The 72,089-nt window shown below is 40.0% G+C and overlaps 3 protein-coding genes across 3 annotated transcripts; 2 read left to right on the top strand and 1 right to left on the bottom strand.

Moving 5' to 3' along the window:
- The first annotated feature begins 23,588 nt into the window (after positions 1–23,588).
- Positions 23,589–46,738, top strand: LOC128737621 (uncharacterized). The gene is made up of 5 exons (XM_053832297.1): positions 23,589–23,875; positions 34,553–35,253; positions 35,313–35,511; positions 35,569–35,669; positions 46,010–46,738. The coding sequence occupies exons 2-5, from the start codon at positions 34,666–34,668 to the stop codon at positions 46,385–46,387; spliced, it is 1,266 nt and encodes a 421-aa protein (XP_053688272.1). The 5' UTR covers positions 23,589–23,875; positions 34,553–34,665; the 3' UTR covers positions 46,388–46,738.
- A 2,291-nt stretch (positions 46,739–49,029) lies between these two features.
- On the bottom strand, positions 49,030–57,305 carry LOC128735170 (uncharacterized). The gene is made up of 2 exons (XM_053829665.1): positions 51,591–57,305; positions 49,030–49,314 (listed from the first exon to the last, which is right to left on the bottom strand). The coding sequence occupies exons 1-2, from the start codon at positions 57,303–57,305 to the stop codon at positions 49,030–49,032; spliced, it is 6,000 nt and encodes a 1,999-aa protein (XP_053685640.1).
- A 6,028-nt stretch (positions 57,306–63,333) lies between these two features.
- On the top strand, positions 63,334–64,341 carry LOC128738075 (biglycan-like). The gene is made up of 2 exons (XM_053832917.1): positions 63,334–63,425; positions 63,499–64,341. Exons 1-2 carry the CDS (start codon positions 63,409–63,411, stop codon positions 64,250–64,252), a joined length of 771 nt encoding a protein of 256 aa, XP_053688892.1. The 5' UTR covers positions 63,334–63,408; the 3' UTR covers positions 64,253–64,341.
- The last annotated feature ends 7,748 nt before the right edge of the window (positions 64,342–72,089 follow it).

Here is a 72,089-nt window from a genome sequence, read left to right as displayed (position 1 = left end):
GTTCAAAAGATTGGGCTTACAGCCTATCATCGCTTAGCTGGTTTGAATGAACCCATCAATTATTAACCTAGCACAGTCCGGCCGAGCCCGTCTTCGTGTGTTTCGCGTGTGCTAAAGCGAGTAACATTTTTTCGAATATATCGGCAATTGTACGCACTGTATAAATAACGTCGAGTAACGAACGAACAAGTGTATCGAAAATCGGCTTGATCTCTCGTTGCATGTTTAGGTCAGCATTTCGAAACAAGGAGACTGACGATTTTTCGTTAGTTTTTCTCTGAACCATTTTACGCGTTTTTCGGGAAGGGGGTTTGAGCGTTTTTGGCGTTTCACAGCGCTTAAAGTGTCTTTAACGCGGAAAAATGCAGTCGATAGGTAACGAGTAAAAAAAACTTGGTATACTTTCAACTCTGTATGAATGACAGGTTTGAATCGACACCATTATCCTCTTCTCTACTCTTCGGTTTCCTCTCAGCCGCATCAGCTCTGGCGGCTCCAGCAAACGTCAGTTCAGTTGGTGACGTCACCGTGGATTACTCTCTTGGTTAGGTAATCAGTTTAGGTAGAACAAATTAGGATAGGTACGTGCAATTAGCAAGGAATGTTTGAAAATGGTTATTGCTCTGCAGCGTCGCAGTTAGTTAGTTACAGTTGTGAGTGTTTAACCGATTCTTCTACACGAAATTAAAAATGGAGTCATCCTGGAGCGAAAAGTTGGTCATTCTACCTTTACACGTTTTTGAGAATATATTTCAGTATCTCAGCACCGCGGATCATCTGAATGCTTTGTTAGTATGCAAACAGTGGTCCTATTCGCCAAGGTTTCTACGAAATTTGTCAGTGAAAGTGTACCGTTTCGACGAGACGAACAATCGGCTGCTAATGGGCGAAGAAATCATCCAAAATAGCAAGCGTCGTTACCAGAACATAACTTTTCCGGTAATCCGGAGATACGACGTTATTAACATCGAAAATTTGACCGATGTTGTGGATCAACTTGATGGTCGCTGCCACTTTCGATCCGCCAGAGTAGAACCTCTCTGTTCATCTACCATATGGAACAGTAGCTTCCTACCTAACTTACGCCATCTAGATATAAAGATCTACGTAATCAAAGACGGCTTGTGGGACAATGCATTTGAACATTTATCCGAGCTGTCCACTCTCACCATGCGCTTTGGTCACGACAAGGCACTTCTCACTGTGCAAAGGTACTGCCAAAAACTCACCAAGTTATACCTTAAAAAATACGTCCTTTCTACGCCTCTACAGTTGATCCTCAATTTTCCCGAGCTCGAGGAACTTACAATTGAGGAAGCTGGCATTGTACGCAATGATACGTTGGCCGCCCCGACCGCGCATGGTGAGCTTAATCTTCCAAAGTTAAAATATCTTTACGTACACATATTTAGCCTAGGTATTGGTATTGGGTGGGTATCAGCAGTTGATTTTCACTTAAAACTTTACGCCGCAAAGCTGGAAAAGCTACACTTATCGTTCGTTGCTCTGAAGATCATCAGCATCGCCGAGCCCGATCAGCTCCGTTCGCTAACGGTGTATGCTAGCGGATGTTTGTTGCATACTCAAACGGTGGATGAGATCTGCAAGCTTGCAACGAGGAAGACTAGGTTGAAGCAGATTTCAGTACGACTCCACACACAGCCACCGCCCTGTTCCAGCTGCTGGAACTGGCTGTGCACGACACTCGGTGGCTCAAACTGTACCACGGATCTACTGGTTGAGACTGGCAGAGAGTGCCAAAAGAGTTTCTTTTAATAATAATAATCGATTTTATTGAGCTTTTACATTTATTTTAACGCAAGACAGCTAAGTTTGGTCTGTTTTAACTGTATATTTTAATTCACTATATTTATCATTGTCGTCATTCATCATCAGAAGATATACAAAAGCAAAAAAATAAAAGTAAAAATAATAAATAAACTTTGATCTTGTTTTATTAGGGTGACACCCAGGGATGCCAGGTGATTTTTTGAAAAGTCTTCACGAATCAAGGAAAAATGTCTTCATTTGTCTTCCTTCGGCTTTCCTTACTTACTTACTTATGTGTCCATGTCTGCCGGTCCGGCAGAACAAAGGGATGAAATCAGAGATCTCCACTGCTGACGGTTACCCGCCATGGCTTTTACCTGTCGCCAGGACAGGTTCTCGTCTACAGCCTGGATGTCGTTGGCTAAGCTGCGACGCCATGAACCTCTGGGTCTGCCTCTTCTACGCTGTCCTTGTGGATTCCAGTCGAGTGCTGCTCTGCAAACCTCGTTCGCTCCTTTCCTCAAGGTGTGTCCGATCCACTTCCACCTACATTCATGAATTTCTGTGGCTATCGGCCGTTGATGACACCGACGATGGAGTTCCTCATTGGATATCCAATTATCAGGCCACCAGGCACGAATAATGTATCGCAGGCACCGGTTAATGAATACCTGCAATTTTTGCGTTGTCTCCTCTGAGACGCACCACGTTTCGCAGGCATACAGCAGTACGGATTTAACGTTTGAATTAAAGATTCGGGTTTTCGTACGTAGAGTGATCTGGTTTGAGCGCCAAATGTTTCGCCGACCTGCAAAGGCACCCCTGACCTTCCTGATCCGTGTGGCTATATCAGTCTTGGTACCACCATCGGGCGTTGTTTGGCTACCAAGCTATTGAAAGGCGGCTACCTGCTCAACTTGTTGTCCCGCTACTGTGAAGTTGGTGGCATTGTCAGTGTTCACTACCATAGACTTAGTTTTCGCTACATTGACTGTGAGACCTGCTGCTTGGGAGCTCTCGGTGAGGTCATCTAACTTGCTCTGCATATCGTTTCGGCGTTGTGCGAGCAAGACATTGTCGTCGGCTAGGTCATTTAGCAGCTCCATCGTTAGAGGATTCCAAGGCAATCCTCGATTTGGTCTACTGTCAATTGCTCCAACTAATATCTCATCCATAACGATGAGAAACAGAAGCGGTGATAAAATGCAGCCCTGTCTCACGCCAGCAGTAACCCTTATGGGGTGGGACAAGACGCCGTCGTGCAAAACCTTGCACGAGAACGCCTCGTACTGAGCCTCGATGAGATGGACTAGCTTATCTGGAACTCCTCTACGCCTAAGTGCGCCCAGATGTTTTCGTGATTGAGTCGGTCGAACGCCTTTTCGAAGTCAACGAACACCAGCAGAAGAGAGTCCTGGAATTCGTTGATCTGCTCCAATATAATGCGGAGCGTTGTGATATGGTCTACACATGATCGGCTAGCACGGAATGCAGCTTGCTGCCGCCGGAGAGTAGCGTCGATCTTCTTCTGGATCCGGTTGAGGATTACCTTACAGAGTACTTTGAGAGTAATACAGAGCAACGTGATGCCACGCCAGTTACCGCATTCCGTTAGGTCTCCTTTCTTAGGGACTTTGACCAATATGCCCTGCATCCAGTCCACCGGAAAAGTTGCGGTTTCCCAAATATTACTGAAAAGCTGAGGCATCATCTGGGCTGACAAAAATGGGTCAGTTTTGAGCATTTCGGCTGAAATACGATCTATCTCTGGCGCTCTATTGGATTCCATACTCTTGATGGCTGCTACAATTTCATTCAGCGATAGCGCCTCCGAGTTCACGCGATTTATTCGACGAACTGTAGGCGTCGTACGCTGCTGGTTTTATTGGTCTCTGATATTTGAAACTCGGAAGAGTTGTTCAAAATGTTCAGTCCATCGCTTAAGCTGTTCTGTACGGTCAGTCAATAGCTGACCAGCTCTGTCCTTTAGCGGCATCTTTGTATTCATCCTGGCACCACTAAGGCAGCGAGAAATATCGTACAACAAACGGATATCACCATTGGCGGCGGCGGTTTCTCCTTGTTCGGCTAGGGAGTTAGTCCAGGCTCTCTTGTCCTGCCTACAAGCACGTTTAACAGCCCTCTCCAGTTCGGCGTATCGTTGATGGGCAGCTGTCTTAGCCGATCTGGTCCGCGCTCGCTCAATGCCGGCTTTCGCCTCTCTCCGCTCGTCGATCTTCCTCCAAGTTTCATCCGAAATCCACTCCCTCCGCCCACTGCGCGCTTTGCCGAGGGTTTCATCACTGGTCGTGATGAAGGCGTTCTTGATGCCGGTCCATTGCTCTTCGACGGTTCCACCAGGTGGCAACTCCGAGGCTCGAGATTCAAGTTGTTCAACAAAGGCCCTTTTCACCTCAGGATTCTCCAATCGGCGGACGTCGTAGCGGCACCCAACTTTCTCCTCCCGTCGTTGGACACGTGCGACGCGCAGACGTATCTCAGCGATAACAAGATGATGGTCGGATGCAATGTCAGCGCTGCGTTTGTTGCGTACATCAAGAAGGCTCCTTCTCCATTTCCGGCTGATGCAGATGTGGTCGATTTGGTTTTCTGTTCGGCCGTCGCGGGAAACCCACGTGACTTTATGTACTGGTCTATGGGGGAAGAGCGATCCACCAATGACCATGTCTTTATTACCACAGAATTCTGTAAACAGCTCCCCGTTTTCGCTCATTTCTCCTAGGCCATGGCGTCCCATGACGCATTCAAGGTCCGCGTTGTTTGAGCCAATCTTCGCGTTGAAGTCGCCCATGTGAATTTGGATGTCCCCCTTCGAGATTTTCTCAACCACGCTGTTCAGCTGGCTGCAAAAGCTCTCTTTCTCTTGCAGGTCGGCAGCATCTGTTGGCGCATAGCACTGGATTGCCGTAAGGTTCCTAACCCGTGTTCTGAATCTGGCAACGATTATTCGCTCATTTATTGGTTCCCACTTCATCAGGGCCGCATGTGCCCCTGGGCTCAGTAGGAATCCAACTCCTCTATCTCGAGTAGCATTTTCACCTCGTATGCCAGAGTAGCAAGACTTGCCCTGATGATGTCCTGTGTTCGCCAGTACCCGGCCAGCGGACCTCGCTCAGCCCCAGGATTTCAAGCTTCAGGCGGCTAGCTTCCCTTGCAAGTTGAGCCAGCTTGCCCTGCTGGGCAAGGGTCAATATATTCCATGTTCCGATTCGTGTCCGTGTTTTCATGTTAAAGGTCGTTGCCAATAATCCGGAGAGATTTCTTCTTTCATTTTCGGTAACTTTGTGTATGTTCTGGTACAGTACGCTGTTAACCTAAGGTCCTTATCCCGCTGATGGGGCTGCCATCTTAATGTGGGCGGGAGCCACTGTGCCCCCTTTCCTGTTAGCATACGACAACCGAAGTTGCGTACCCCAGCCGGCACCTCGTGGAGGTAGGAATAGGAGTTAATGAACAGAGGTTATGGAATGCACATGTTCACCCTTTGCCAGCCCTTCGACTTTCCGCACATTTAAATTGCATGGGGAAGACATGTCTTCACATGTCTTCAAGCGAAGACATTTCACTTTTTTGTAACAAAAATGTCTTCACTTCTGGCCTGGCATCTCTGGTGACACCTCCTTCTCACCCGGCATATCACTCAATTAGAGTAAAGTGGTGCAGAATGCACCGCTTAAGCAAAACATCATTTTGCAGAGCAACGGCATGTTTGGATATGGCTATGTTTGGTGCTTTTACATTCAACACAATTATGAATTAGCTTGTTTTACACCAAAATAAAATGCGCATTCATAATTTTACCGAATAGTTTCCGCGTTCTGGACAGTCTTCCCCTACCCCAAAGCTTGCTCACCCCACTAGCAATTTAACCAAACATCCACCCAAACTATCACTTATTCACCATCAGCCAAGCTCACTCTCACCATATTTTCTCTTACAGTAACAAGTGCATATGACTAATTCTCGTTGAAACAAGGCCTTTACAGGCATGAGATCCTTAAATATTGAAATTTTTGGACTTGATTGGTCGAAAACGGGTAAAAATGAGAATGGGAAAATGAGAATCTATGAGAATTTCACTTTTAATACTTCGAAACACTGGTCCCCTCGTGTACCAAGGGATCATACAGTTTCCAAACAAGTTGATTCTAAAAATAAAAAATAAGAAAACTTATCAAATTTAATTCTACTATGTGTATTTTATTCACGACAGATACGTATTTCGCCTACGACTTGCAGGCTTCCTCAGTGTCTGTTCGAACTTCGAAAACCAAAGAGGGCTCTGTAGCCGCAAGGTTGCTGAGTCTGCTTTGACAAGCGAATGGTCATGGGTTCGAATCTTAATAAAATCAGGCCATTCGTTGTCGAAGTGACTTTAAAAAGAGTTTATTCTCAGGCCCCTCAAAACCCTTCCTTCATACTGAATTCTATATTATCCCGATAAGGCCTATTGACAGTGCAAAAATGACCCCAGTAGAAAAAACGCACTGGTTAACTGCGCCAGGGATGGCTATCCAGCTTTTTACGAGCCGTAATGACGGACGTATTCATGATATTTGAACAGCATTTTTGACATTTCCCTAAAACATCGCACGTTTTCTTTTCGCTCGTTCACGGTAAAACTAAAGGAATGTACGGAAAGAAAACGTGCGATGTATTAGGGAAATGTCAAAAATGCTATTCAAATATTACGAACACGTCCGCCATTATGCCTCGTAAAAAGCGGGATAGCGCTGTCATGTGGAAGGAGGTGGGTAAAATAGAGAAAGCATTGAAGGAAGGGTACCCAATTACACATAAGCACGTATAAAATTCAGTAAGCTTATCGCCCACTCAATAGCGATTATAGCAAACGTGAATGCGGTACGGGTTATACAGCAAAACCCCGGGCAATATCTCAATAGATCAACGACAGGAACGGTCGCAGTGATGAGTCCATACAGGAAAAAAATTCAAATCCAATACAAATCTTACTTAAATCCAGTGCAAATGAAATCCAATCCAAATCCAATCCAAATCGAATCCAAATCCATATCAAATCTGAATCCTACCCAAATTCAATCCAAGTCCAATCAACATCCAATTCGAATCAGAGATGGTTCGATCACTTTGACTCAATTTTTATTCAAGAGAAAGCACCGTTTCAACCGAGCAAAAGTAAAGAAAGTTACATATGGGACATTTGTAGAACTGGTTATTATCTATAATTTTGCTGAATAAAGTTCTGCTGTATCTTTTGTAGTTACGGTGCTACAATGCTGGTAGCTCATTAGTTGCAAAGCGAACGTTCACGTTTCGTTTACTCCGATTCATTTGCTTTATTCAAAAACAAACTTATCACAAATTCCTTTTTTGCATGCAAGATTACCGCGACTGTTAAACGAGTGAAAATTCAAAACAAACTTGCAAGCTAAGTCCAATCCAATCCAAATTCAATATTCAAATGAACATAAATTCTATCCAAACTCAATCCAAATCCAATGAAAATCCACTCCAAATCCAGTCTAAATTTAATCCAAACTAAACCCTATCCAAAGTCAATACAAACCCAATCCAAATTCAATCCAAGCACAATCCAAATACAATGTAATGTAGATCCAATTCAAACTCTTACCAAATTCAATGCACGTCCATTCCAAATCTAAATTAAATCCAATCCAATCTAAAGTCAGATTTAATCCTATCCTAAGTAAATCCGAATCCAACCCAAATCCAGTTCAACTCCAATCCAAATTCACCTTAAAGATTGTACTCGAAAAAAATGCAACAGACAAAAATCAGCACCAAAAATTCATTTTAGGTCGGAGATTTATATAACTCTCGAAAAATAAATAAACACATATTAGCAATGTTTTTGCAAAGTTGGTTTATTCAACCCCCTCTCCTAGGCTAAATACCCGCACCCTGGACGCTACCCATCGAATTCTGTGCAACGCTTGCGCCATCTATCTTACATACATACTTATATCCACTCTATTTTCAAATCCTAGTCGATTTTGAAAACCTTCGCTGTTTTCCGGAGCTTGCCGTTCATGACCGTCCAAAATTTTTCTATTGCGCGAAATTTTGGCGAGTTTGGTGGATTCGTCTCCTTCGGCACAAAGCAGCATCGTTCGCGTAATAGCGCGTAATGCCAGATCCGGCCAAAACAGAATGTCACATTTGTGGGACCGAAGCAGGTACTTCTGAAAGCATTTTTTTTACATATTTGGCCGTCGATGGTGCCAATCGTTGTGTACGGTTCTCGCTGAATTTGCCACACCCACAGATCGCCTGCCACACCAAGTACTTCTCGGCATATTTGTCGAGAGGCCTTCTTCTTCCGAAACTTCCCCGAAACATTCACCCAGAACATGCCGAAGAAAAACTCAAGGCTGGGGATCTACTTGGCGTCCACTTTAATATATGTCTCGTCGTCCATTACGATACATTTCGGCTGCTCCCACCACTCGCGGTACAGCTTCCTGGTGGGGATTTGGCCACTGTATTTTATTTATCGAGTCGGTTAAGCGTCTTCCGTACCTTGAAAACACGAAGTCCGGCCTGCCGCATAATCTGCTGGACGAACCACACGGAAGAATTGACCTCCCGGCCACATCCCGAATCGAATGGTTCGGAATGTGCTTGAAGTAATCCTTCACCTTCCTTGCTTTCTCGGGGTTGGTCGTATTCACATTTCTGAGTCGGCGAGCACTCCACTGGATCGTCTGGATCTCCTTGAACGATTTTACCACACGGAACTCGGTCGAATAGTCGATTTCCAACTGTTTCGCGATCCACCTGTGGAACTGGCTTGGATTTTCCAAGGATCGCACCCATAATTTTCTTGCACTTCTTGCTTGGAAGCCATCAACACTTGACAGATTGTGACGAAATTTTGCACATGTAAACTGTACACTCTAAACTAGTTTTTTTTTCAAAAATTTCATTAATTTTTAGCCATGCAACAAATAGTTATACATAAAAATCTTTAACCTAAATATTATCCAAACTCAGTACAAGTCTAGTCCAAATCCATTCCAATCCAAATTCGATTCAAATTTAATCCAAATTCAATTCAATCTAATCTAAATCTTATCCAAGACTCAATTCAAACCCAATCCAAATCCATTCCAAATCTAGACCAAATCCAATCCAAATTTAATCTAATCTCCTTTCCAAACTAAGTCCTTTCCAAACTTAAATCAAATCCAATTCAATTTCAGTCCAAATTTAATTCAAACCCAATGCAAATGTAGTCCAATTTTAATCCAAATTTTATCCAATCTGAATCCCATCCGAAGTCATCCCAATCCAATCCAGATCCAATCGAAATCCAATCCAAATCCAATATAAATTCAATCAAAATTCAATTAATATGCCGGCAAAATTCCACTCAAATATGACCCAAATTCAATCTAATATAAATCTTATCGCTCCTCATTTTTTCCAAATTCAATCTAAACATATTCCAAATCTAATTTAAATCCAACCCAAGCCTCAACCATAATTAATCCTATCTTAATCCTATCCAAAGTCTATCCGAATCCAACCCCAATACAATTGAACTCCAAACCAAATTCAATTTAATCTAAATCTTATCCATACTCATCCAAGTTCAAACCAAATCCAGTCCCAATGTAATTCGAATCCAATCCACACCCGGTATAAGCCCAATCTTGATTTAATCTAGTCAAAATCCATTCCAAATCCAATTCAAACTCAATCATTGTCTAACCTAAATTACTTTTTTAACTTTGTTATATACTACCAGTTAGCTTCGAGGTCATCGTCGTATGTTCGAATCTCGGCTGGGCGGTGCAGTGCTAGAGTCATTAGGATCGTTGCGCTAGCCCGTAATTGGCCTGTACCGTAATAACCTGCTGGTGCGAAGTCTGTAGATAGAGAAGGGTGAAGTCTTAAAGATATTCATACTTCTGGCTTTGTGTGTGTATGTGTTACGCTTGAATTTCGTCTCTTTCTTCGTAAAGGTTGAACCAATTCTTAGGTGTTTTACCTTGTAGATCACTATTGAATTGTTTTGTGGTACAAAGTTTCGTTTAAAACTTATAAGCAAAAATGTGAATATTACGATTCACGATTTTCTGTGGAACCGCCCAATCGCTCAATTTCAACAATTGTGGTATTCAAATAAGTCTTGCTACTGCAAGGCTTTTGGCAGAGTTTTGTTGAAAATAGGTAGCTTAAAATTTATGTTTAAAAATGATTTACATTTTGTTAAATTGGTACGTAATATTTTCAATTTGTTTATTTTGTATTTTTATACAACAACAATAAACGAGCTCTGAAAGAAATCAGAGTGTGTATGTGTTAGCTCTCTCTCTCTTCTCTTTCTGTCATTTTTACTCAAAATGGCGTCAAAACAAGAAGTACTTCGCGAGCGCGTTGTACACTTCTCGAATTGCTCAGAGATCTCGGCAGGGTTGCCACATGCACAAATTATTCTGTGTTTAACAGATATTTGAAATAAATCGCTTGTACAGAAGCTGCATGCATAGAATACAGATTTTCGTCAAATTACACAGACTAAATAGATTTTTGAGTGAGTGAGAAAGAGACGGAAATAGTTAGCAAAATGGTACTCCGTCTTTTTCACTCTCATTGTTTTGCATTGGACAGATTTTTGCACAGATATTTTTCCTTGCTGTACAGATTGCCAGATTTTTCCAACAAAAAACACAGAATTATAAATGGCATCCCTGGATCTCGGCAAAAAGTATACGGTACATCATTTTAAAAGTGAAAATGCTGCGGCTTCAACTACTTACCATATCCTAGTATCCCCAACAACTACCCGCAAGCAATATAGTGGAAGACCAGCCAATATTATGGACGCAGAAGGACTTCATTCTCTTTCTCGTGCCTTCAACAACAAGGATTCCGTGAGCCCACGGGATGCCGCAAAAAAAACCAACTGTTCCCCCTAGTACATCTGCAAAACATTGAAAAGAGACAGAATAAAGTGTTGAAAGAAGACAATAGTCCCGGAATACACTGAAGGACTGTCAACTTTGGAATCTCAAAACCGCTGGTTGATAAAAAATTATTCCGGCAAATGCTTTGCTTTGGACGACGAAAGTTACCTCCTTCTTTCGAAGACGCACATTCCCGGATAGTTCTACTGTATCTCCAAACATGAAGTATAAGTTTAAACATAAGTTTGAACAGAAAGTGGTACTGTACATTGCTATTTCCGAGAGAGGTATTTCTAAGCCATAGTTCAAGCCCTCTGGTTTGGCTATCAATCAAGATGTGTACCAGAACGAATGTTTGAAGAAAATTTTGATCCCGTTTCTACCCGTGGTTTGACCGAATAAAGTATCATCGCATTACGTCGAAAACCACAATCGTTCCTGAATACCCATTCGATTCTATTTGTACCCAAAGTGATGACGACCGTACAACGCTCCTGTTCCGACATCAAACGAAAGCTTCGCTGAACAGCCGATTACGCACCGTTTTCAAATGTTCACTAATTTTTTTTAACAATCGACAATGTATCTTCAATTTCAGTAAATCAGATCTTCTTCAAGTCTCTTTGTCTTTTTTTGACAGCTTGAGAAATAAATCCCAAAATTTTAGTTTCCACCCGTTATTAAGAATAATCAAACATGTTCAAAACCAATTGTTCGGCTTCCGGCCAAATGTAATGTCGTAATGGCAGTATTCAATTTTTCTTCCGAGTATCATTGACATACTTTGCATAGTGAAATGGACAGTTTAAACGTTGGGTAAATGACACACATCTGGCTATTCTAAATGAATTCCAAAGAAAACTCATTGCATGTAGAAACTTTCCAGAATATAATTTCCATTATTACACAACTGTACTTGTCATATACTTTCATTACTATTCTTCCGGTCGTTCCCAAGCGATCCGCAATTGAATTATTAATAAATTTACAGTACCAATTCCCGTTACGGTTATCGAAAGCATCGACCGTTTCGACCCAATTTGATTGGGGAAAAAACGATATTATAATAGTAATTGTGTAAATCAAGAAAGGGTGAACGCGTGTTTCCGTGTATGAATATTACATTTGGGCTGCAACCTGAAATTTATTTATTTTTTGTAGAGTTTAAGCAAACAGATTTGATGGTAAGGTAAATCGACTCTACATATATACAATGTACGATACAAAAGAATACCTGGTGGACGGCATGTGTACAAATAACACCACGACCACCACCACCACCACCACCGCCTGGCTTAGCGTTAACACTGTTAACAGCATCGCTAGTGGCGGTGGCGCTTGATGGGCATGGGCAACTGAGAAAGGATTATTTTTATGGCCACGGTCGTACGGTCGTACGGTACATAAAGAAGAAAAGCGGAAAAGCTCACATGACGTATAGTACGTGTGTTAAGGCTGGCACCACTTGTCGGTGATGTTCTTCTCCAGCATTCACACTATTACGAGATGGGCAGAAGGAATTGCGCTTCCCTGGAGAGGTCATAATGAATTATAAGAGGTTTGTTTTTTATGTGTGTTCTTGTCCACTGTGGGATTTGTAATTTTGATTCACGATCCACGTGACTAAAATTGTATTTGTTTACTTGGTAACTTTTTGTGCTCCGTCACACGTTCAAATAACTTTATTGTAATTGATCTACGTGAAATGATTTAATGATCAAAATTACTGCAACGGAACTTAGAATCGGAGTCATTATTGTCCGCAAATTTCAGTATGCAAATTAAATCATTCTAAATTTATTTTACTCGTCACTCTCTCTTATTCATGACAGTCACTCAGCACCGCCTGTGCTGTGCATTTCTAAAACTTTAGGATGCTGCCTTTGCATCCTTCGCGCTGCAATTCAGCGTCATTTTGCCTGCAGGACAATTACAGACAGGGTGCTGTATGCAAATAGCCCGACTGTGAACAGTAATTGCTCCAGTGGGATTCATAACAACAGATCATGAAAAAATATGACGTGAGCCCAGTCTGATGAAATATGTAGTCGGTGATGTTTTCATCAACTTCACGGTCGGTAGCGGAAACGGTCGAGTAGACGATGTGACATTCAACTATTATTATTTATCATTTTTCCTTTCACTAGATGAGAGCTATCATTGCTACGGCTGCATAAATGGGCCGTAAATTTGTGACATTATACATCCCCTCGCATCCCGTTTTCAAAGCCGAAAAGTTTATTGAATATTTTACTGACAGCAGAAAACCGCCCACTAAATGAAATCTCTCGTCACTGAATGACGTAGTGGCAAAGGATCAATATATCAGTAGAAGTCAGGCGTCTTTCGGCCAGGGTGGTACGTAGTCACTATATACCGTCGTGCCGCTACCAACACGCTAGCTTCGGAATGGAACGCTGAAGAGCTTAGATTAGTTGTGCAAGGAACTGGGACGTGCAATAAATTTTTGCTTAGTCACAGGCAAAGTGAAACCCTTGGAAGGAAAAATGTGAATGATGGTAATACTGTGAGAAGGGTCTAAAAAATCAATCCCATAAAGTAAACTAAAGAGCATACCCCATAAAAAATTTCTCCTTTTTTTCTCCCTATGCTTTAACTTTGCGTTTGTGAAATTGTTAGAAAGATAAATCTTGTGGTTTGTAGATGATTAGACAAGATCGTCGACTCGGCGCCCTATTATGATATTACTCAACTAAGGTTGACACATATCATATGAGGGAACCTAATTTTTTCCTTTAATTCTATTATATTTCACTAAAGAAATCAAAACTTAAATGTACGAGGAACGGAGGCAAATGGTCTATTCACATTGTACTAAAATATCTATTCTACTAGACAGGTAAAACACGAAAATTTTTATTGTCACGAAATATTGTTAGAAGTTTTATCTGGCGAAAAAATGGTGATAAATGCTTAATTTGCTTTAGTAATATTTTCCCAGTAAGTCAAATTGGGCCTTTATGCCCAAATTAGAACAATTCCACAATACTAACTGAAGTAAATGATTGCATTGAGTTTTCAGATCGAAAACCAACCTACTTTCGTAATTGTAACATTTGTCGTATGAAACACATCTGAGATATATCACACGTTATATGTTTCTCTCGCAAGAATCTGTTGGCTTTCTTGTTAATGGCCCGGCCAACTGCGTAGCATGTATAAGTACCGCAGAAAGTATTTCAAGAAATCAAGTGGACCCAAAAAAAATCTAATTCCATTCAACTCTCTGAAATCAACGGGAAGAAAGAAAGCGTCGCCATCCCGTACCAACCAACCTTGAATCGACTATTAAAAGAGCCTTTGTTGCTCACAATTATTTCTCTTCAAATTTTTGGAGTAACAACCTCATATCATCAGCCTGGAAACATTCTGGACTAATGTCATGTTTTTAGTCTTGACCTTAAAATGCGGTCATACATATATATTAATATTTTTTGAAACGGTGGTTCTACAATTGATAAAGGGACGGTAGGGGAAAGAAATGAAAAAAAAATTTTTTTGTGATGGAGGGGAAAGAGCGGAAAGGTGAGGAGGGGGGGGGGTATTGGTAGCTACGCTTAACAAGTAGTCGTTTTGACTCCTACCTTCCAATGCTGGAAGGTGCATGGGTCATAGCGAGCTATAATCTGAGATTATAACCGGATTCGAACCCACAACACCCGCCAGGGCATGGAATCTTTGAACCTTTTTATTTAATTTCCAGATCTTTGAATCGTTACACAATGGGCAAAAACGAGCTCGTAACTCAAGTATTAGAAGCCGCTGGTTTGGAATCTTACAAGATACCTATTCTTATGTGAATTAAAGCCGGGCTTTGATTGGTGACGGTTTCATCCTGCGCAGACTTCGGAAAGTGGTTCATTTTGCCCTATTTACCCTAAAAATCATGATTAAAGCTAATTAAACAGTATAAAAACTTATTTACCGCCCGTGAAACGAACTCAAATAGCTTCCAAATTTTGTCAAAACATCAGAAGAATCAAACCCCATCCATTCCATACTGTGCGAACTGCATGTATAGTCCATTTTGCCCAATTCACCCCTAAATACATAGTAAAACCTAATTAGAGCGATTAAAACTAATTCAAAGACAGGGGGATAAACTCGAATGGTACCAGTTTACTAGAAAGACATCAGGAGAGTTGTTTATCATCGATTTAGCAGCGTGATGAATTCACAATCGGTCCGTTTTGCCTGATTCTCTCCTAGATCTACAAAAACACGTTCTTTTGCTGTTGCGTAAAAAATAAATCGTAATTTTTCAACGATGGCGTCTTTGGAGAAGTTTATCAATATAATACAGCGCATCTTTTCAAACTATCAAGGTAATCTTATATTCATCTATCAGGGTGATACAAACTTTTGTTTTTTTGAATTCGTCCAAATTTTTTTTTCATTCGGAAAAATTATAGAACATTCTAAAATAAGCAACTTTACTGAATATAGTAACTATCTATGTTTTGCTAGTTGCGAGATATAATGGTTTATTTAAAAAGCGCACTTAAAAATCAATTCTATACAATAACTCCGCATCCAATTAATTTATTGCTTTCACCTGTTCTCCGAAGTTATTCAGTATGATAAAATATACATTTTTTTTGAAGGTTGTTTTTGCTTTTGAGTTAGTTTTAATTGCTTTAATTAAGTTATCTATGCATATGGGAGTGAATTGGAAAAATGGACTATTCTTGCATTTCGCACAGTATGGAATGGATGGAATTTGATTCTTCTGATGTTTTGACAAAATTTGGAAGCTATTTGAGTTCGTTTCACGGGCGGCATATGAGTTTTTATACTGTTTAGTTAGCTTTTATCATTATTTTTGGGGAAAACAGGGTAAAATGGACCACTTCCCGAAATCTGCGCAAGATGAAATCATCACCAATCGATTTCCCGCATTTTTCTACTTATGAAAAGGTATCTTGTAAGATTCCAAACTAGTGGCTTCTAATACTTGGGATTACGAGCTCGTTTTTGCCCATTGTGCGTTAGTTTGTCCCGAAGATTATCAGAAAGATGTGCTGCGTATATCCGATCATTTTGTTGGTTGAGGTGATCCTGTAGCAAGAACATTTTTGTCCGAAAAGAGAATTTCACAAACACCGTGCAGTTTGAGCAGCTGCTCTTGCAATCTTATCAGTTCCCAGTTCCGTGGCCATCTTACGTCCGAATTGATCGGATTTCCGTTTTCGCTTTCTTACTCATATGATGGTTTCAGGTGTCCTTACAGTGCGATTACAACCAGATTTGGGGAATATTTTCCCATAAGCGGTTTCCTTGTATTGCTTGATAGTACGAAAGATCAATCTTTCATTTATTTCGACTGGCTTTAGCTTCTTAAAAATATCAAACTTTCGAAAAATTCATAAACAAACTTAACACAAGTTCCCTTTTTACGTCCATGATTACCACGACTCTTGAACGAATGAAAATTTAAAACAAACTTGCAAGCTGTGTTGACATTTGAATACACTTTAAATGAAAAATATGCATACCCATCTGTGATTAACACATTTTTAATTAAATATGTACAAAAACACAGACAGTTGATACTATTATGCCCCAGTATGCGTAAGCCTACCGAAAAAAAATACATTCAATATTGTAGTTGAAAAAATGCGTCTATAACAGTTTTAATTGTGGGCATTGAAATTTATTGTAATAGTGTCACAAACTCAAATTTTATTCATATTTTTGTTTCTTATTTTATGGAATAGAACTGGCCATATTTCATCACAAAGTTACTGCCTATTTTAAATTATTTTGTTTTTTTCATTTAAAAAAATTACCATAAAAGGACGATAACTTTTACTGTAGATGAAAATTTTTATTCGCGAAAAAATAGATTTTTTTATTGTTAAAATACTTAACTACCCGTCATTTCTATGGTAGTAACTCTGAAAACAATAAAAGTTATGGTGGACTACAATAAGTTTGGCTATCTTGTCTGACGATAAAATTAATTGTGTTTATTATATTTTATATCCTACTGTTACAATAATTTCTTCACGTTATGGTTATTTTTTTCGGGTAATCATCCCCTTTTGTACTCTTCTGGTAAATTATCCTTAAAAATTTTATTATCATCATCGTTATTATCGTCATCACCATCATCATTACTTGTTATTGCTATCTTCATTTTCGTCATTTCCATCATCCTTTTGTCACTACCATCATCATTTTCGTTATTACTCTCATCATTTTTATTATTACCATCTTAATTTTCGTCATTACCATGATAATTTTCGAAATTTCCATCGTCATTTTCGGCATTACGATCTTTATTTTCATCATTTTCACCGCTATTTTCGTCATTACCATCATCATTTTTATCATTACCATCTTTATTTTCGTTCTTACCATCTTCATTTTCTTCATCATCGTCATCATTTTCGTCATTACCATCATCATGTTCGTTATTATCATCTTAATTTTCGACATTACCATCTCCATTTTCTGGATACTTACTTACTTACTTTACTATAGCAGCCGAGAGCCGAGGTGGCTCTTGCCGTATTAAGAACTCCTCTCCATTGTACTCGGTCCAGGGCTACTCGTCGCCAATTCGTTGCGCGTCTCGACACACGCTAGTCGGCTTTAATCTGGTCGAGCCATCTAGCACATTGAGCGCCTCTATGCCTGGTGTCGGGGGGGAGGGTTCTTGAAGAGAACGGATTTCACTGCACAGTCGTCCGGCATCCTTACGACGTGGCCGGCCCACCGTAGTCTCTCAACTCTCGCCAGGTGGTCGATGAGAATATTTCCAAGCAGTGCATGTAGCTCGTGATTCATACGCCTCCGCCACTCTCCGCTTTCCGTTTGTGCTCCGCCAAAAGTAGTCCGCAACACCTTTCGTTCAAATACGGCTAGTGCACGTATATCCTCCGTAAGCTAAGTTACTGTCTTAAGTCCGTAGAGGACTACCGGTCTGGTTAGCGTTTTGTACATCGTTAGCTTTGTTCGGCGGCGCATGCTCCTTGATCGAAGCATCTTGCGAAGGGAAAAGTAGGCTAGATTTCCAGCTTGAATGCGTTGTTGGATCTCCTTACTCGTATTATTATCGGTGGTGACCAGAGATCCCAAATATACGAACTCATCAACCACTTCCAGTTCATCACCATCAACAGTCACTGCCCGTGGGAGGCAAACGTTCCTTTCTCTGGAGCCTCTTCCTACCATATATTTAGTTTTCGACGCATTAATTTGTAACCTTATCCTCCTAGACTCCGTTTTCAGTCTGGTGTAGATTGCCTCCGCCGTCCCAAGGTTTCTAGTAATAATGTCGAAGTCGTCTGCAAAGGCTAAGAGTTGGCTACTCTTGCTGAAGATCGTTCCTCTCGTTTCGATGCCCGCTCGCCTGATCACACCTTCAATAGCGATATTGAATAATATCACTCGCTCCAGGGTAGCGATGATTACTTTGTCCGGAAACCCGTACTCGTGCATTATCTGCCATAGCTGTTCTCGTCCAACGGTATCGTATGCTGCTCGGAAATCCGCGAAAATATGATGCGTGGGCACGTTGTACTCTGGACATTTCTGAAGGATTTGTCGGAGAGTAAAAATTTGATCCGTAGTAACTCGGGCCCCGCCTGATACTGCCCTACGAATTCTCTTGCTATTGAGGATAGACGACGCAACAAAATCTGGGAGAGCATCTTGTAGGCGACGTTGACCAACGTGATACCGCGGTAGTTACAGCAATCTAGTCGGTCGCCCTTTTTGTAATTGGGACAGACTACACCTTCCATCCACTCCTCCGGTAGTTATACCTCCTCCCAAATCCTAGAAATTATCCAATGAAGTGCCGTAGCTAGCTGTTAAGCTCTGCCGGGAGTCGGTCCCTCCTCAGGATCGTGGTCAAATCATTCCGCGCTCGTCGATACTTGGCCAAATTCTCTCTCGTGGATATGCTTAGATAATTTTTCCAAGCTCTTTCTTCATCATCATCATCATCATTCGTCATTATCATCATTTTCGTTATTACCATCTTCATTTTCATCATCGTCATCTTCATATTCGTCATTTCTATCATCATTTTCGTCATTACTATCTTTAATTTTCGCGTACGGTAAAAAACACAAATTTTCAAAACTTTGCAAATTACATCGAACTATACGAAATTTTTCAAATTTTCAAAATAAACAGAATATTTGTTTTCTTACTGTATCGAAGATGCAGAAACATTCTGATTTCCATGAAATGATTGCACCAACGCACAGTGGTTCAAACAGCGAAATACGTGATCGTGTGATATTGCGCCGAAACGTGAAGATTTTCACATGTAGTGTCTTTAGGAACATTTTTTGGTATAATAAGCCCCTTCTTGTGAGAGAAATCTTTGGGTGATTAATTCCCTTAGAAGTGAGATACGAAATTTATTTTCTCATATATTCGAGATACAGGTGTAGTACTTTCAGCAAAGTTGTTGTAAATATTAATACAAACAACTTTGTCAAAGACACCATACTTGTATCTCTTCATGGAAATTATCTATTAAGCGTTATTCGTGGACAAACCCTTCAAAACAGTTTTTAAACCCTGACGTATTCTGGTCAATTTTTACGTGTTCATAGTGTTCTAGAAAGTTGTTTATCTTGCTAAAATAAACGTTTCTGTAGAACATTATTATACGTTATTTTCCCAAGGTGGCAAATGGTGGCAGATCAAACAACTCCTACCTAAAAGTACAACAAAAAGCCTGTAAAAGCAAGTATCAATTGACTGTATCTGTTTGTATCCTCAAAAGTTATAGTTGTTTAAAAAATCCTTCTCGGTCATGTTTACAGAACAATTAAACTGTACTTCGGATGCAATAAACGCCATTTTGTTTACATTGACAATCTCTTTCTACCAAGTTAAGTTATCAGCCATTTTTCGCCTATTTTCGAATCGAAAATGAATGTAGACTTAAAATTATTTGACGCAATTAATAAGAGAAAAGCGTCCAAATAACTTACTTATGCCTATTTTGTTCAATTCCTTCGATTGGTGTCTTTTCAAAAGAAAACACTCTGGCTGGTACCGAATGGCCGAAACACAAATGGTCGAATCACGAATGACCGAAATCCAAATGGCCGAATTTCAACAACAGTCACAAAAGACCGAGTCATGAAAGACCGAATTTTCTCGGAATGACTAAGTAAGCAGTACGTCATATATAGTTAATTATGTTAAATAAAGGTGTAGGTGAGATGACTCATCATCAAATGTTGTTTTGGAAAAATGCAGAAGGAGAGATCAATGCAAAATTGAACAAAATAGACTTAAGTTAGTTATTTGGAAGCTTTTCTCTTATTAATTGCGTCCATTTTAAGTTTACATTAATTTTCGAATCGGAAATAGGCGAAAAAATTGTTGTTAACTTAAGTTGGTAGAAAGCGATTGTCAACGTAAACAAAATGGCGTTTTTTGCATCCGAAGTACAGTTTAATTGTTCTGTAAACATGACTGAGATGGATTTTTTAAACAACTATAACTTTTGAGGATACAAACAGATACAATCAATTGACACTTGCTTTTACAGGCTTTTTGTTGTACTTTTAGGTAGGAGTTGTTTGATCTGCCACCATTTGCCACCTTGGGAAATATTTAAGCTCAAAGAAGTACTATTTTTCACCAAAAAAGCTCAAAATCTCCGAAACTTTAGAAAATAACTTATAATAATGTTCTACAGAAACGTTGATTTTAGCAAGATAAACAACTTTCTAGAACACTATGAACACGTAAAAATTGACCAGAATACGTCAGGGTTTAAAAACTGTTTTAAAGGGTTTGTCCACGAATAACGCTTAATAGATAATTTCCATAAGAGATACAAGTATGGTGTCTTTGACAAAGTTGTTTGTATTAATATTTACAACAACTTTGCTGAAAGTACTACACCTGTATCTCGAATATACGAGAAAATAAATTTCGTATCTCACTTCTAAGGCGGCATCCATAAAGTACGTCACGCTTATAGGGGGGAGGGGGGGTAGACCTAATCGTGACGATTTGTGACATAGGGGGGAGGGGGGGTATGAAGTTATGTGACGTCACATGACAAAAAAAAACAAATGGAAAATTTATTTATTGAAGGCTTCTATAAAATTAACGTTCTGATGGATTTTAAAACAAATAGTTAAATTTTTTGAATGAAAACTTTTTTTCAACATATGTGTGAACAGGACTCATTTATTCTTCTATGTAGTATGAACTCTCCATTGCGGCTTTACAGAATATGCAGTACACCGCTGAAGAGCTGCTTGAGTACCGTCCTGCCTAAAAGATTTTTGCAACCGCAAATAGCAGTCGCACAAACTCCTGAGGGGCTACGGGGTGCTACCAGAGACCCATGGCAATGTTTTCCCTTGATATTCGTGCTGAACTCAAACGATTAACATAAACTCATACCGAAGTTCCACGCTTGCTTTTAAGGTTTTTCGGTATAATTGATGCTGCCCCTCACTCAAAAGCTCTCTGAAGAATAGAGTTTATGCACCTTGCGGACTAAATTTCGCATCTAAGATAGTGTTGAATGATTGCACGATTAAATTAATACACAACATGACAAAATCCGTCAGAAAAGTTCTTGGCGTGTTGCTGCAAGACGTCAGCAGGAAGTTCTGATTCTTTCAACTAGATCAGACGAATTTGAGTGGATGGATGTAAAGGACGTGGATATGCGCGAAACATTAATCGACGTCACATCAGCGACTTCTGATCATCTTCAAAATCCGCGAATCGATTACTTATAAGCTCGAAAATTTTCCTTTTTTTTATTTGCTGGAATTCATTTGATAGCTGTAAATAAAAAGGTTGAAATGAATATCTAATTTTTTTTGTTGTGAAGGGGGGGGGGGGGGGTTGCCGTGACGTGACGTACTTTCTCAGGGGGGTCACCGAATGTGTGACGAATTGTGACGAGGGGGGAGGGGGGGTAGATTTTGGTCAAAATTTGCGTGACGTACTAAATGGATGTCGCCTAAGGGAATTAATCACCCAAAGATTTTTCTCACAAGAAGGGCTTATTATACCAAGAAATGTTCCTAAAGACACTACATGCGAAAATCTTCACGTTTCGGCGCAATATCACACGATCACGTATTTCGCTGTTTGAACCACTGTGCAACGATGTAAACAATCTCGAGAAATTGAGTAATTTTTTGAGCTCTGATATTCGAAAAATCCGGCACAGATCTAACAATATTTCGGACATGTAGAATAAAAATTCTATTACCTAATTTTGTTTAATAATAATTGGACATCGAAATTAAAAAAAAAATTAATTTTTTTTATGGAATTTATATTGTTCATAAGACTTTCCATTTGCAATTCGAACGGGTTTTCTTGTATCGCTACCAAGTTTCAAATGATAACGAGATAAGCGTTTAATATCATAATTATTCTAATGAACACCCGGAACCATAATTGGCTGAGCAGGAAATTAATTATATTATATTATTATACTATCGTCGTTTCTTCTTCATCGGAACGAAATCTTGCCACTACGTTCTGCATTTGCACCCTGATTTAACTCCTTATACCGACTTTGCATCTGTGGTGCCACACATAGATGGCATAATTAAAGATAGATTTATAAACTATTAAGCCTTTTAAAATGTTCCTCCTCTCATATTTTTCTAAAGCCACAGAGGCTAAGCATCCTTCTTTAGTGCCTTAAAATAATGTGGCTTTCAGAATTCATAGCGTATTAAATGACACCTACCGAAACACCTGAATCATTATTTTTTTGTTTCCAAGTTTTGCTCATTCATTGCTCGCAATTAATTTTAAAATAATAAAAGTTTTACCGCCGTAACACCCGTAAGGGACGACTCCGACTGAACCACCACAAAGGACAAAAAAGTCATCCTGGCAAACCGTTCATAATTCATCCATTTGCTGCTCGCTGCTTTGATGAGCCTCTTCTGTTGTTTTAGGTAATTTACGGAATCTGGTTGGTTGCTTTCTAAAGCAAAAAAAACTAATTATAACACTCAAGTTTAAATGGTCGTCTAAAAAAGACACTTAATTTCAGTCCCAAATTACTGAGCTGTCGCTTCAAATAAATCAGTTGAGAAAAAAACGATAGTGTGAGTCGCCTTACTAAGAAGCTACTTTCCGATCGGTGGTGGAATATTGCAACCGGCAGCAGCAGCAGTAGCGAATATTGCATATAAATCATCATGTTGGCTTGTGTCTGATTCAATATGCGTAAATCTCATAAGCGACAAAATCCGAACACAGTACAGTGCCCGATTACCGTCCTATTCGACGCTATTTACTCTAACAAGTTGAAGTTGGGTACACTCACGACCGGCAGCGGCAGTGGTTGCACTAATGACTTTCCTCCGAGTGCCGTCTGAAGTGAAAACAGTGCCTCAGAATAAATTTATTTTGCATATGTCTGGCCTGGCGTTGTGTACTCTGTCGTCCCTGCGCTTGCCAATAAGAGCGGAGCAGTGCAAATCAGTGCATAAAAAGCATCTTCATTCTAAACAGTGCCGTTCCGATTATCGATCCAGAGATTGCGTTTAGCTTAAACTGTGTATTTTATTTAACTGCAATTCAAGAATTTAAGTTTATTTAAATACAACAGGAATTCGTTTACCTTTATGAAATGACTTGCACAGCTGGATTAAAAAGTGTTAACAAATGCATCCACCACTTTCAGAGATTATCTGGTCAGTCTTTAATCGACTTTCACGGTCAGCTGAACCAAATAGTAAAAACAAAATAAACACTCTAATTTGATTAAAGGCTTGTCTCTTATCTCGAGGAGAGTATATATAACGTAATATTTGAATTCCATCATCAGCAGGCGACAAAATCCGACCATCAAACAAAACTCTTGACGGGCACTCGCAGCGCAGTATCGCCAGTAGCTCCAAACGGCCAACATCATCATCGCATCGCATCGCATCGCCATCGGTGGTTGAGCTCTGTGCTGTCGCGCGGCTGGTCGCTCTGTTCATTTCGGCTCACGTGGTTCCGTGGTGCAACTAGCGTTATTTTATTCATAGCGGGAAACCTACAACGTTGCAGTACTTGCAGTACCTACCTACTACTAGCGGGGCCTGCTTCATTATTAACGCGTGTGAATGTGGGAAAATTGACAAACTGCCCAGGAAACGTAGAATAAGCCACCGAATTGGGTCAGACAGGTGAGAAAAGGAATCCGACAGTCAAGTGCGTCTAGTCGTACGTTTGCATCGAAAAGTAAAAGTTGTTGTGCGGCAGAATATAACTCGAGCGGAAATATATGAAGTGATGAGTGAACGCAAATAAAAATATTGATGTTTGACTAGAGTACCGTGGACCCCCGTTCGTTTGACCATTTTTAATCTGAACACTTTTTAATTTGAACCCCGTTGGTTTACACGACGTGCAAATTAAAAATGGTTCAAATGTCATTCTCAACATGACATCATTTGTTCGATTCGTTTGTACTGACCTAGCGTGTTTAAACGAAATGTGAAATTTCGTTTTCCTAACGATTAAGAGAGAAATCCGATCGGAAAATGCAATATTCGCACTTGCAACTGCCAACTAAAACAAACCACCAAAACAATAACAAAGATCAGGGCGGCCAGTTCACACAGGTTTCAGCATATTTCGGGTTACCAGTTGTTCACATTAAAAAGTAACCCCGTTAGTTTGCATGAGGAATCGTTCAAACGAACGGGGGTCCACTGTATGTAAAAAACAACATCAACGCGAAGGGGATATTTTTTATGTTTTCTTTTTCTATTTAATAGAACACATAAAAAGTTTGCATTTTGTTATGGTAACCATGAATTGCTAATCTCGAAGTTAGATCGTTCAGTGTTTATAAAGCTTTTCTGTTGTTCTGAATTTGTCTATCTCTATTATTCCCACTATTCACCATAATCCTAGTGTTTACTTATTTAACTCTTACTTTTAGCATGTAATTATCTAGTTGAGAGGTGGAAAATAATTGGGTTTTGATTCATTCTAATGAATTAACTCTACCTACCATTATTATTGAGTTCGTCTACATCCATTCGCTTAACAGAATTGAGTGTAGAAAACAGATTTCATAATTTTCAATGAAAAATAAGTCGGATTGTGTTCCAGACACGATCGCTTGGTAGGTGTAGAACTATGCAAGTTAGTTTTGGCAATAGAACGGTGGGGCGATAGGTTAATTTCCAAAACACTCGGGTACCAACCGGGAGAATATGGATTGAAGTCCCACTTGCCATTGAACGACCCAGCATATTTTTGGCCTCATATCGAAATTTCCCAGTTTCATCCAGTCCACCATTCTTCTCCTCAAACGCTCCTCCACTTTACAATACAATATTTTCAATTTGTCAATAGTGCGTAGTTTGAAATCAATGTGTTTTTGGTTGGAATGATACGCAGATTTTCCGATCGATCCACTGAAATCTCTATTTACTCGATCTTTCTAATTTTTACCCAGTCACTGAGGTGCCCCTTTTAGGGGGCGGCATAACGATCATTAATACACATTAATACACATTACATAACTCTGGTCTCCCAGTTAGCTTCGAGGTAGGATGCTGGTCTAACAAGCCAGTCATCGTTTGTTCAACAGGATCGTATTACTAACCCCACATTTGTTCTACACCCTAAACAACTGACTGCTAGGTGTGTCGGATAAAAACAGAAGGTCAGATTTCGAAAACGGAAACTAGCACGTAGGCTTTGCTTTGCATAACTCTGATATTTATGGGAAACCTGGTCACAAGCGAGTGCGAGGTGGTAGGCAGATGAAAGCAGTTCTTCGATGGGCATACCAATGGCGATATAACAGAAGGAAACAGATCGTACCGGCTCCCTATCTTGAAGATAACCGTCAAGAAATCGATCAGCTGAACAGAATAACAGAACCGCCCGAAAGGACCAACTTCCGGCAAAGCTCTACATAAATGGCAGAGAACCTCTAGCAACAGCACATCGCTGGATAATTTCAAGGGTTTGAGAGGAGGAGAAACTACCGCAGGATTGGATGGAAGCTGTGGTTTGTCCCATCTGCTAAAAGAACGATCGGCTCTATTGTTGCAATTATCGCGGCATTACGCAGACCAACGCCACCTACAAGGTTCGGAGAGCAAGGACTTTGTCACATCGTCCATCAGCACAGCATTTTGTAGGACAGTATCAGGCGAGGTACATCAAATTTTCACTCTCCGACAAATCCTCCAGAAATGTTAGAAGTACAACGTGCCCACGCATCATGTTTTCGTGGATTTCAGGGCAACACATGATACAGTCGAATGCGAACAGCTATAGCAGATAATGCACGAGAATGAGTTTCCAGACAAACTGACGTTACTGATCCAAGCTACCCTGGAGCGAGTGACGTGCAACGTGTGTGTTTTGGGGGCGCCAAAAATAGCCAACCCTCAGCCCTCGCATATCACCTTGACATCAGCACTAGAAACCTTGCGACGGTGGATGCAAACTACGCCAAACTAAAAACGGAGGCTAGGATGAATGGGCAACAAATCAATGCATCAAAAACTAAATACATGGTAGGAAGAGGCTCCAGAGAAAACAACGCTTGCCTCCTATATACGTACAGTGATTATTAACGGCAATGAACTGAAAGTGGTTGATGAGTTCGTATAATTGAGCTCTCTGGTCACCGCCGACAATAATACAAGGAGTTTCAATGACGCATTTAAGCTGACAGTCGGGTCCCCTTTTTTCCCTCTGCAAGATGCTTCAATCAAGACCTCTACGGAAGGGCTGTAACTTTGCTTACGGACATACGTGCCCTATCCGTATTTGAACTTAAGGTGTTGCGGTCTATTTTTGGTGGCGTATAAACGAAAAGCGGAGAGTGGCAGAGGCGTATGAGCCACGAGCTGCAGGCACTACTTGGAGATATTCCCGTCATACTCCTGATGAAAGTGCGGAGGCTACAATGGACCGGCCACATATTTCATTTGTATGGGGGCGTCCACTCTTATAGCGGAAAGGGCTCATAATTCCCCTCCTAAAGAGGAAATGGGTCTCAATGCACCATAGAAAAAAAATTTACCTCCCAAAACACTCACATGCCAAATTTGGGTCCATTTGCTTGCTTAGTTCTAGAGTTATGTGGAAATTTGTATTTCAGTTATATGGGAGCCCCGCCCCCTCTTAAAAAGGGGAGGGGTGCTAATTCATCATAGAAAAAAAAACTTGCCTCCAAAAACCTTCACATGCCAAATTTGGTTCCATTTGCTTGATTAGTTCTCGAGTTATGAGGTAATTTTTATTTCATTTGTATGGGAGCCCCTCCTCCTAAAGCGGAGAGAGGTCATAATTTCCCTCCTAAAGAGGGAGGGATCTCATTGCACTATAGAAAAGAATCTTGTCTCCTAAAACACCCACATGCCAAATTTTGTTCCATTTGCTTGATTAGTTCTCGAGTTATGCAGAAATTTGTATTTCATTTGTATGGGAGCCCCCCCTCCCTCTCAGTGAGGGGATACCTTCCCCAGCCGCAAAAACCCCTACACACTTAAACGATTCGGTAAAATTTACCGAAATCTAAACAGCCGAACGTTCGGTAAAAATTTTGGTGGTGCATATCGACGTTTACGGATCATTAGTAATGTTTAGCATCATAAAAAATTTTACCGAACGTTCAGCTGTTCAGATTTCGGTATTATTTTACCGAACTCGGTGCTTTTTATTAAGTGTGTACAAGCAAATTTTCACGCCGATCGGTTCAGTAGTTTTCGATTCCATAAGGAACATACGGACAGACAGACAGAAATTTGTGTTTCATTTGTATGGCAGCCCCCTCTCTTAGTGGTGGGGAGAAGTCTTTAACCATCATACGAACCTTCCCCGGCCTCAAAGCCCTCTACAAGCATACGGGCAGACAGACAGAAATACATTTTTATAGGTATAGATTTGTATGGGATCCCCCCCCCCCCTCTTAGTGGGGGAGGGGTCTCTAACCATCATAAGAACCTTCCCTGGTCCCAAAACCCCCTACATGCAAATTTTCACGCCGATTGGTACAGTAATTTTTGATTCTATTAGGAACATACGGACAGACAGACAGACAGAAATCCATTTTTATAGGTATAGAAGATGAATGCGTAAATATTATACTAATTGATTGATTAAATTGTTACTCATAAGTAGCACCAACAATTTCATTAATCATTAGATGTTTACACAGAAACTGGCAGCTAGATCTAAAATAACTCACAATTGTGAGTGCCAATAACTATGGACTGGCTGTACTCATTTATTATAATTCACTCCTTTTTGCTTGCGTTGTGTGGATCGAAGACTCCAGAATGACGCTATCTACACTGACCCGAAGGCTTCATTCGATCGTGTCGATCATGGGATACTATCCCAAGTAACAATTAGGGTTTTACTACACTCTAATGATGGCATTTAAGACCAAAATTGGTCTTGAAGACCACCATAAGAGTACAATAAAACTCACATTGCTGCTTGGGATGTAAGCAACTTGAAGTATCTGTCGCGATGATAGCATGGTTATAATCATACCTGCGTAATCGTAAATTTGGGTATGTCACAATCTAGCTGATTTAGTAATATTTCCGGGGATCCCCAAGGCACCATCTTGGGACCCCGCTATTTATCTATGACATCACAAAGCTATTAACTCAAACTAGCAATAATTTTCCCAAACTTCAATTTTTAATTGATTTGCTCGCTAATCAATCTCCTCGAGCAGCGACGAACTGCTCTCGCAACGGCATCAACACGGCTTGTTGTTTTCAGTTTGTTAAAGTTTAATAGTGTGTTCACTCAGATGAAACAACTTCTCGTTAAAAAAACTTCGCTCTCTCTTCTTTCTCAGATCCCGGATTTACATTATTCGTGTAATTGTACTACGCTTTTTTCAGTTTTTCCTTAATTTTTCTTAGATTTCAGACTCTTGCATAAGACATTAGCCAAAACACACCACTTAAACTACCTTCAATAAAATTAGTTCACCTACACCAACTTTGAATACTTAAACATAGGTTACGTAGTCTTACGCCATCAACTTACACATTGCATCTGTTGTGTAATGTCGGATGAAAAAAATTAACAAATAACTATCATATGGAATGCCAAGTAAAAATCGTGACGGTTTTAAAGATTTCCAATTACGAGACTTCAATTTCGAATACCAAAATCGGTCGACGACAAGGAAGGTTGAGCTCTTTTTTCTTTGACAGTATAGGCTACGGGAGGGTATTTCCAGCACGCTACTAAATTCGGCATACATTACCTTTTTTTTGCTGCGCTTTCCGAAATAAAAACTTTGCCGCTATATAACAATACTGTAACGAATGTAGCACTCATAAACTTTAATGTGTTATAACTATTTTCATAAAAATGTAAGTAATTTGCTGAATTTTATTCAATAAACATCAAAACCACTGTTTTTCCACTGGCACGGAATCAGGCTGAAAAAACCAGCAGCAATCGTTTACGCGTATCCGCTCTTGATGATGGTTTGGAAAACACACAATTATGATCAGGTTTACTTATTCTAGAAACTAAACAACCGTGAATATCATGTCACAGAACATTTCTACTTCTTTTCATCACGGAAGAACACAAAAATTCCCCTCTGATATGAAAATATAAATCAATTGTCATTCACTAGCTATCTGCAGCATTTTGCTTTTAATTTCAGCATATGGTGCTTTATTTACACTACTACCAAGATGTGATGCAGTTGCGCCTGAAACTCTTCTATCGTGTTGATATAGCTAATATTTAAGTGACAACCACTTGCTTCTGGTGCTAATGTATATGAACGATTCAATGATACACTAGCGCCAGCAGCAAGCTGTTGTCACTGCAAAACTAGTTATCTTCAATGAGCCGGTATCTAGGCAATACCGACAAATACCGAATAACATCTAATCCCTGTGCAGGCTATTTCGGATGGTCGGATTTAAAAAACACAGACAACACTATAGAAAATGGGCCCAATTTAGCCGCAGCGACTTCATCATTTCTCGCGACTATAACTCAAATTCAGTAGCGTTTCATTAAAACCAAAATACACGCCGATATTCAGTAAATATTATTCTATCAACTGGTATAAAAATCTTGTCTCGAATGAATATAGTTTCAACGTGATTCCTGAATATTGTTTAGGCTACCGCTTAATAGGCTGAAAATACCCTGCCTGTTAAGGTAGATAGTTTCTGTCGCTGCTGGCTTTTCTAGAATCGAAGTAAACAAAGTCGCAAGTATATAAGGCGACATCCATTTAGTACGTCACGCAAATTTTGACCAAAATCTACCCCCCCTCCCCCCTCGTCACAATTCGTCACACATTCGGTGACCCCCCTGAGAAAGTACGTCACGTCACGGCAACCCCCCCCCCTTCACAACAAAAAAAATTAGATATTCATTTCAACCTTTTTATTTACAGCTATCAAATGAATTCCAGCAAATAAAAAAAAGGAAAATTTTCGAGCTTATAAGTAATCGATTCGCGGATTTTGAAGATGATCAGAAGTCGCTGATGTGACGTCGATTAATGTTTCGCGCATATCCACGTCCTTTACATCCATCCACTCAAATTCGTCTGATCTAGTTGAAAGAATCAGAACTTCCTGCTGACGTCTTGCAGCAACACGCCAAGAACTTTTCTGACGGATTTTGTCATGTTGTGTATTAATTTAATCGTGCAATCATTCAACACTATCTTAGATGCGAAATTTAGTCCGCAAGGTGCATAAACTCTATTCTTCAGAGAGCTTTTGAGTGAGGGGCAGCATCAATTATACCGAAAAACCTTAAAAGCAAGCGTGGAACTTCGGTATGAGTTTATGTTAATCGTTTGAGTTCAGCACGAATATCAAGGGAAAACATTGCCATGGGTCTCTGGTAGCACCCCGTAGCCCCTCAGGAGTTTGTGCGACTGCTATTTGCGGTTGCAAAAATCTTTTAGGCAGGACGGTACTCAAGCAGCTCTTCAGCGGTGTACTGCATATTCTGTAAAGCCGCAATGGAGAGTTCATACTACATAGAAGAATAAATGAGTCCTGTTCACACATATGTTGAAAAAAAGTTTTCATTCAAAAAATTTAACTATTTGTTTTAAAATCCATCAGAACGTTAATTTTATAGAAGCCTTCAATAAATAAATTTTCCATTTGTTTTTTTTTGTCATGTGACGTCACATAACTTCATACCCCCCCTCCCCCCTATGTCACAAATCGTCACGATTAGGTCTACCCCCCCTCCCCCCTATAAGCGTGACGTACTTTATGGATGCCGCCTAAGATTGTCGTGCTGGGTCTGGGAAGCAAAAGCTTGAATGCATGTGATTGGTCGGTTTGTTCTTTCTTGACAGTAGGGTAACAAGGGGTAAGAAGGCCCGGCGGGGTAAGAGGGACCACATCGATTTCTCCAAGACAACCTGTGGCACTCGGCCGTATCCAACGTCAAAACTAGAATCAAAACAAACTTTTCGTTCGCAGTATCTTCATGCGATATAATTTCAGCAGCAACAAATTTAAGGTTATTCAGTAAAAAAAGCTATGTATTTTGTCTTCTCTCTTACCACTGACTTTAATTGGGCAATTCTTGTTCTGTGTGTGGCGGAAAAGGTATATAGAATAGTAGGGATTGAGAGATAAAAGCAAAATAATGTAAATTGTTAACTAGGGGTAAGACGGGCCATTTTTCACGGGGTAAAAGGACCATACGTCATAGTGCTCATAATTACCTTAAGTTCTTCTGTTTAGTGTCTTAATAGATTTTAAGAATATTGAATGAAAAAACTAACTTTTTTCTTGTTGAATTTGACTAACTTTTTATTATTCTGACAGATACGCATTTCGTTCACGACTTGCAGGCTTCATCAAAGTCTTTTTCGAAATAGAGTACACCTGTAATAAAATCATTCCTGAATCTGAGATCATCCTGTCTAACACAGAGCCTCCCGCGTCAAAAGAAGCCAACAAGTGCCATTCGAATGAAAAAATCAATTTAAATTTGGATCTAACGGAATCAAAATTCGATGATCCCAAGTCACTTAACGGCTCATTTAATGTGTTGCCTTCTTTGCCTTCACCGAAACTGAAGCGTATTCAAAGAGTAAAAGTCCTGCTGACAAATCAACAAAATAACGCCAAGAAAAGAGTAAATAAAAACCAGTGGAGTAAAATAACGTCTACTCTTATTTTCAAAATTGAACTAGCAGTAAAATTCCTTCTTTTAGCAGGTCTCTAAATTAAACTATACCTTCCTTTAGCATGTACCTAAAACCCCTTAAGAACTTGTTCTTACTTAGTTAATAATATTAAAATTGTGTTTACAACTCAAAGAAACCTTCAAATCTGCAACAATCCGCCTTACTCCGCCATGGTCCGTCTTACCCTTTTGGTGGTCCTTCTTACCCCGCCTGGTTGTGAACGAGTAATTTTTAGACGTTTCGAAAATTGATGAAAAATCACGGAAAAGTAGACTAATTAATTCTTTATATAATTTTTAATGGTAGATAAATGAATGCTTTTCCATGTGTGGAACAAGAAAAGGTGAATTTTCGTACACATTTTATGCTAGTAATTTATTCGCTTAGGGGGCCGTCTTAACCCGTCTTCCCCTGCCTGATATTTATGCTAATTTCAATAGTGAGGCGATAAATTTTTATTTTGATCTGTTTATCAATCAATGTATTACAAAATTTTTGATCAATTGACACAAATCTCTTCAAAATACATTTAAAAATGGCTGGAGTTATTAGCGTATAAAACGTGACCACTATCATGTCAATTTCTCCTACCTGTAAAGGGCATCCCAATATATTAAACAAAAACGTAGTTCTGCGTTAAAATGTCCCCGTTTTGGATTGCGTCCTGTAAAAGTCCGAATTTTGCCTCATTTTTGTGTTCAATCACTCTCGCTTTTAACCGACTTCCCGTTTGCCCCATGTTTACTTTGTCGTCGTTCGTATCGCAGGGTATTGCATACACCATATTCTTCTACTTTTCTGGTGAAATGGGATCTTTCTAAGAATTTTATATAAACGGAATTGCTCTACTAAATATACTTCTCGTCAATGTTGCAAATCGAGCGAGAAGCTAACGATGCCTATTCCCCCGCGAGCGAATAGGAGAACCATATCATTTGACGCTTACGGCACTCTCACAAGCTTAAGCCAACATTCCACTCCCTGAAGTAATACCGATAATGTGGTGCCAGGGAGGATTGAGGCTGGAGACTCGAGTAGGGTTTTAGTGGGTCGGGATTCTCACGACCCATTACGGGGGTAGGGATATCTAAACCCCACTCTCTGAGTTGTCTTCTCCGGTGTCTGATAGTATCGTATCTTCTCAGGTGCTTAGCTGATTTCTGTACTCGTAAAGAAAAGCCAACATCCCCCGTTGCTGTGAGCAGACATTCTGCTACCTAGTCGGTAGACTGGTAGACACACCCGCGAGCATATAGCATCGTAGTATGTTTCTGCATAGCCCGTTCGCAAGTAAACAACTCGTGAGCAACCAGCTCCCCGTGAGGGCTAGCGGCTCGCTGGGATATAGATGAAGGTGAAATTAGTCGTCATCGATTCTGCTGATTCCAAAAGCAGTTTTTTTGTTTGAAACAAAAATTTCGTCCATGAAAATATATTCGCTGTTTTCAGATTGGCAAGAAGAATGGAGTATTTACATTCTCATGAACAGAATCCCGCTTTTGGGCCCAAAAACTGCTTCCGAAATTGGGCTATCCGACGAAAAGTTAATGACTGCTAGTTTCCCGTTAAGCATTACTATTTTTCATCTTCTTCATCCTCGCCCTCGATTCTACTCATAAGCGGGAGTGTGAGCCCTCGCGAGTAATCGATGTGTTCATACGAGACATCAGTTTTGAATTACGCTAGCATATAGACGCAGTCGATAGAAAAAAGGATATCAACTTTGTCACGGTTCATCAAAGCGAACGATCCACGACCTGTTAGAACGGGAATACTCTGTTACTTTTCCCCTCTAAATCGAAGTAAACGTAGACGCAGGTTCGATCTGCGGACCATTTCATAATATGGTGGAATTCCATATAGTGATAAAATCATCAAAAATATCACAACCACATTCGATTGGTTATAAAATAAACAGAAAGCAGTCATTTGTTTGCTACTTATGTTTCGTCAGAGTTTCATTGTGTAAATATCATAAAGGCAACACAAAACACTGATAGCCCGTGATTTTACCACATATTTTGTTGAAATCTGTGCGGTTTTTAACTCAAAAGCATTCTGCATTTTGGGGGTAGGTATTTATTTTCACCCGATGGTGAATGTGTAAGCTAATTTAATTCCACTACAATATCTGTTACGTACAAACGTAGGAACCGACAATTTAATTCATTGTAAGTCCCTTAAGCACGGTTCACAACTCTGAAAACGTACAGTTATATTCAATACGAGGCAATTTTTCACACGGGAAATGGCATCGGAAAGTTTAGATCTCATTGCTTTCTCCATGCAGTGAAGTATTTCCAAATATAATACTCTAATCTCGCTTACAATTTATATGGAATGTTTCGGTAAAATTAAGTTATTCTCTTTTACAGACTGATAAAAAACACGACCGCATATTATAGCAACGTAAAGTTTTTCCTTGTACCTGCATATTTGACTGGTCTCCATTTCACAGCACCTTCCACATAGATAACTAAAAAGTAATCAATCGATAGTAATTTAATTGTCTCTAACTACACCCTTCCCAACTGCAACCCCAACGCTGCGCGGTCGCCCATCGCACACTTTTTATCGATAATTCAATTTACGATGCCCAAGTATTTCCTTCGAGAGCTTTCACGCTAACTTAGTACATTCTTTCTGTTCTCCCGGCCCGACACAGGTTATAGCATAGCAGCTCGGTCGAGAGAAAGTATCAAAAAATTGATCAAACGGCTCCTCGTCTGCAGTAGCAGCAGCAGCAGCAGTAGCAAGTCTGCCCCCACCTGGCCAGCAATGCACTTCGGTTGGGCATACGATGGCGTTAACGGTTCCGTGCCAAGGAATGTCGGTCCGGAATGTGCCGAATTCCTGCCAGCGAGTCGAAAGCTGTTGGAAACTTTAATCCTTGTTCCGCTTTGCTTGCTGGCGATTAAAATTGCCGTGGCGCGAATGAAACCAATTACGTTCCGACGAAGTCGGCGAGTCGGTACCCCGCAGCACGCTGGAAGTCCGATGGGGTATCGAAGTAGCAGCATCAGCCATCTGGCAGCCAGTGCCGGCAGCCACAATCTGCAGCATCATTATCAACGGGTCGGTGGTGGCACCATCACACACCATCTGGAACCGGATCATCGGGAACTGCTAATTCAGCAGCATCATCACCGGCGATCCTCATCGGTGGAATACTGCAGCTGCCACCGGTGCAGTACTGCGGGTCCAAATTCTGCCAGTTCCGCACTGGATGGCGAGGCACCCAGTTTAGTGAAGCAAATTCTGCTGATAACCATGACTCTGACGCTGGGCGTCGAAATAGGCTTTAAATTTGCAACTAGGACTGTTATCTACATTTTAAATCCTTGTCATGTTACCACGTTGATGCAGGTTTGAATTTTTGTCACACGCCCAGCTAGCGTTTAGTAAGCCAACCATCTTAATTGCAGATTTATCTACTAGCATGTAATAAGCCGAAGAAAAGTACTACGGGTCTATTCCGGTTGCAGATGAACTACCTGAACGGGCCGCTGTTAGCGTTTATGTTTCCGGAAACCGACAGTCGGCAACTGCCGATGGAAGCTGCCATCTACTGGATTCAACACGCGCTTATGTGCATCATACCGATCTACCTGTTAAGAACGGGAGGTGAGTGAAGGTTTTTCATTGAGAAGCAATAGCTATTCGAAAATTTCTTTGTTTTAGGCGTCTACAATATGGAAGCCATGAATGATTTCACTTGGAACACTATAGGATATGCAGCGATCATCATTTACCATTTTGCCTTTCTGCAAATTGTTGCCATTGTAAGTACAGTCACAAATGAAACATGTTACCATAATGATTTAATATTGATTAAATCGCACATCTTCATTACCTATTCTACCGAGGAAGTTTACAAATAACAAACTACCACATTATTCAGTTCACTGAAAGCAATATCACTACTCACTAATATGACAACAATTAATATCAATATTACCGACGATATAAGTTTTGTTTCCAATTATATTATTCGTTATGAATAATCTCTATCATGCTTGATAAAAGTTGATATTATTAGCAATATCCTAATAATCGATAACATGCTTTTACCACATAAAGCCACCACGATAGCTTTTCCTTCGCAAGAAGACATGGTACGCTACGGAGATAGATTAATATGCCGTAATGATATAGTAACGGGTGGCAACTAAAATTTTGGAATTTTTTCGCGGCTTCTGCACTCAACAACAAACGAGGTTAGAGTTAAATGAGAGTATGTATGTTTTAATTCTCTCTCTCTTCTCTTTTTGTCAATATTTTTTGTTTTGTTTCTGCTTACCTTACTTGCTTAAAATGGCGTCAAAACAAGAAGCATGTTGGGAGCGAGTTGTACAATTCTACGAACTGCCACATAAATCTCGGCAAAAAGTAAACGGTACAACATTTTAAAAGCGAATATGTTGCAGCTTCGACTGTTAACCATATCCTTAGATGCCCAACAACTATTCGCAAGCAAAGTAGTGAAAGACCAGCCAAAATCATGGACGCAGAAGGACATCATTCTCTTTATCGTACCTTCAACAACAAGCGTTCTGGTTTGACTATCAATTAAGATGCACCATTTTTTGAATTTTTGAACAAAATTTTGATCCCGTTTCTACAAAAACATCATGCAGATACAAAAACATCATGACAATGCGTGTTTTGGCCGGATAGAGCATCATCGCATTACGCCAAAAGCACACAATCGTTCCTGAATACCCATTCGATCCCATTTGTACCCAAAAACCACGACCCGAAATGAAAAATCTGTCTTAGTGCGCCCAATCGAAGATTTCTTCGGGATTTTGAGTATACAAACGTTTATATACAAAAGTAACTGGAGAGCCACGAATTGCAAATAGTTGATTGGTAGAATCAACAGATGCATTCGCAAAGTTGACATGACGGCTGTACAACGCTCCTGTTCCGACATCAAACGGTAGTTTAGCCGAACAGCCGATTATGGACCACTTTCTAATGCACACTAATGTTTAATCAACAATGGATAATGTATCTTTAATTTCGGTAAATCAGATCTTCTTCATGAATCTTTGTCTTTTTTTGACAGCTTGAGAAAAAAAATTCCAAAATTTTAGTTGCCGCCCGTTAGTAATTGCGATACCCAACAGATAATTATGATTACTGTAAAAAGTGCTTGAACATTCGACTCCCATGCCAACCGAGGTTAAGGTCAAGTTCAATGTTTCTATAGAAATGCCCTTTATCTTAGCTTGAACACTATTCGCATTGACGAATGAGTTCTAAGCCTTCTCGGAATCTGGTAAGGAACGAACAATAAAGCCAATGTGATTTTGCTTATCAGCTTATGATACATATCACTAAAAAATAAGGTTGGTAAATCAATGTTGTGCCTCGAGGTCCATACAAAAAATATGCAACGCAATGTAAAAGTGAAAGTCTTGTAACTGAACTCTGAAATACATTTCTCAAATAACCGTTTTTGTGGATTGAATTTTGCTCTCTGAACTCAAACCAAACATGGAAGCCTGGATAGGAGTTTTATGCATGCAAAAGTTGTAGACCATTTCAAGCATATGAAATGGTCGATGTTCGTTAAGATATATCTAGTTTGGCAGGCTACTTTTATCTTTTGCTTCAAAAGTGATATTGCAACCGGTCAACCAGGAAATTTATGTGAACGAGTTTATGGAACATCGTCTGGTGCTTTTCCTGCAGCACCATGTTTGTCCCGTGCTGTTTTAGCCAGATTTGGAACAAAGGTCATGGAGTGGTATCAATGTACAAGTAGTAACCTCCCAACGCACTATAGCTTCGCCAGTTCGAAAGATATTGGATCATCGTCAAGCGCAGCTTGAACAAACCCTATAAAACTGTTGGAAACGAGACACAGTTTAAGCAATAAGAGCTTTGGTATACTATCTTGTTGGAGTTGTTATCATATCAGAAAAAAGTATTAATCTACGTCTTCATTTCTAACCATTTACAAATGGATTTGAATTTTCATCCTTCATCCTTTTCGTCGTGTTTTCTTAAACTACCAAACATTTTAGTTGAAAAGCCTCGCTTTTGTAAGGGCTTACTCCTAGTAACAGGGCACTGTCCGAGTAGACATCATTTAAAGAACATGGGTCGTGTTGAAAATGATGTCTGTCGCTTCTGCAATCTTGAAAGCGAAATGTCGGAGCACCTGCTCTGCAGTTGTAGTGCGCTTTACACGAGCAGAGCTAAATTTCTTGACAAGAGATGCTTATCTCCTAGTGAAATGTGGTCTGCCAATCCCGGGAAGGTTATCGGTTTCATAAACCATATTATACCTGACTGGGAGCGTGCAAGAGCAAATGACTAGTTGTCTATAATGGCAATTGGCTTGCATGGCACGTACGGTAAACAAGGATATACTACAAAAGTTCAAATTAATGGACAAAGTAGTCAAATCCCCTTCTAAAAAAAAGGGCTTACTCATGTCTTCTACATATTTGCACCTTCTCTCGATGTCTCAAGCCTCACATCTTCATCATCCTCGTTGTCGATGTCAATCACTTCCGGGATGACCACTATCTACCTATTCGCTTCCTCTTTGAGTTTCTTCCCGTACAAACATAATACTGTGTCCACTACATGGAGTTGTCTGAATGCTGGAAATCGTGTACTTTCTTATTGTTATGAAATAATTCTTGTGATTCTTATGAAAAATAATCTGAGAAATACGTTAGGCTTGGAATTTTTGAAACCAAATTATGCTCATTTTTCTTATTTATTAAAAAAAAATATTATTATTTCTTGTAAGGCTTGTTCGCGACAAAATCTGGACACCTCAATTTTGCAATAAAACAAATTTGCTAGAAGTTTAGTCCATGAAACAATTTTATATCATTTATGTGTGTATCGGGAATAATTATCTTTACTTATTTGGTCTGCATGAAAAATTGGCGAACTTTGGAGTTTACCCTTGCCATGAGGGTCAGTGCAGACTTGTTGGCAACCAATTCAACTGCGTTTGCCCGAGATTTTCGAAATTTATCTATAGTTGTTGCTTGTTGTTTGTGCTGGGACAGCTATCTCTTCACCAAAGCCCAATACCGCTCGATGGGGCGTAACTCCTAGCTGTTGTCAAGCTGTTAAAACACTGTGAACAGTGCTTGGAGGAAATCCAAGCTTTTTGGCAAGTTTTCTTAACGAGAGATCCGGATTTTTATTGCGACCGCACACAATTGCTTTTCGCACCTGCTCTTCTTTCGACGCCATTTTATGCTGAGCGCTTGTAATATAAACATGTTATATTTTCAGAAAGAACAGACATACGCCTACCACTCTGCAAAATATTTCACTCATTGTTAATATATTACCGAAGCTGTGTGTGTTTGGGGGTGTCCAAATTTTGTCGCGAACAAGCCTTTATATGACTGCATACGCGGTCATGACATAAACTCTTTTTTTTTGGAAAATGAGCAAGTGCATGATGTGAAAAATGATTAATCGGAAGACTGGAAAATTTCGAAATAAGACCAAAATTATATTGGGTTGTTCAATGGCAGGTGGGAATCGAACCCACGTGTCTCGATCACCAGTCGTTGTGTAATACTTCTACACCACCGCACCCATCTATTAGATAGTCTAATATCTAGTTTTGCTGCGCTCTTCCAATTTGTTTTTGTGTGACTGCTCTGTTTCTGCAGCAGTGAAGATAGACGGTCTTTACTATATAGATCTCGGATAGATATATCTTTATTGTATCTTGGTCAGTGCGATAAAAACAGACAGTGCGTTGCCGTCAGTTTCCTCGGCAAATCTAGTGACCTACCATCACCGGTATTTCACGCTACGACCGGCAATCGATTGATTTAAGTTCGATTCCCACCTATCATGAACCAAATACCAAAAAAAGCTGGGAGCCTGGTAATCTACCAACAAGTATTAGCAAGCAAAATTCGAACTATAGAATTATATTCGAAATTCGAATTTATAGAGCTTTTCAACCAAATACTGAGCCAAGGAAGTTACCCAGACTGTTTAAAAATTGCAAGAGTGGTACCTGTTTTAAATCTGGGGATGAGTCTGACCCTTGCAACTACCGTCCTATTTCTATACTGTCTGTAATAAACAAAATTTTTGAAAGACCAATTCTTTGAATAAAATTCAACGTTTTATATGAATTCCAGTACGGGGTTAGAAAACAATGTAGAACCTCTTCGGCTATAGTTGAGCTTGTTGTCTTCTTACTAAATAAAATAGACAACAAATGTATCGTTGGAGGCCTTTTTATTGATTTAAAAAACCCGATTTAATCCACCTAGTGGTGAAAGGAACCTTTGTTATACGGTCTTACTTGCTATTTGAGATAGAAATCGACACGTCTTCGAAACATAATTCATCTATTGGTTATCGTTGCGTGGTGCGTTGGTTTTCATTAAATTTTTGGAAATTTAATAAGTTTACAAAATTTGAACAAAATAGCAGCACCTATAAATTTTGATAGATCCTTTTTCATGAAATTACTGAGTAAGGGTAAGCTGGTTGTTTCTAATTTGAGTAAGTGCAAGTAAAAGCAAGTTATAAGAGGAAATATTATTCTTTAACATATACATTGCGTAGTAAAAGTCTAGTTCATAGGTTTTTGAACTACATATAAATTTCTGTAACGCCATTATTTTTGATTGACATCAATAAAGTTTTCTTGAATAAATTTCATCAATATCTATTAACCTTCGATTACTCACGCTGTTGCATTTTGTACAACACGTGTAGGTTTTTGAATGCCATATTGTTATAAAGTTACAAATCTCTGCTTAACTAACGTATGTTCTTCAATTACCTTGTTATGAGCAAAATGTCATAATTATGCATTAATACTTTAAATTGTTGGGCAAATAGATCAGCATAAACTGACATCACAGAAACGAAGCAATCAGCATGTGAGTTGTACCGCGATTGGCCCTGGAAGTTTCTCTCGTTTCTTCATATGTAAAAATGGTGTCTGTATGCAGCAACATAATTAGCAAATATAAAATGTTTAAAATGTATCTGTTGGTAGTCGAGTCATTCGGGGTCAACATTAAGGCTTTTTTTTAATCAAAGTTCTACAGTACCTAAACAAACAAACATAGAGGTATACTATATTAATCAAAGTTGTGTATTTTTACTATTTATACAATTTTGTAATACATGAAAAAGGAATGCAACAATTACAAAAAGAGCTAAAATAGAAAAAACTGATCTTACAAATTCATATACAATGAATAAGATTTTTCTCTCTTCGCTTAATAGATAGAAGGTTACTGTATTCAACAAAATTTCTTGTAATAATATGTTCTAAAACTTTGCAGAACACATCAATGTGTTATATTGAAACTGAAGAAAAATAATTTTTTTATTTCACTTATAGGGGGATTAATCAAAATTTAAATTGCACCAGACGATAGAACTTTCAATTTCAAGAAATTCTTCCGAAGGTTCCATAAACCTAAAACCAAGTTTTCCCAGTCAAAATTCTAATGCGCATGTCTTTTTGGCTTTGGACCATTGTGCGCACGAGTAACCGAATTACAAAAGTCGGGGCGAGTGTTGGAGGGTTAATATCTTTTGATCGGCAAAACCGATTCTTCTGAAATTTTGCAGATATATTTGTAGCATTAAAATCTCTAATTTGATGCCAAAATAATTCAAACTAGATAAATCATCTTAGATGAAATCGTTATAAATTATTGTAAATTTTAATGTGTTGTATTCAATTGATCATAACTCTCAAATTAAACGTCCAATCAAAAAACAAATCAATAGTGATCTATTAGGTTATGTTACCTGTCAAATGAGACTAATAGCGTATAAATCGCTTTAGTCATTTCTAAGAAACAGGCGATAATTATTACCTTGTCAAAACAGGTTTTTCAAGCATAACTTTTAAACTGATTGTTTGTTTTCAATAAAATTTATCCGAAAAATTTAGTGTTAACAAGAGCTTTCATTCGATACCAAGATCGTTGAAATCGGTCATTTGGGTACGGAGAAAATCGTGTCACGTAATTTTTACTTTTTTACTTATAACTTTTAAACGAAATGTCGGACCTCGAAACAATTCAATAGTGATATACTAGGCAATAATACCTTTCAAACAAAAGTAATAGCGAACAAATCGGTTCAGCCATCTCCGAGAAACAGGCGATAGAAAAGTTGCGCTCCGCACATACATACACACATACATACATACACACACACACACACACACACACACACACACACACACACACACACACACACACACACACACACACACACACACACACACACACACACACACACACACACACACACACACACACACACACACACACACACACACACACACACACACACACACACACACACACACACACACACACACACACACACACACACACACACACACACACACACACACACACACACACACACACACACACACACACACACACACACACACACACACACAGACATTGCTCAGTTCGTCGAACCCTGTCGATTGGTATATGTGGCTCGGCCCTCCGGGCCTCGGATCAATTTCGTGTTTTTCGACCAATTCCTAAACCTTTGTTATAGTATAACAAAGGTAAAAAGCTCTCGATACCTTAAATCACGACTTTCTCTTGCAAAAACTGGAAAGTTATAGAATACGGGGATTAGTGAACAATATTATTCGTTGCTATTTGAGTGGAAGGAAGCTGTTTTGTGGCAGTTCTCTTAGATATATAGACATTAGAATTTCACAAGGTAGTAATATTGGGCCACTTCTATTTCTTATATATATTGCTGTTGCAGTTGAAACCCGTAATAATCGACGTGCGATATTCGGTTTTATTCTTGTTCTGTGTGTCGCAACTACGTCGCAAGTAGTGCGCTGTATAGCGCATCAATGTGGGATCACAGCGCACCACGTGTGAGGTAGTTGCGACACACACACAACAGAAATAAAACCGAATGTCGCACGTCGATTATTACGATTTTCAACTGCAACAACAATATTAATGATATAAGAAGCACACCAATTAATGGAATTCCTAATTCAATTGTTGATGACACTGCGTTCTTCTATACAAACCACGATGTTTCATCTATTGTGTTATCCATAAACAGTTATTAACAGGTATTTATGAGATACTTTAATGCAAATTTGCTTTCATTTAGCTTATCCAAGACCAAATACGTGGTTTTATATTCACTAAAGACATACACAGCTTAGTGGTGTAATTAGTTAAACAACACACTCGACTAGAGATTGAGAACTATTAGTTCGACTCACACCTTCGCCAAGCCTATATTTTTGGTCCAATATCAAGAATTTTTCAGTTTGCCTGAATCTACATTTTTCGCATTAGGCATTTATTCTTTCCCAACAGAAAAGTAAGCCGATTGCTATACGTCATTAGAAAAAGAAAAAACTAAAAAACAAAGATAAAAATACGCACCCTATGTAAATTGCAAACCAGTTTGTTCATATACGATACGATGAAAAGCCCAAATATTCATCATAATCTCGTTTTATCTTTCACAAATCATGATCATTGCACTCGGTATGCGACCAACTTTTTTTTTATTTAGAGTGGTTTTAACCCAGAGGGTCATTCACCATGCGACCAACCTATTCGGTGCAGAGCTTCTACAAATATGGATCAAATTCGGATCTCGTTTTATGGTCCATCTGTGTATAACGAACTACCGGAACGTCTGAAAATTTTAAATAACCGTGTACTTTTTAAACCCAGTCTAAAGCACCACTACAGATTATATATCAGCGTGCTTTATTGCTATGATTTTGGATCAACTAGAAACAACCCCACTCAAAAAAAACTCACTAGAATCATTAACCTGTACTATTCTAGGGATACCCTTCAAAGAAACTTAGTTCCAATGGATACATCCCACAACTTTATGACAAGGGACTCAATGTGCGAGATCTTTTGTGGGCCTCTTTAAATAAAAAAAAACGATGTATCATCCATCTCTTACGTATTCGGCGTTGAAAATTCCTCCCAACGGCCAGCTGTTGCGAACACCGTTTGAATCTATGCGATGACCATTTTGTTTCGATTGGTTAGGAATATCCCATGATCAGTGGATTAATCATGGTTAATGGTCGTGAAGTAATCACGTTTCGGATCCCAAGCAGCAAGCTATTGATGACTTCATCGGTTGGAAGCGTTCTCCATTGCAGTTTACAGAAGCTGAATTTCACATTTCGGGCTAGGCGTTCCCGTGCGCCTCCCACGTGCGGTGAGACCGATCGGATGAAAGATCATTTCGATCATTTCAATCATCGTTTTGATAAGTCTAACGCCGAGTACGAAGACCTGAACTTTGGAACGAAAAATAGACAGAAACTTGAGTGGAAAAACTTTTGTTTCGATAGACAAACCTCGTGTTTTGTCTTGACCTTTTAACGAGGTCAGGCATGTACTTAATTTTTTATAACGGTATTTTTTGCAATTGATGGAAGGACGGTAGAAGAAAGTAATGAAACAAAAGTGTTGATAGCATCCAAATAAAATAGGACAATACAGCTTGCAATACACAACTTCTTATGCGTTGCTTTAATGTCCCTCCCTTACCTAATTTTCCGCTCTTTCATCTTCACGCCTTGTTCCATTCTATTTGGATACTATCAACACTTTTGTTTCATCACTTTCTTCAGCAGTCCTTCCGTCAGTTGTAAAAAAACTACCGTTGTAAAAAAAATATTTCGATTTTTTTCCTGAAAACTGAAAACTGAAAAATGAAAAGAAACTGTTCGAGCTATAAATTCTAAGTGGCAGTAATAAAAACTGTCGCTTGATTGAACTTACCAAATTTTAAATAGCTCTGCATTCAGAATACGTTTATCCGCGTCCGCACTGGTAATGATCTAAAATTGACTGAAAGTATACTACAGTACAACCCCGCAAATACGACTAATTCATGACCGGATTATCGAATTTTGACTCGACAGTCCGGCAGTCAAAATAATGTCATACCGAAACAACTTGGGAGATTTTCAAAAGGATTTAGCTAACATAAATATGCAGTGTGGTTTTAAATAGGTTTTAAACTCAGTAATACTAAATTTGAACAATGAAACACTTAGAGTAGGGCGGGGCATAAGCGCGACGTTTGAAGTTGTCATCAATTTTCATGAGATATAAAAAAGCACAACAGTAAATATATTTTATATTGATGCAATAACTCAATATCTTCACATTCAACTATAAATCATCTGGGGTAATAGTGTTATGCAAAATAAATTATTAATTTTTCTGATCAAGTGCCGAATCGCACTTTTTCCCATTAGCTGGGCAAAAATGTGAATACCGCGGGGCAAAAGTGTGAAGCCATAATTTATTAAATTGGCACAGCAGTGGCTAACAAAACTATAATATCTTCAATCTGCGATCAGTTTCACAAACGAATATTCTAAATTTGCACCTTTTTTATTTTCCGCTGGTGTACTGCAGCCTCCGCCAGATCGAAACTTTACCAAACGTTTATTTTTTGTATCACCAGCGGATGACACTGTTTTGCTTCGACCAGCATCTGTAAAGCACACAGCATCCCCCAGATCTTTCATTTCTAGTATCTGTAATACAGTGCCTGAACCGATATATAATTACCTATGCATTTTGGCTTCGTCCATGAATCGCACTTTTGCCCCGTGCGTGAATCGAACTTTTGCCCCGAGGTTCTGGCAAAATTCAACGTAGTTAGAAGGAGTACCATCAAGTATTTTCATTTTGTTGGAAGGTGTATCATCTTGACTCAAACGGAGACGCCCAACAAAGATGGTGTTTGATTGAAAGTTGCTAAGTACAATGTTTCTTAATTCGGAATCGGAATTCGAATTTTTTTTCAATTCCATAGGATTGATCTTCGCCCATCTGTCGTAACGTGTTACGTTTTGCCTGCTTCTTTATTCGTGAGCTACAGTTAGGGTACGAAAATTAATTGGTGGTCGTATGTATCGTCTATGTTTGAAAAGTTGAGAAATCATAGAAAAATGAGTCCAAATTAATCTTCAAATAACTCTTGTCGAAAATTAAAGCGGAGAATTTACGCCTTCTCACTTATCATCAATAAATATTTACGATTGCAATTGTTGCTCTTAAGAATCATAATATACTTCTATTTTCCATTGCAGCCCACGCAAGTCAACCTCAACCACATGTTGTGCGCAGCGCTCAAGGATCCCTTCGATGGGCCCAACTACCGTTCGATGGCCGTCCTCCACGAAGCCCTGCTCTGCACCATCCTTTGCAAGTTGGTCACTTTCCTGTTTAACCCGGTGCCACCGCCCATCATCACCAATCCGCCGTTCATCAAAAACGGCGGCTCCATCGCGGACCCGTCGGGACCCACTACGGTTACCTCTCCGCTGGTAACGGCCTCCGGCAGTGGCCCCCACCACTACGTGTCCCGCCCCTCGTCCCGACCGTCGTCCCGTTCATCGTCGCCGGCCAAATCGGTATCGATGCTCCAGGAAAACAATATTATCATCAAAACAAGCAAAATTGACTAGTGGACCACCATTCTCGTACGTTGGATCGCCGCCTTTTCGGCTAGTTGAAGATAGACCGTAAGTAAGTGCAGTGTATATATGCCTGTTTTTCGCGCTGTAGAACGATAGAAAACTCACAATTAGGGTGCAATAAAAATTTAAAAGTGCTGTACTAACTATCATCGACGAACAAAAGTTGCTATGGGAAAATATTGGAGCAATGAAAGCTTATATTTTTAAACTTATCTGGCGTTCGTTGAGATTGTGAGAATAACTGTGAAATTGCAAAATAATCATTCTTCTCCATTTTTTTGAAAATTGATGGAGCCGCCTTGTTACTTATGGATTCGGATGATGATCATTGAGTTGTACATTTTTTCTAACTTGTTTGTAACTTGTGGATTTCTGAGAAAGAGAAATGTATACTTAATTATTAACAATAGCTTTGCAACTTCCGCGGAAAAAAACCCGCTAGTCACCCACTTTTAATGAGCCCGGTAATTTAGTTAAAAATCTAATATTTCGTTGCTTTGAATTAGGTTCCTAGAGCAAAACTTTGGTTGGCCGGTATAATCGAGAAATTAGTTTGTTCACAACCAACGGCTTTGTCAAAAATGCAGCATCTTCTAATTTGTTTTAACTGTGCCTGTCCCAACCATGTAGGAAAGTACCACAATTTTTGATTGGTTATCGGACAAAAAAACATAAAAATAAAATGAAACTTGCAATTCTGCCACTCTTTGGTTGATAATTAATAAACATTGCACGTGCTTATATACACAATGAATAGCTTAGTACTGAAGGAACTGAAACTTCTTTTGAAAAAAAAGTTAACTTGAAAAAATGTAAAATTGTCAATTTCATTTACTGAAATCTTCATACCAAATGTGTAGGCAAGCGTTCAACCTAGGGTCGGCCATTATAGTAAAAGTGTATGCAAACATTTTCTGACTCTTTGGATGTTTCGAAAATCAATCAACTTTCGAGTTTCGTTGGTATAATCAAATTTCCTGTCTCAGTAATGATTACTAAAACATATATTCGGAGCGTGAATTGTAAGCATTTAACTTGGTACTTTTATGTTCAGTAGCACCGTAGAAAACTAGCATTAACCATCCCCAACTTTAGTCATTCTTAACATACTGAAATATTGAAGTGTTCTCAAATTGTATGCTCTATAAAATTTCCGTTTCTTCTTCGGAACACTGAGAACATTTGCATTTCGAAAAGTCAATCATTTCCCAACAGGGCAATTATTATATTCGGCTCTTTGAGAGCTGCTAGTTAACTAAGTTACTAAAGTACTTAGCACTGGAGGAAAGGAAAAAAAATCCAACCAATAAATGACAATACCTTTTCAATCCGTCACTTTCACGATATTTTGATGGTTACCGCGTAGAATTAGTAGGCAAGCGAATTAAAAAAAACCTTATCAGCATACAACAGTTTTTATGAAGGAGAGTGAGAGTAGCGCGAAACAAAATCTTTTAAGTAGAATTCGTTAGGCAAACAGCGAAAATAACGCTACCAATTAACCATATGTACTAGAAACATTTTTACCTTTCTTGAAAACAATAAACTTAATTCAATAAGTTAGATTAGTTAACATTTTAATGGTAAAGTGTGAGCAGCGATAGACAAGTGTGTGAAGTTATTGAATCATACTATACATAATAAATATATATTTTTCCGACGATTGGCCAATTAGCCGTCTTAGTGCATTCCAGGAAATAATCAGTTTCGCAGCTTCGAAACTACGGTCGTTTGTTGATTGTTCAACTATTTCACATACAACGATTAATACTACTACTACACACTAAATTGAAAACAAATAACACGCGTTGCGAGAAAGTAAAAAAAACTACGATCAATTCAGTGTGCCTTTGAACCGAGCGTGTGACGCGATCTGTCGAATTCGGAAGGCATATCAAATTGAAATAAGACGCATTAATGAAACCTAACCTAGCGTAATAAATCCAAAGCTTACCTACGATAAGTTCGGCTGTGTTTTCAACGTTATTCTGACCGCAGCAACAAAGCAATCAAACCAAAAAAAATGGAATTTGTTTACAGAACCAGGTCGATTATGTGATTTCGAGTAAAATAGAAAGCAAAAAAAGCTAATGAAGTAATACATACTAACAGTCCAAATGCGTTCAGATCAATTAATTTGTCTCGGTTCGTCCCGAAAAAAGCGAAAACGTTCCGAGAATATAAACATCATACATACAATTGTTGATACACGCGAAACTTAGTCAATATGCAATAATTTATGCCTAGAAACCTATGATAAACTGAAAATGATACTGCTTGTGATTCTCATCTCTCGAGATTTCTTCTATTACTGAACAAAAACAAACAAAAAAAGGTTACTCTGCACTAAACTACAATAATTTTGACGAATTGGCAGCGGACATATCAGTTAACTGAGCAAAAACATGAAAAAAACTATAATATTATCATTGTTGAAAAGAAGAAAAAAAAACTCTCATCACTTGAAGTTAAGGTTTACAAACTAAGTAAGACTAAAACAGATTTAACAAAAAAAAACAAACACACACACAGAAAAGGCCATTTCAGCATTGACAACGTGAAATTAGAGAAAAATAAAACGTTACTGAGAAAATACAACTTGTTTTATTTAAAAACAAACAAACAACGAACTACAAAAACAAATTCTCTTCTGCTACAGTTTGATTGGATAACACTTCCGGGGCCAGCGAAGCCAGCGCGTACAGCTCGTTCAGTTTGATCCTGGCCGTCGCTGGACATCTCATTTCGATAAACACATCGTTGAGAAACGGTCCCCAAACGGGCTCCGCATGAACATCCAACCGGATGTGGTTGGTCCCGATGGCACCGCGGACCAAGTCTGCCCGAAAGCCACCGTAACCGTTGATGGTAGTTCCCACTTCCACTATAACATAATTGATGATTGCACCAGTGGGCTGCAATAAATTTGTTGATTTTTTCGTCATTATTCCTAGGTGAATTCTGCTACATTTAACAGTAACTTACATTATAGAAATTGATGATTTGCGGACTCTCTGCCCAGCGTAATATGCGACGACGAAAACAGATAACGTCACTAGCGCGCCACGTGCCGTACACAACAATTTGATTATTTTCGCGAAATGTCGCGTCTTTCGCGTCTGTACTACTGACGGCAGCACCAGCAGCAACCAATACGAACAGGAACAGACTCAACGCCGGCAGCATCCCGACCGACCGAATGCAGTTATACGACCGCAGTGCAACTGAATTGCAGCGGGTTTCGGATAACGCTTTTATAAATTAAGCATCAGTGATCCATTAAAAAAAAAGAAGAAGGACAAATCGCCAGATAACGAACCGATCGATTTCATCCGTAACCACGAACGACCGAAGCATCAGCAGCCTTCGGCTGACCCTTCTTCTGTCCCGGTGACCTAATTTTATTTGGCCGGATGTTGGTTTCGACAATTTAAAATAAATGATTTTTTTTATTTTCTGGTTTTTATTCCTTCCTCCGAAAGAGAAACATACTACATGCTTTAGATATACACATTGATAGGATAAACATCTTCGAAACCGCTCGAATGGCGCTCCCAATCAATCCTATGTAAGAGTATATCAATACATACATAAATTAATGTTAAGGAAACAATTCTCTAATAATTCTTATTCTAATTCTGTGACTGGGATTATACGAAGTACTACTGAAATATTTTTTTGGTTATGTCTTCTTTGCAGGGTATGGAAAAATCAAAAATTTTGCATCTGTTTGAAGATAAAAATCATTTGACTTTCCATACAAAGTTAAGAAATTTAAATAATTTACTTATCGTACCCTAAATAGATCCTTTTTTCGTCTCCCATTAGATTTCATTTGATTGAGTTTAGAAACAGACAATAACGAAGCCTACGAATCCGAGGCTAAATACACATCTGGCAAAATAACAATTTTCTGCTTTCAATTTGACAAACAATTTTTCACATAATGAACCATTCCAAAGTATTGTGATTGATTTTCAATTATATGAAGACTTCGGTTAGTCAAAGCGACAACGTTGGTTTTATTGCAAATTTATAACAATTTTTATATAATCCATCCTAAGAGTACGATAAAACTCAAACTGTTATTTGGGTGTTGCTTCACCTCTCCCTAAACAACTGGTAATAAGACCCATCAAATAACCTATAACTAGTCAGTCCGTTTAGGATATGATTTTTTTTTAAATTATAGAAGAAAAGCCCATGTAATAATTATAAAGCCGCCTGAGTTTATTTGAATTTTTTAAAAGTTTTATTGCGGTATTAATTATTACTTCTGGTTTTATTATGGTATAATGCAAGCCTCAGATAATACAAGTTGAAATATACCTATAGCTAGCTATTAAACCACAATAGAACCGTTAATAAAGCCAGTTTATTGTGGTTGTATCATAGAACTAATTATCAGCGCCAGATCTCTTATAAACTTACTATAATTGGGACATAGCTGTTGCGAAAGCAACTAAAGACTTTTCCGAATTATTAACCACCGTTTATTTACGACGATATCTGTGTGCGGACGACGGGTTAAATATTTCCTACCGATTATAGATATATAATATATAGAGATACATAGTTAGAATCTTGTGCATGTTTGTATAAATCAATGTTACTGTATGAAACCGTCATTTTCATATTTTGTAATTACTTACGTTTAGTGTCTTTAGGATAATCAATTAGTTTTTATAAATTGTGTGTTAACACGTGCCGTAAGTGCTGAAACAATTGTATATAGATAAGCTAGGTTAGCTTCTAGGTTTACGAGTTATTTAATTGAATTTTAACAGTTACCTGCCGTAGATTTTATGTTTACTATAATCGTTAGCTTTAGGTTCACTTTAGGATTAAGATGATCTTAGCTTTAGGATAATATATAGATAAATAGCTTGATAAATTGATAAATATAGATAAATTTGATTGCACGTTATTCTGAGTCGAAATTTTTCTTACTTCCTTTTTATCCGCTTTCCAGAGAGTTAATGATTTTTGTGACAGATAGATGCAAGATATTTTAATTATGCAAGGTGCACGATTGTGGGTCTGCAGTAGTGTTAGTGGACACGGTTTGTGGTAATAACAGAGGTATGGTATTTTATATTTAATTTGTAATTGCTATCGATGTTGGTTCGTTGCTGACACGTTCGCAACACTCCCCTCCAGTACGTCGCGATCAATGATCCGACTTACTTACAGTCGAAGCAACATCTAAGACGGCTAGTTTAACGGCTGGTCTCTCGAGTATTCCGGTAGCTGTTTGTACCGAGGCCCGACGGACTTGTCCGTCTTTTGATCTGGCAACTTCGATGATTCGTCCTTTTGGCCACGAGTTCCTGGGCTGGTTTTGGTCGACTACGATGACAATGTCCCCTTCCGCTAATGGTTTGACGGGTTGGAACCACTTAGTCCTTTTGGTGAGGGTTGGGAGATACTCGGCGACCCATCGGCGCCAGAACTCGTTCGCATACACCTGCGACATCCTCCAGGAGCACGTCACTACGGCAGCACTGTCGTTAAACGCGATCGAGGGCTTGGAACCGTTCGATGATCCGATAAGGATGTCGTTCGGGGTGAGCGGTGACGCTTCACCATAGTCGAGTGGTATTTCGGTCAGTGGTCTAGCATTGATTATTGCTTCTACTTCAAGGAGCATGTTTCGAAGCATTTCATCGGTGGGTGTTCGATTGGGTTTAATGTTGTTCAAGGTCTTTTTTATTGATTGGATGAGCCTTTCCCAGCATCCTCCAAAGTGTGGCGCTGCGGGAGGGTTGAAAGACCATTTGGTCTGGGAGCTCACGAAGCTCTCGATTACCTTGTTTTGGTTCATTTTATCCAGAGCGTCCCGTAATTCGCGACTAGCACCTATAAAATTTGTGCCACGGTCGCTGATTATTTCTAGTGGTATTCCTCTTCGTGTAACAAAGTTGCGAATAGCGAATATACAGGATTCAGCGGACAGTGAGTGGGCAATTTCGATGTGTACTGCTCTGACGGTCATACACGTTATCAGTACACCCCATCGTTTCTCTACTCTGCGGCCTACCAATACCGGCATTGGCCCGAAATAATCGATGCCGACGTACGAAAATGGCCTAATAAATGCTTTCATACGCATCGACGGAAGATCTCCCATCATCGGTGGTTGGGGTTTCGCGTTTCTTATGCGGCAGAATTGGCAGTTGTTTCTTATACGACGGTAGACGGCTCGAAGTCTTGGTACATAATACTTCTGCCGTACCTCGTTCAAGACTGTTTGGTGATTGAGATGACAATATTGTTCATGGATACGCGATATAATTAAATCGGTCACGTGATGGCTTTTGGGAAGTATAATCGGATGCTTTGTCTCATCTCCTATGAAATCGCACGCATCAATGCGACCGTGTAAACGCAGTACACCTTCCTTATCGAAGTTGGGACTAAGCTTGTAGAGGCTACTATGCTTAGGCAAACTCCGCTTGCTCGCCCATGGCTCCTGGTTGGCTTCTTGAAGTATCCGTATCTCTTCCGAAAAAACCTCAGCTTGGACGATCTTGTAGATGCAGTTCTCTGCTCTTGCCAACTCTTCCTGAGTGAGTGGGCCGACGACGAGGCTAACTTTCTTCTTCTTTCTACGTATATTCAACGGATACCGCCAAACGAAGGCCACATGTCGCACTAGACGCTTCCATTGGGAGAATTTGTCCATCTTAATTGTCGACTCTAGGCAGTTGTGATGCAACGCATGGGCACGCAACTCTAGAGCAGTAGGCTCGGGGTTAGATTTCTTAATGGGCCATTTGTCTTTTGATTCCCATAGAAACTTGGGACCTCGAAACCAGCGACCTTCGGACGACAGATTGGGCAGTCTTTGCCATTTTGTGGCATCATCGGTTACGTTACTTTTCGTTGGGATCCAATTCCATTCTGCAGCTTCCGTACTCTCCAGTATTTCACCTACACGGCAGCCGACGAATTGACTGTATTTACGATGATCAGCATTCAGCCAGCAGATCACGTCCTGCGAATCCGACCAGAAGATCCTCTGAGCTGGCTTCAACTTAAGAGAATCCGTTATACAATGTGCGAGGCGTACTCCTATCACTGCTGCCTGTAGCTCGAGACGAGGGATTGAGACGAACCGCAATGGAGCGACTCGAGCCTTTGATCCGACTATTGCGCATTCGACGGTTTCTCCTTCCTCAAAACGTAGATAGGCCACTGCAGCGTAACTATTCTCGGATGCGTCGACGAAAACGTGGAGTTGAATGTTCGATTCGGTACTGGTATTCTTGCGATAGCATCTAGGGATTCGGATGGATTCGATTCTGGGCAGGATTTTCAACCAGAGCCGCCATTTATCCCATTCCTTGGTTGCGATTGGATCATCCCAGCCTACACCCGAACGCCAGATTTCTTGGAGCAGGATCTTTAGGAACATGAGAAAATTACCGATTAGCCCCAGCGGATCGTAGATCTTCATAAGTGTGCTAAGTACCTGTCTCTTTGTCGGAACAACCTGTCCTGTTAGCAGCTTGGAGTCTTGTCGAGGGGACAATTTAAACAACAACGTATCTGTCGAGGTACACCACCACATCCCTAATACTTTATCCGACGCAAGTTCTGCTGTGGTGTTCAAGTTCTTCTCGTTTCTATCCTTTACTCCTAGAGCTTCCAACACGTTCTTGGAGTTGGATAACCAGTTATGGATCTGAAAGCCTGCCTGCCCGTGAATGTATTCTACTTGCTTCGCTAACTGTCCTGCTTCAGCTTCCGACTCAACGCTGGTGAGCATATCATCCATGTAATGTTCATGAACAATGGCTTCTACCGCTCTTGGGAACTGCTCTTCGAAGCGTTGAGCATTTACGTTCTTTACAAAGAGCGCACAACTCGGGGAACAGGTTGCTCCAAATATCATCACAACCATGGCATAGACATCTGGATCTCGACTCTGATCGCAGCCTCTCCAGAGGAACTTCAGGGATTGTTGGTCCGTTCCGTTCATCAACACTTGGTGAAACATCTCAACGATATCACCGGCCACGGCGATCCGAAACTCCCTGAATTTGAAAAGCACTGTCACGATAGAAGTAAGCAAGTCTGGGCCCTTCAGTAACATAGCATTAAGCGATATGCCGTTAACTGCGGCTGCTGCGTCCCAAACTATGCGCAGTTTTCCGGGTTTATTCGGGTTTTGAACCGGAAATATCGGAAGATACCACGATCGTGGGTGTCTGGCATCGCACTCGGTTGGCGAAAGCTTTTTAGTGTATCCTTTGCGCTCGTACTCACGAAGCTTCTCAGCGAAGGCCTCTGCTAAGTCTGGCTCCTTCAACAGCTTCTTCTCCAGACATACTAGTCTCTTCATAGCCATCGCCTTGCTGTTAGGCAGACGTACATCATCGTACTTCCAGAGCAAGCCTGATTCATAGCGGTCACCTTTCTGTATGGTGTGCTTCTCCAGTAATCGGATTGCTCGATCGTCTTCTTTCGATAGTGGTGGTTTATCTGTCTTCGCTACGCCTATGCTTTCCAATGAAAAGTAATCCTTTACTATCCTATGAAGCTCAGTATCGCGCTGCTCACTACATGGACATATGTGAAAACTGTGACACGCCGAATAACTTTCGTTCGCTGATCCAGTTGTTATAGAGCAAGGCCCGTAGATTAGCCAGCCGAGTCGTGTCTTGCTAGCTACAGGTTCGTCTTCTTTTCCTTCACGACTATGCAAAGCGTGACCCAACCTACAGTTATCAATACCAATGAGTAATCTTGGGGAGATGTTTCTGTACGAGTCAATAGGCAGATCTTTTAGATGCTCGTACTTCGACGCTAGCTCGTCCATATCCACAGTTTGATTTGGCAACGCGAGGCAGCGAACTGTGTGCACTTTCGGGATCCGGAATTGCTTCTTTTTGCCACAAACTCCTGAGATCTCTAGTGAAAGCTTCACTGAGTCCTTTTCTTCTCGTTTTTGCTTCGCCGTCCAGTTCAGACAGAGGGGGTAGGGTTCGCCGTCCAACTTAAGTTCCCTTAGTAGACTAGTCTCCATAAATGTGGCTGACGAACCATCGTCCAGGAACGCGTACGTCTTGACGGACACACCGCGTCCGTGCACTGTTACTGGAATATATCTGAAAAGAACTTTCCCGAACTGGCTAACGTGCGTGTTACAATTCTGCGACGTCATTCCTTCACTTGACTGGGTTGACTTGGGGTAGATATCTGCTTTATACCTCGAGTCATCGTGTAGTAGCTCATGATGCATGTATGTGCACCCTCGTCTGCCACACGGGGTTTTCACCTCACAGGCTCCAAAATGCTTTTTTAAGCACTTACGGCACAACTTGTGTTGTTTTAAAGCTGCCCAGCGACCACTAATATCGAGACTTCGAAACCTTTTGCAATCCACTGCGCTACTACAGTTTTCCTGGCAGATGAGACACGCTTTATTTATCGGCTTATGCGCTTGTTTTGGTGATGAGTCGCTATCCGCTTCTAAATGCACATTTACGTCTTCTCTTCTGCCCCGTTTCTCCGTTTTCACCGCACTAAATGATGAGCTGGATGGTATAGTGACTACACATGCCGCCTCTACAAGCTTTTCTAACCATGTTCCGTAGTCTGCAAGTGACACAGATGGTAATGTTTGTCGATGCAGCGCCCAATTAAGCTTAATCGTAGGCGGCAACCGATCAACCAGCTCTTGAAGCAACGCAGTATTGCATAGTTGCTCTTCCAATCCGCAGGCCTTAATTGTCGCACACAAGTTCTGAACAGCGACACCGAAGTCGATTAGCGTTCCAAGCCTTTCTGTTTTCGGTGGCGGCATATTCCGAATCCGGCACACCAACGAATGGATTATCACCTCCGGTCGTCCAAATAACGTACGCAGCGTTTGAATCACTCCACTTAGTCCTGCCGGGTACAACAAACGACTTCGAACTGCCTCCAAAGCTTTTCCTCGTAAACTGCGCTGCAAACGAAGCAAGTTCTCTTCATCACTATACCCGCACATGCGAGTGGTATTCTCGTAGGTGGCAATGAACAAGGGCCACTCTTCCGGTGCTCCCGTGAAGGCTGGAAGCTCCTTGGCTACCGCTTGGCGCGCTGCAAGTTGGCTTCTACTTAAATCATGAGACGAATATGAAGGCCAAAATGACTCAATCGGTGGGACAAACTCCTGTGCACCAGGATTCAAACCTGTACCGCCATCCTCGGATCTATTGCAGATACCGCTGTTCATCTGCAACATCTTCATTCGTTCATCGAGATGCCTCATTTCAAGCGCCTGCTTCTCGGCCAACAACGTAAGCTGCAGTTCTACATTCTTTGCCGCTTCTCCGGGCGTTTTCCGAAGACTTCCACCTGCATCACTAGTAGGATTAATGGTTGTCGAGTTCGCGTTCGGTACCTGTAGCCGCGATGCAAACTTCTGCTCCATTGCTTTCAGCTGATTCATAAATTGTTCCTGTTGCCGCTTCAAAACTGTTTGTTGCTCTTGCTCTCGCGCTTTCAGCAAACGCTCGTACGATTCCTTTTGTTTTCCCATTTGCTCCAGTAGGTTGTTCATTTGCCTCTGTAAAGTCTGCACTTCCTCTGACCTTTTTGGAACTGTGCCCAGTGATGCAGGATTTGTGTCATTTGATGCTTTCGAGGTTGACAAGCTAGCTGTGTTCCGAGCTACACGTTTTTCTTCGCAATCCTTGCAGCTCCAATCCACTTCCTCTATGCCTTCGTCCACGCCTACGCACTCAAAATGATACCAATCACCGCAAGTATCACAACACACCATCCGACTGTTTTCCGAACAACCACAAACTTTACAGTTATCGCTTAACATAGCTGCCACTTCGCCTTGCTTGTGAGCTACTTCCGACTCGGAGTCTTTTCCGGAATCTTTACCACGATTTGACCGTTTCGACATATCTTATTGACAGCACTTCCCGATCGCGTTAAACGAAATATTTAAAATGTTGCGAAAGCAACTAAAGACTTTTCCGAATTATTAACCACCGTTTATTTACGACGATATCTGTGTGCGGACGACGGGTTAAATATTTCCTACCGATTATAGATATATAATATATAGAGATACATAGTTAGAATCTTGTGCATGTTTGTATAAATCAATGTTACTGTATGAAACTGTCATTTTCATATTTTGTAATTACTTACGTTTAGTGTCTTTAGGATAATCAATTAGTTTTTATAAATTGTGTGTTAACACGTGCCGTAAGTGCTGAAACAATTGTATATAGATAAGCTAGGTTAGCTTCTAGGTTTACGAGTTATTTAATTGAATTTTAACAGTTACCTGCCGTAGATTTTATGTTTACTATAATCGTTAGCTTTAGGTTCACTTTAGGATTAAGATGATCTTAGCTTTAGGATAATATATAGATAAATAGCTTGATAAATTGATAAATATAGATAAATTTGATTGCACGTTATTCTGAGTCGAAATTTTTCTTACTTCCTTTTTATCCGCTTTCCAGAGAGTTAATGATTTTTGTGACAGATAGTTGCAAGATATTTTAATTATGCAAGGTGCACGATTGTGGGTCTGCAGTAGTGTTAGTGGACACGGTTTGTGGTAATAACAGAGGTATGGTATTTTATATTTAATTTGTAATTGTTTGCTTCTTGTGATCGGCGGTTTTCGGCGAAAACCGCCGATCACAAGAAGCAAACAATTTGAATTGCGGCGATCAACTCAATGGAACAATAATTTGTAATTGCTATCGATGTTGGTTCGTTGCTGACACGTTCGCAACAATAGCAATACAACACAAAATTGATCTTATAGCCGTTACTTGGCAACCCGTAATAAATATGTTAGATTAATAGTCCTATTGATATGATAATGGTAACACTTTGACCAAATAGGTTTTTTGCTGCTATTATGAAGATTATTAGAGTTCAATACCAAAAACATTTTTTACGAGCCTATGTTGCCATATTCTAGTATTCACAAAAAGAAGAAGAAAAGATGCCTGAAAAAATAAAATTTTGTCTTCTTTTTCTTTTTTCTCTGGCTGTGTTTCGTTTACAACCCTCAAAAGTTATAAAAGTCTTTGCCAAGCTACTACCAATAAAACAAAAAAAAGTTTGTTCCAATATGTTGTGTAATTTCTGAGAAAAAGGTACATAAAGTTTGAAAATCGTGGTTTTCCAGGAGCGGCGTTTTATTTCGCCGAAATCGTTCTACGCCGCACTGGAATGCTTATGTGTATGATCGTTTTTCGATCATTTATTAGCATTTTCAAATCTAGACGCAACTATATATGCTTGACCTTGAGTTACTCGTACGAACTAAGATTCATAAGCAACAGAACAGAATTCAGATAAAGCTCAAAATTCAGATAAAGCTCAATTGACTACAGCGCTTCAACTAAACTGAATTCGAAAAAGTAGTAAAAAGGGCGATTGTAGAGCTTATTATTATCAACTTTATTGTTGAAGAAAGTATGGTTTTATCTTTTGTATTTACGGCGCTATGCGATTGCAACCCCGTTGGTAGCCAAATGAGCGCTCTTTTTGCTACCAACGGGGTAGCAGCACCATAGCGCCATAAATACGAAAGATAGAACTATACTTTCTTCAACAATAATGTAGATAATAATAAGCTCTACAATCACCCTTTTTACTACTTTTTCGAATTCTAGCCGCTGGCCTAGGAGAGCTAATCAAGGGGAGGGGTAGATATGTCTAAATAAGGAAAAAAAGCTTTATTTTTTGTATTATGTGAATTTGCAAACTGAAACGTAGTGTTGTGAAGCCCGCATTCGTGTGGTCCAATTTTTTCTCACGATTTTCTTCTAACGAACACACATGTATGAGCATTTCTTTCGGATTTCTTTTCTGATATCCTCATGCACTGGGGCAAGTTTTTGCCATAGTGTATTTAGTTATCACCTCCCAGTTGGCCTCGAGGTATGATGCTGGTCTAATAAGTCAGTCGTCATATGTTCGAATCCCGACTGGGAGGGCTGTTAGAGTCAATAGGATCGTAGCAACTGGCCCTGCAATTGTCATGCACTCTAACAGCTGACTGCGAAGTCTGTCGTATAAAAAACAGAAGGTCAAGTTTCGATAACGAAATGTAGCACCTAGGCTTTGCTATGCTTTGCTATTTAGTTATCAGCCACGGTCGTTGCTTACGCTCATCATTGCAACCCAGCAGTTGATACCTATCATCGCTCGCAATGGCCCGCACACTTATCCGCGTGTGTAAGCGAGGGTATAAAATGAAGGAGAAAAGAAGTAAAGTAAAATCCATACATCCTAGTGTGCCGCTCGTGCTCACGACCTATGGACAGCGCGTGAGCTTTGGATCCGTGGACGGGATGTGTAGAAAGTTGCTATGAGGCTGTACACTTGCGAGTGTGTAGGTAGCAGAATGTATGCACACAGTACCAGCAGTTGTTTGTCGTAGGCTTGCGTCAGTGGAGTAAGCTTTGGATGCTATGCTTTCACATTCGCTAGGCTGAGATTTACAATCTTACCGAAAACAGATGTACAAGTGGCTGAAAAACAAAAGGATGGTGGCCTCTGATGAAAGGGGAGGTGCGAATCACGGAAATCCCCGTCGCGGGTAGAAAACTATTTAAACTTCTCGTTCGGTAGTTCCACTCCATGATACTATGAAACACATATGATTTCATTACTTTGTCTACCATTCCCTCTGTTTATTGGAAAGTCTACCGTTTTTAATGTCTAACCTCATTATAAAGTTGAAGTCAACAAACATGAGGTTAAGTTTATACATTCTCTTTTAGATTTGGACCACTCACACAACTTATAACGGTCTAAATGCAAGATAATTACAGCCACTTTTACTTATTTATACCTCCCCCTTCCCTTTTTAGCGACCACCCCGCTTTTGTCCACCCCTGTGCTGATTTACTTATGTCAAGAAACATGTACGCCAAGTTTAATCAAGAACAGTCAAGGCCTTCCGGAGTTATGGCGCAACTCGTTTACTTTTATATACTTAAATATGTTAAAACCACACATATTCAAAGTTGATTTATTTGTTTTTTTTTATATAATGCACAAAAATCACGATCTTTCAAACGCAATCAATCGATTTTAATTCTGCTTGCACCGTTCTAAGATACTAACATTTGAAAACGGCCTATTTTTATCATAAAATTTAATATAAGTGTAGAAGTTAAGTAGATAGCCAATTTCTTTTTTCACCAAAAGTTGCGTCTTATTGAGCCTCAAAAGTCATCTGAAGAAGTGTTTTGCGAGAAATGTAAAATAAAAAAGTTATGGAGAAAAATCGCAAAATAACAGGATCACCCTAACTTGACTCAGGAAAATCGCCTTAATTTGGAAACGGTTCGAGATAGAGGGTCTTCTGCAATATTACTCAAAATACTTCAAGCTATAAAATTGCCGAAGTAAATATCGCTCTATCTTATTCCATTTTGAAGATAATTTCTGGATCTTGGTTAATTTATGGATCACCCTAAAATAGCTCATACCAAAAAAAGAGGCATCCTAAATCAAGATTTTGTTGCTAACACGTAAATAGTCTAAAATCAACGACTAGTGAGTAAACAATTTTTTCCGCCTAATTTGGCTTTCTGGACTATAGTGCACTGGCCTTGTCCCATTTAAAATCCCGTTTCTTGATTTGAATGGGTCTACTCCCTTTGTCAGTTCCGCTCCTATTATCCCTCAGCCACTTGTAAATCTGTTTTCCTCTCGATAATGCCTATAAATTGGCACAAAGCCTTTTTTACGTTTTTGAGCCTGATTGATAATGGCCAGCCCATTCCCTCTTTCAGAAATCCATCAGCCACATATACAATTGCCATCGTTCCAAATGCAAGAGAAACTTACCCCTTGCCCATTTGAACCTTCCTTCTCCTTGTTAGAGACCGCTGCGCCGATTATTTCATGTCAAAAATCATGTGTTTGACATACGACGTTTGATAAAGAACCGTCTAGACGTTCCGGAGTTATGGTGGAGTATACGTTCATACTAAGGTTCCTCATACACCCCCTACCACCCCCCGCCCCTGGCGACTAATTCACACTCTGCTCCCCCTTCTGTTACGTAGCTAATTATACATCGGTTTGTTCTATGAAAATTCCTCTGACGGAAACGAAACAAAGATTTTTCTTCGTATAACCCTCCTCTGTGGGATCCCCTATTTTCTCACAGTCACTTGCACAACTGCAATCGGTCTAAATGCAAAAGAAACGCAACTCCTTTTACTTATCTGGACCTCCCTTCTTGTAGGAATCCTCCCTTTTGTCAACCCGCCAGTAGTGATTCCTTTATGTCAACGAACATGTGTGCCAAGTTTGGTGGAGAACGGTCATGGCAGTACTATTGAAATTTTATGAGATGGCGGAAGCGTATCTTTCAGCCTATTACATGCTCCTGTTTTTTTTTTGGTTTCCACGTCCCTAATTTCCCCTAATTCGTCCAAATAAATTTCATGTTCCTATTTCGAACTTCACAGACTGACAATCAAAATTACTGCTTTTAAGCTTTTTTGAGGGAGTTTGCTGATGCAGTTAGTGATTCCAGGTGAACCACCAAGGACTTGCTGTAGTTTGAAATTAATCGGTTCATCATATCCACAGAACACAGACACAAAATCGAAAGTAATTGCATTCCATTTTGCTCAACAAGGGTACTGAAATGTATATTCCATCAGGTAATTGAGTTATACAGCCACCTACTTTTGCAATAAGGAAGAACGGTACTGTTATTATGCAGAAAATCACCTGCGCGAAAAGTACAGAAAGTTGTCGCCGTAGATGTGAAAAGTCCCTATAAACTCTCGATATACCCTGCCTATAAATAATGCGGTGCTAAGATCAAGTGATCCTTTATAAACAATCGTAAAGTCATTTAACAGGAATGTGTTTATCGATTCATTAGTTTATTTATATATAAAAATTCATCTGACCCTTAACACTCAATTAAAAGGACGATACATAATTCGAATCGATTCATAAACTCCAAATTAATTTTACAGAATTTGGGTACACCGGTTTACAAAAAAAATTCTGTCGTAACCATTAGGAATGTACTTTTTCTAGATTTTTAGGAACTTTATAAGAATCTTCTTTTCCTACATTTTTTGCTCAATTCTTTTTAATGTGTTTGTTAGACAAAAAAAAACAAATAAGAGATACTTCTCCCGCAAGTCAAATTAAGTATAATTAAAAGAATCTTGCCCTAGACGTACTTTACTAGATCGCACTTTGTAATACAATGTACACGCCTTATAAAACAATAATTATCAAGTATGATCGCATGCCACAATAAATGTTTATGATCTAATACCAAACGCAATGTGACCCGACAATAATTTCAATTCAATTATAACTTATGAATAGACAATCGCACCGCCTTACGCCTTGCTCACGATATGACGCGTTCGCAGGTGAGAAAAGTGAATAACTACAACATTCCTAAATATTGACACACAAGCATCCACCCGCCGCACCGTCGGCATCATGCTCAATAGCATTCCAGTTCAATTATCAAGTTCGATTCCCGCTCCGGTGTGGCAACGCGACTGCGTCTTTTCCCGCGTAAGGTCGCATAGGAAATAGTTCTATACCCAGCACCCGCATCGGCGAAGGTTTTTTTTCTGTCATTTACATTCTCAGCTGTAAATGATTCGTCAATTATTACGTTTGCCCTTAAATGGGCGAACTAATAAAGATCTATGTGCAATTGTGCACAATTTGTGGCATCGCTAATTATGGCGCCAGGGGATCACCGGATTGTTCCCGAGGTCAGCCGCTGCCGAGCCGGCATCCGTACGCTAGGAGACCCCCCACGGCTGGCGGATCATAATTGATCGCAGATGATCTACTGATGCACGGCTATAGTTGCGTGCCCGAGATGGTTTACATAACGAAATATTTCAACTTGATCCGTATCAGTCACTTCTGTTCTGGCGACTCGCGTCAAGCTATTGGCACACTCGATCACTTCGCTCCGAGAAGCGTCTGGAAAATCATCAGAGTTGTCTAGACGCAGCAGCATAATGGTGACGCTTAAACTGTTAGTCTTTTATTCGTACTATCTGAACGGGGAAAATTTTAGATATTAACTTAACTTCTCTATTTTCCACCAGGTCAATTTTATTCGCGCTAAGTCTGGCAGTGCTGGCCAATGCTCGGTACGAGCGCTATGTTTGCCAGGTGATCGAAGAAGACTGGTGCACGCTGCAGAAAATCTACATCACCTCACGAACGGATTTGCGAGGAATTCGTTTTCCAGACGATCAACACGAGAAGATTCGTATCGGTCAGTATTATGATTTCGCCAACACGGACAGTGTGATTAGTATTTTCTCGGCCGGCTTGTTTCGACGTATGAGCCGTGTTCGGTACCTTAAAATGAACGGAGTGCGAATGCAGGGTTTGGACATGCCAGACACGGTGCTGGAGTTGGATGTTTCCAACAACTGGATCACGCGAGTCTACATCGACGCCGACCGCAGTTACAGTTTGAGAAAGCTCAACATGAGAAACAATCTTGTCAACAGCGTGGCAAGCTTCAAATATCTCAATCAGCTGGAAGAACTCGATCTGGGCCACAACTTGGTTCACTTGGTGAACTTTGAACTGTTTTCGTTTATGCCCTACATAAGGTTGCTGGACTTTTCCCACAACCGATTGCTCGAAGTTCGACCGGGTAGCATCGATTTGATCCTGTACTATCTGGAGCGATTGGACCTGGCAGATAATCAGCTAATCGAAGTCGATCTGAAACGATGGTCCTTCCCATCGCTGCGGATGTTCAATTTAACCGGGAACCCGATTCGGCGGCTGGATTATTTCGAAGTGCAGCGGGCTTTTCCCAGACTGTGGCGTGTAACCTATTGAAAGTGATGTGATGAGATTATCTTTGCTGATTACAAATAGTGCAACTGAAGAAAATTTTGATTCCGTGTTATTATAATTGTCGCCAACTGATGAAGGGATTTTAATCAAATATAGAATTACTATTTCTTCGTCTATTAGTGCGGTTATGTGGATGTGTTGAAGAAATGCCAGTGAATAAAAATATATGTGAATAACTTCGATGCGTATTTGACAATCATCCAAATTTTGGTTTCGGATACAAAAGGTGTGTATCGAGATTAGTTGCTAGTTTGAGTCGTGCTACTTCTTTTCGAACTAAACAGAAAAAGTCAATCCTGATAGATTTTTTTTAATTAACGGATTCTGAATCGTGAAGATCTGTATCAAACATCTTTTTAAGACTTGACCCTTCTTTATCGACAGACTTCACAGCCGGTTATTAGAGTACAAAACAAATACGGGGCAATTGCAACAATCCTACTGGCTCTATCTAGCAGCACAGCCTAGTCGAGATTCGAACATACGACGACTGGCTTGTTAGACCAGCATCGTACCTCGAAGCTAACTGGGCGGTTGAAGACCTGTATTAATAATGCTTTGTGAAACATAAAGCTACGTACCTATACCTATGCGTTTAGTGATGGAATACGGACGCTATACCTAACACAACCAGCTGTTTGCTCAGTCATACCTCCGATTGTATAGTAGAACGAATGCGTTCTGATTTTTTTTTTACATTTTCGATTCGATCAAGTTTCCTTTACCGTTCGGAGCAACGAATGACTGCAAAACAGTCATTTGACTAGCAGTCACCACTCTAACGAAAAGTAACCGCGATATCGAATAATTCAATCTATCAAAAAAAAAACGAAAGGTCGGTCGGATGCCGTCCAAGACAAAGGAACATTTTGCTTGCTTTGGATCGACGCCGTTTGACAAACTTTTACTGTGGGTAGCCGATTGGAGACAAAAAGTGAATCGATAATCGCTCCCAGTCCGTTAACACCCAACAAGCTCCGAAGCTGAATTAAAATGCTACTGATTTGGTCACAGTTGATTTAACTCTGAATACAGGTGGTAGACGCTGAATAAATTTAAGTAAAGGCCTCTGTGTTCTATAAGTGATTAAGCAGCCAACGAATGCGCTGTAAATCAGCTGCTTCACATAATAGTGTCACAAGCAGATTAGGCGCATCTTCAACCTCTCCACAACCCGTTAATATTCTCAATAATTGTGCTATACTAGCTGAATAAACGATTTGTCATCTTAATAAACAGCCCTTCCACGAAACATTTATGCGCTGATTAAATATTTTAGCAGCCATTATTATATAGCCATAGCTGAATATGCATCGAATAAAATTTATGTAAACATTTCTACAATACTTATTCAGCCGAAATTGGAGAACTTATACAACCTATTTCGTTTGAGGCAGAAAAAACACTTTATATAACCTCTGCGCGCCTTGTTTCCAGCTTTGCGCAAATTGGTTATTTAAAAACGCGCAAAAGCCTCTATTAAGCTCCATTGCAGCTTCGAAAGCAGCTATTAGCAAGCCCGAAGCTTGATAAAATCACTAAATATACATGTTTAAAAGCTGAAAAAAGGTTTTTATATCTAAAACTAAGCCAAAGTTCAGCCACAGATAGAATAAATTCAGCTATAAAAGCGTTTGATCAGTCTGAAATTGTTTATTGGGTAGCTGCTTTCAAAGCTGCAATGGAGCTTAATAGAGGTTTTTGCGTGTTTTTAAATAACCAATTTGCGCAATGTTGTCAATTCTATTTTTAAAACGAGAAATAGTTTTGCAATGCTTTTTCAGTCGCTTAATCAACGTCTCACCAACCTTTATGCTGTCAAAAAATAATCTATTTTTAAATTTCAAAAATGGAACGCGACATATTTATTTTGCATTGGCGTCATAACCTATATTTTAAATTTCGAATAACTTGAATTCGTATATGCAAGCTAATTCAAAATGCAAGTCGTCATCTTTCGGAAATTGAACCGCCATCTTCTGAAATTAAAAATTTTCCAATTAAATTCTGCTATTTATATTTATTCGTGACAGATACGTATTTCGCCTACGACATGCAGGCTTCACCAGTGTCTGTTTTCGAAAAATCTTTTACACTGGATCGCCTTAAACCAACTCGTAAACAGCAAGAGCAATTACTGTTTACGAGTTGATTTAAGGCGATCCATGCTGCATAAAGTAAGCACTCAAATGGTGTTTGACCAAGCGTTGGTAAGCTACTTTAATTTTTTCCAAACCAGCTTTCCTCCAAAGCTAATAAACAAGCTTAATAGCGGATTTTTCTGCTAAACAATCCGCTTCTAAACATCCATAAACATAGAACCGTTTTACGGTTGCTTAAAGGTGGTAAAGTGGCTCTATAAACCAGTAGACGCTTTCATTAGGCTCACAGCTTTCAAACTTCTTCAAAGCTGCTTAAAGGTGTTAAAGTGGTTTTACAAACTAATACCACGCTTTCATTCGGTTCACAGCACACATACTGTCAGATCAAAGAATTTCGCAATTCGACTGGCAGCAAAAATATGTCAGTCATCGACATTATCGACTGCTTCAAGTGTAAAGATATTTTCACTGTCTGTTCTGCAGATGCAGATGAGGCGGATCATACGATGAGTGCTTATGGATCAGAAGATGGCGGTTCAATTCCCGAAAGATGACGACATGCAATTTTAATTAGCTTGCATATACGAAATCAAGTTATTCAAAATTTAAAACAAAATAAATATGACGCGTTCTATTCATTTTCAAATTTAAAAATAGATTATTTTTTGGCTGCTTAAAGGTTGATAAGACGTTGATTAAGCAACTGAAAAAGCATTGCAAAACTATTTCTCGTTCTAAAAATAGAATTGACAACATTGCGGTAATTGGTTATTTAAAAACACGCAAAAGCCTCTATTAAGCTCCATTGCAGCTTTGAAAGCAGCTACCCAAGTAACAATTTCAGGCTGATCAAACGCTTTTATAGCTGAATTTATTCTACCTGTAGCTGAACTAAGGTTTAGTATTAGAAACAAAAACCTTTTTTCAGCTCTTAAACATCTAAGTCAAGCTTCGGGCTTGCTAATAGCTGCTTTGAAGCTCTAATGTAGCTTAATAGAGGCTTTTGCGCGTTTTTAAATAACCAATTTGCGCAAAGCTGGAAACAAGGCGCACAGAGGCGTTATAACTGCTTAACAATTGTTTTTCCGCCTCGAATAAAATAGGTTGTATAAGTTCTCCAATTTCGGCTGAATAAGTATTGTACAGTTGTTTACATAAATTTTATTCGATGCGTATTCAGCTATGGCTGAATAATTATGGCTGCTAAAATGTTTATTCAGGGCATGAATGTTTCTTGGGCAGTATACATAGTTACTATAAATATACTTCGGCGGATAGAAACCCAAATTAAATTTAGCATTATGGAGAAATGTGCAAGTTTTTACGGAAAATTATCGCTAGCGGGTGTTTAACATGAATAGTTCTATGAAAATAAAATGTGTTTTTTGGGATTGCTGCTACATTTTGGATTTTGGCTCCCCTTTTGAGGTTTATATTGGCTCCATATTTTGTATCCGGCAGACTATATATTTAGAGACTATAATTTGCAATTTACACTCTTCAATATGAACGCAAAGTGAGAGAACGACTGTTGGCGGCAGCGGCGCAATCAGAAGATTGACTGGAGTCAAAAAACATCAAATGATCGTTTTTGAAGCGCAAGTTGAATGCAGAAAGCGTACGCATTCACGCAGTCACAGTCAATTTGCGATCCCTTTTCAAGCCCTGATGATGACATGGCTTATTCCGTTCTGGCCCCAGCATGGGTTGAACTCTGCACTTTTAAACTGGCTACTGTTATTGGTGACAAATAATTTCGGATTTCCCTTGTTGGCAAAGAGCGGACGAAATAGGTTGAGGGTAACCTTCGACACAGTCTGTCGACTTGGAATAATGTCCGGTCGTTTGCTGTAAGCATTTGCGATAAATAGGAAATATTGCCCTTCCACTGAACCCATATAAAGAGCATGCAAGCGTCGCCCGTGGGACGTTGCAAACAACCACATTTCTGCAGTAGTCTTCGTAGAAAACAGTTGTTTCACAGTGTTGACAAATCTGGAAATCCGCTCATCTAATCCAGGCCAGTACACACTCGTAAGATGGCGGGGATCACCAACCTTCTTGGCAAAAAAAAACGGTGAACCTTCCGAAGGACCAAATCACACTTTGTAGCTTGTAGGATTATGCTACAACTTAAAAGAAGAGAATTGACGCTACTGGTTAGTACTACCTCAAATTGTGCTCCAGATCCAGGTCCAGGTTCCTTCCCTTATCAGTCGAGACGTATTCCATGGACAAATCGTAGTTGAAGCCGCTTAGTGGTATAGACCGGCATTCCCTTTTCCAGCCCGAAAATACGAAGTAGCGGTATATGGTCTGTTTGTAGCCGGAACGTTCTTCCTAAACATATACTTGTGGAATTCAGTGACTATAAAAACTATCGCCAGACCTTCGCGATCCGGACGTTCAGTTCCCGGGAAGCATGCCGAATGAACTAAATTTTGCCCCAACTCCAACTAAAGACGTTTCGGCGAACAATAAAATCTCCATTTCGGATCGTAAATGATGGACAAGAGATCGAATGACAAAATCTTGAATTTGTTAATTGCCTGCTGGCATTCCATAACCGACTTCAACAATGAACTGTCTCTGAGAAATCGTGCGACGGATAGTGAAGAGTCCTCATGTTTGAGGACGCTTCGCTATCTCGGTGACGTCCGTTGGTAGAGACGCATTCTTGTTCTCTGCGGTTTTGATTAGGGTTAGATACGAGCTAGATCAACCTCGTGTTTTGTTGTCTTGACCTTTATAATGAAGTTAGTTGTTTATAAAGGTAAAATTTTACAATCGACAGAAATAACGGTAGAAGAAAATATTGAAACAAAGGAGTAGATAGTATCTCAGGGAATACAAGGCACGAAGAGGAAAGAGCGGAAAATTAGGTAAGGAAGGGTTATTGAAGCAATGCTTATTAAGTTTGTATAATGTTCCTCTTTGTCAAACCTGGAGGATCCGCGGATCGAACCCAGCTATAATTTGAATCGGGGAAAGAGGCACAATTTATGTTTAAAACAACTGTCGCCCAACCCGGTTCAAAATAAAACAAAACCTTAGGCTCAAACGACTTTCTAATACTTGACACTTCTTTATCGACAGTCTTCGCAGCCGGCTGTTAGAGTACAGGACAATTACGGGACTAGTACAACGTTCCTACAGACTATATCTAGCAAGCATCGCCTAGCCGCGATTCGAACATACGACGACTGATTTGTTTGGACCAGCATTGTATCTTGAAGCTAACTGGGCAGCCGCAGTGGTTTAAAAATTCGATTCCTGTTAGAATTGACTCCCATTATAGCCTAATTAGACCCGCTGATCCCCCAGTTTGGTAAAGAAGAACCACCGACAAACAGACGAGACACCCGCGTTAATTCCATCGTCCAATAAAAAATCACTCATTTTTAAAAAAAAGCCTGTTTCGCAACATGGCCACACCACGGCGCGCGGGTGTTGCTTCGAGTTTTCAGTATAAAACCATACAAATGTAAAACCCCTACAGCATAAAACCCTGCAAATGATAGCTACTCCGTAACATGCATAACAGAGGGTGCTAGTGTGCAAGCAAAATGTGCAGGACGATGGTTTTTAAAGGATTTTCTTCTATGTGTCATGTCAGTTCGTCAGTGGAAGAACGTTATACGAAGTTAATAAGCATTGCTACAATGACTCTCCCTTACTTAATGTTTCGCTTTTTTCCCTTCACGCCTTGTCTACCCGAACATTTTTTTTTCATGTGTGGACACTCATCACGACCAGCATCTTTGATCTATTGTGATATCGCCCGGGTGTTTGCGGTATGACCTGCACTGCATTTCTTTTAGCTATAATCGCTATTAAATGAGCGATATGCTTATTAAATTTTATGAGTGCTTGTGTGTATTGGGGTTTACCCTTCCTTCAAAGCTTGATCTACTTCACCCACATATTCCTCACTGCCAGTACTATCCCCATATTATAGCCGTCCCTGGCGAGGACTCATTCGTACCTCTGACCAGTACACTAAACTGTAGAAGGGACATTTGCACTGTCAAGAGGCGTCAGAGGGTAAATATAGAATTCAGCATGAAGGAAGGGAAATTGGAGGAGCCTGAGAATAAACCCATGCTAAAGTCACTTGACATCGAATGGCTTGATTCTACTAAGATTCGAACCCACGACCACTCGCTTGTCAAAGCAGACTCGATAACCTTGCGGCTACGGAGCCCCCCTACCCGAACATACTATCAACGTCTTTGTTTCATTACTTTCTTTTACCGTTTCCTCCGCCGATTTTAAAAAACTACCGATATAAAAAATGTCGATCTTGCAAGAGGTCCAAATATCCAAGCTGCGCCTTTGCAAAAGAGTACTTCCCAGAATCTCTCTTAAGCTGGAAGTGCAAATTTAGCCAAACATAAGTTGCACAATTCGGTTCATTAATGCTCAATTGATCGCATTTCGAAATCAATCGGGATTACCATAAGATAGCAATATGAGGCCTTTGCTGTTCCTTCTTATTTTAACGACGTGATATTACTTCTGGGTGATGGATGTCAGCTTGTGTACGCGGATGACCTGAAATTATTTCTATCCGTACGGCCCATTGAAGATTGTCGCAAAAGCTACTGGATATTTTTGTCAATTAGTTCCGCAAGAACTGGCTCATCGTCAGTACTCAGATTATAATATTTCATCGCATTGTCAGCCTGTCGTAACCCTAACAGGTGGTCAGATTAATATGTAAAATATTTACTAAGATACGAATACGAAAATACTTTATTAAGAGAGATACATTGAAACGCCGCCTACAAGGTACTCTCCCAGATCCTGTTACGCCGGTTGTCACCGATAGCACAAGGTTTCGTAGGGAATTATCAGGTGGGTTTCATGGGGGCTCGCGGAACTACGGACCAAATTTTTACTATCCGACAGATCTTGCAGAAATGTCGAGAGAACAACGTGCCCACGCATCCCATTTTATTGATTTCAAAGTAGCATAGGATACAGTCGATCGATACAAGCTAGGGCAGATAATGCAGGAACACGGTTTTCCGAGCAAGCTGACGCGACTGGTCAGAGCTACATTGGATCGAGTGATGTGTTTCGTACGCATCTCTGGGACACTCTTGAGTTCCTTCGAGACGCGGCCAGGGTTGAGACAAGGTGACGGTTTATTCTGCATGCTGTTCAACATCGCTCTTGAGGGGGTGATCCAACGAGCGGGCATCGAAACGAGAGGCACGATTTTTACCAAGGGTAGCCAACTTCTAGGCTTTGCAGGTGACTTCGATATCATAGCCAGGAACTTTGCGTTACCGGAGGCAATCTACGCCAGACTGAAAGCGCAGTTTAGGAGAATTGGGCTAAAAATAAATGCGTCGAAGACCAAATACATGAAAGGAAGAAGCTCAAAGAAGACAAACGCGCGTCTCCCACGGACGGTAACCGTTGACGGCGACGAACTAGAAGTGGTAGAGGAGCTCGAGTATTTGGGCGGATCGCTGGTGACCGAGGACAACAACACTAGTAAGGAGATCCAGCGGCGCATCCAAGCGTGAAATCGGGCCTACCTTGCCCTTCGTAAAACGCTACGATCAGGAAGCATACACCGCCGCACGAAGCTAACAATGTACAAAACCCTTATTAGACCGGTAGTTCTTTATGGACTTCAAGCCGTGACGCTGCTCACGGAGAACATACGCGCCCTTGCCGTGTTCGAGCGGAAAGTGCTGCGGACG

Source organism: Sabethes cyaneus, chromosome 2 (genome assembly GCF_943734655.1).
Source record: "Sabethes cyaneus chromosome 2, idSabCyanKW18_F2, whole genome shotgun sequence".
Lineage (NCBI taxonomy): Eukaryota > Metazoa > Arthropoda > Insecta > Diptera > Culicidae > Sabethes > Sabethes cyaneus.
Note: the sequence above shows the minus strand (reverse complement) of the source record. Positions and strands in the feature narration are given on the sequence as shown.

What these genes read in the sequence shown, in the direction of transcription:
- LOC128735170 (XM_053829665.1), bottom strand. Translation starts at nt 57,305, where the DNA reads ATGTCGAAACGGTCAAATCGTGGTAAAGATTCCGGAAAAGACTCCGAG. An exon ending in TCTTAGATGTTGCTTCGACT is followed by an intron (nt 49,315 to 51,590) that starts GTAAGTAAGTCG and finishes AATTTATTGCAG; the next exon opens with CCCACTGGTGCAATCATCAA.
- LOC128737621 (XM_053832297.1), top strand. Translation starts at nt 34,666, where the DNA reads ATGCACTTCGGTTGGGCATACGATGGCGTTAACGGTTCCGTGCCAAGG. An exon ending in ATGTTACCACGTTGATGCAG is followed by an intron (nt 35,254 to 35,312) that starts GTTTGAATTTTT and finishes TCTTAATTGCAG; the next exon opens with ATTTATCTACTAGCATGTAA. An exon ending in TTCTGCAAATTGTTGCCATT is followed by an intron (nt 35,670 to 46,009) that starts GTAAGTACAGTC and finishes TTTCCATTGCAG; the next exon opens with CCCACGCAAGTCAACCTCAA.